This window comes from Phragmites australis, chromosome 3 (genome assembly GCF_958298935.1).
Source record: "Phragmites australis chromosome 3, lpPhrAust1.1, whole genome shotgun sequence".
Taxonomy (NCBI): domain Eukaryota; kingdom Viridiplantae; phylum Streptophyta; class Magnoliopsida; order Poales; family Poaceae; genus Phragmites; species Phragmites australis.
In genome coordinates this window covers 13,899,400-13,965,677 of record NC_084923.1, presented here as the reverse complement: position 1 = coordinate 13,965,677, position 66,278 = coordinate 13,899,400, and the positions used below count along the sequence as shown (strand labels likewise).

The 66,278-nt window shown below is 44.9% G+C and overlaps 3 protein-coding genes across 4 annotated transcripts; 2 read left to right on the top strand and 1 right to left on the bottom strand.

Moving 5' to 3' along the window:
• The first annotated feature begins 7,411 nt into the window (after positions 1-7,411).
• On the top strand, positions 7,412-16,051 carry LOC133912309 (uncharacterized). 2 transcript variants are annotated; one of them, XM_062354976.1, is made up of 2 exons: positions 7,412-7,787; positions 14,099-16,051. In XM_062354976.1, the coding sequence occupies exon 2, from the start codon at positions 14,181-14,183 to the stop codon at positions 15,864-15,866; it is 1,686 nt and encodes a 561-aa protein (XP_062210960.1). In that variant the 5' UTR covers positions 7,412-7,787; positions 14,099-14,180; the 3' UTR covers positions 15,867-16,051. The 2 variants fall into 2 exon arrangements, with proteins under 2 accessions (XP_062210960.1, XP_062210959.1); XM_062354975.1 differs by having other exon boundaries at positions 14,093-16,051.
• A 23,604-nt stretch (positions 16,052-39,655) lies between these two features.
• LOC133912308 (uncharacterized) lies at positions 39,656-41,141 on the top strand. The gene has a single exon (XM_062354974.1). It carries the CDS (start codon positions 40,005-40,007, stop codon positions 40,839-40,841), a length of 837 nt encoding a protein of 278 aa, XP_062210958.1. The 5' UTR covers positions 39,656-40,004; the 3' UTR covers positions 40,842-41,141.
• A 21,492-nt stretch (positions 41,142-62,633) lies between these two features.
• On the bottom strand, positions 62,634-63,940 carry LOC133911001 (sex determination protein tasselseed-2-like). Its single transcript, XM_062353235.1, has 2 exons — positions 63,722-63,940; positions 62,634-63,616 (listed from the first exon to the last, which is right to left on the bottom strand). The coding sequence occupies exons 1-2, from the start codon at positions 63,877-63,879 to the stop codon at positions 62,779-62,781; spliced, it is 996 nt and encodes a 331-aa protein (XP_062209219.1). The 5' UTR covers positions 63,880-63,940; the 3' UTR covers positions 62,634-62,778.
• Between the last annotated feature and the right edge of the window lie 2,338 nt (positions 63,941-66,278).

The window sequence follows — 66,278 nt, the reverse complement described above, 5'->3', positions numbered from 1 at the left end:
AGTAGATTGGTGTCGCCTTCACTCGCTTGGACCGTCTGTGTAACGCTCTCTAAACGAATCAAGAATGTATTGTATAAATAACCAAATGGTGGAAAAGTGTGCATATGATGCATGCTTGTATATTAGTAGAGCATCGTGGTTTGAAAACATTTGTAAAATACCACCAAATGATTAGGGTTCTAAAGTTTAAAACCCCGAACAAGGTAACCTAAGTACACACAGCTTTGCATGGCTGGTAGTCTGACCAATGTGGAGATGGCGGTCTGACTGTCAGCCTGCAAAAGGTTTTAGCGCTTGACGGTTATATCGACGGTATGTTGGCGGTCAGACCGCCGTCTGGCGGACAGATTGGCCCTAATGGCGGTCTGACTGCGAGATCCTGTCGGTGCCACTTTGCGAGGCCGCCGACAAAGGGTCCGGCGAAACCTTCAACCACAAAGGGTACAAAATGCTCTATGGGACTGGTGGAGTGCTTCTAAAGTGACTTGGACAACATTCACCAAGCTAAACTCAAAATTCTCGATGAATAAGCCGTAGGTTAGGGTTAAGATTGGGTCTAAATGACATGGAGATCGACTCGATCTTGGAAATGATGCAAAATCGGTAGGGTATGCCTCACCTTAATGTAGGAAAGCTTTCTATTAGATAGGTTCACTCTGGGGAAGCTCTAATTTGGAGATCGGACTCCGAGGTGGTGTAGGAGCTTGAGGTGGATGAACTCGCGTGGAAACTTCACCGACGACGAGGGTGAAGGGTATGAGCTCAAGGAAGCCTTCGGCAAGCTCGAGGAAGTTTCCTCCATTGATCTCCGGTCGTCGTGGATTTCGATGTGATCTCTCCCTCTCTATTGGTCTGGGTGAATGAGTGAGTGAGAGTATGAGAGAGTTGGTCGATTTTCTTAAGTGGAGCCTCTGCACTGTGGCAGTCAGACCACAGGATGGGTCGAGCAAACCACGGGAAGCCCACGTGGCTACCCCTGGCGGTCAGACCGTGGGGAATCCCGGTCGGACCGCTAGAAGGGTCTTTTGCTTAAATTTCCTAATTTTCCCCTCTTTCTATTCTTATTCTTCTCCAAGGTATTTAGGGTTTTCTTAAATAGCTTTAAACTACCACCAAGTAATTTTAAAACATGTTTAAACTCAAATTATCAAACGAATATGCATAAACATAATATCATGATGATTATAAATGCTTAATCACATGATTAGTATTTTGAGACATGACAAACCTCCCCCTTAAAAAGAATCTCGTCCCATGATTTCATGAACTTAGGGAAAAAGTGATAGTGATGAAGTCGAAGGGAATCTCCCGCAAATGGAAAAGAATTTTGTCGAAATTCGTAGACGGAACGAAATGATAGTCATTGAATATTCACAAGAGCGTGTGGTCAGACCACAGCTAGGCCCGGTTAGACCGCGACTCGGTTAGACTACGGAGATGACAGTTAGACCAAAATTTATACAGAGAGTTTTAGGCTCTTGCGGTCGGACTGACATTATGCCGGTGATTAGACCGTCGACCAACGGTCAGACCGTGAGCCTTAGGCGGTCAGTCCGCCCGGGAACACAAAGTTTTGGGTTCTAAATGACTATGGTGGTCAGACTAGTAGACCAATACTAGTCAGACCACTAGGAGTATGGTTCTCCCGATTATATAGTTTCTAACTGCAATCCTTTGGGAATAAGCTCTCCATTCAACATGGCGATGATTATAGACATGTGAGACACAATAATTATGCAAAATTACAATGATATTTACAAGTTCTCAAAAAGTTCGGGATATGGAGCGGATTTTATCCTCACACTCCTAAGTTGCTTCATCCTCGGTGCGGTTGCTCCATTGGATTTTTATGAACTTAATAGAGTGTCATCACATCTTGCATTCCGCTTCATTCAAGATTCGAATTGGTCGCTCGCAATATGAGAGATCTGTTTGCAATTCTTGATTTGCATCTTCAATAACTTCGGTTGGAACTCGAATGTATTTCTTTAGTTGCAAGACGTGGAACACGTGTGGATAGCGGAGAGGGACAGAGGTAGGTCCAATTGATAGGCTACCTAACCACTCCAAGCAATGATTTGAAAAGGCCCTACATATTGGGGTGCTAGCTTCCCTCTGATTTGAAAGTGTCAAACTCCTTTGAGAGGAAAAACCTTGAGATAGAAAAAGTCCCAAATATGAAACACAAGTTCTCGTCGGCGGTGGTCCATATAGCTCTTCTGTCGAGACTGAGCCATAAGGAGACACTTGTGAATAACCAAAACATGCTCTTCTGCCTCTTTGACCAAATCTGGGTCTAGAAAATCCCTTTCGCTGGATTCAGACCAATTCAACGGTGTTCCGCATCTTCAGCCATAGAGAGATTCAAAAGATGACATTTTAATGCTCGACTTATAATTGTTGTTGTAGGAGAACTCGACGAATGACAAGCAAACTTCTCACTTTTTCCCATATGTGAGAGCACGAGCTCGTAACATATCTTCTAGAACTTGATTCAACTTCTCGGTTTGACCATCAGTTTGAGGGTGGTAGGCGGTCCTATGGAAGAGCTCGGTCCCCATGGCTTAATGAAGACACCTCCAGAAATGTGAGGTAAAGTAAGTGCCTCGATCGGAGATAATCTTCTTCGAAATCCCATGAAGACAAACAATTTGGGTGTCGTACAACTCCGCATATTGCTTGACCGAATATGTGATCTTGACAGGAAAGAAATGAGCAGACTTAGTCAACCGGTCTATAATGACCTAAATTGAGTCATAACTTTGAGAGGTCTTTGACAATCCGGTAATGAAGTCCATTTAGATCTCCTCCTACTTTCAGGGGGAATAGGTAATGGCTGGAGCGTACCGGTCAGCTTGAGGTGCTTGGCCTTCACTCTTCAGTAGACATCACACTCAGCAACAATCGAGCAATTTCTCACTTCATGCGAGTCCACTAGAATCTGGGCTTGATGTCTTGGTACATCTTGGTACTCCCCGGATGAATAGATAGCAAGGAGACATGAGTTTTGTCCAGAATCTTCTTCCTCAGTGTTTCAATCTTCGGAACAACTACTCTCTTTTCAAACCATAGAATGCTCTGATCATATTTAGAAAAACATGTGGCCTTACATTCCTTCATTTTCTCTCATATTCGGCCCACGCCCTTGTCATCCCTTTGAGCTTCTTTGATCTCATCCAAGAGGGTGGATTTGATCCCTATGTTTGCAAGAAACCCCTCCAAAACCATTTCGAGTCCAAGTCTTCGGAATTCATCACAAAGTGTGGTATTTCCGGGTTTAACCATAAGACAATTGCATCGAGCCTTTCGACTCAGTGCATCGGCGACCACATTCGTCTTACCAGAATGATAATGAATTTCTAGCTCATAGTCTTTGATTAATTTGAGCCATCTTCTCTGTTTCATATTCAAATCAGCTTGAGTGAAGATGTATTTCAGACTTTTATGGTTCGTATAGATACGACACAAATTTTCTAGCAGATAGTGGCGCTAAATCTTCAGAACGTGCACAACTACCATAAGCTCTAAGTCATGGGTTGGGTAGTTCTTCTCACGGTGCTTCAACTAGCGTGAGACATAAGCAACAACTCTGCCTTCTTGCATAAGGACACATTCGAGGCTTATACGGGAAGCGTCACAATAGATGTTGAAACCGCTAGAAGGGTTTTTTGCTGAAAAATTCCTAGTTTTACCCGATTTCTATTTTTCCTTTTCATCAAGGCACTTAGGGTTTTCCTAAAGGGCTCTAAACTACCTCCAAGTACTTTTGAAACATGTTTAAACCCAAATTATCAAACGAATACATATAAACATAATGCCATGATGATTATGAATGCTTAATCACATGATCAGTGTTTTAGGATGTTACAACCCCCCCCCCCTCCCAATTAAAAAGAATCTCGTCCTGAGATTCGGCGAACTCAAGGAAAAGGTGATGGTGATGATGTGAAAGGGAATCTTCCAAAAATGGAAAATAATTTTTTTTCAAAAGTCCTTGATGGAACAAAATGATAGTCATTGGACCTTCACATGAGCTGGTGGTCAGACCGTAGCTCGGTTAGACCTCAGAGATGATGGTTAGACCAAAATTTATATAGAGAGTTTTGGGCTTTGACGGTCGGACTGACATTATACCGACAGTAAGACCGTCGACCAATGGTCAGACCGCGAACCTATGGCAGTCAGACCACTCAAGAACAAAGAGTTATAAACGCCTCTAGCGGTCAAATCGGCAGACCAATAGCGGTCAGACCACCAGGAGTATGGTTCTCCCGGTTAGATAGTTTCTAAGTGCAATCCTTTGGGAACAAACTCTCCATTTAACATGGTGATAATTATAGACATGTGAGACGCAACAATTATACAAAATTACAATGACATTTACAAGTTCTCAAAAAGTTCAGGATATTCAAAGCGGATTTTATACTCACGCTCCCAAATTGTTTCATCCTCGGTGTAGTTGCTCCATTGGATTTTGATGAACTTAATAGAGTGTCGTTAAGTATTGCGTTCCGCTTCATCCAAGATTTGAATTGGTCACTCGCAATATGAGAGACCCGGTTGCAATTCTTGATTTGCAACTTCAGTGACTTCAGTTGTAACTAGAAGGCATTTCTTCAGTTGCGAGGATTGGAACACGTTGTGGATAGCAGAGAGGGACAAAGGTAGGTCCAATTGATAGGCCACCTATTCACGCCGAGCAATAATTTGAAAAGACCCTACATATCGGGGTGCTAGCTTTCCTCTGACTTAAAAGCGTCGAACTTGTTTGAGAGGAGAAACCTTGAGATAGAAAAGTCCCTAATATGAAACACATGTTCTCGTTAGAGACGATTTGTATAGCTCTTCTGTTGGGACAGAACCATGAGGAGACACATACGAATAGCCATACTCTTTTTCCTCTTTGACCAAATCCGAGCCTTGAAAAGCGCTTTCGCTGGATTCAGACCAATTCAATGGTGTTCGATATCTTTGACCATAGAGAGCTTCAAACGGCGATATTTCAATGCTCGACTGATAACCATTGTTGTAGGAGATATTGGCAAATGGTAAGTAAATTTTTCACTTCTTCCCATATGTGAGAGCACAAAGCTCGCAATGTATCTTCTAGAACTTTATTTACCCTACCGGTTTGACCATCGGTTTGAGAGTGATAGGCGGTGTTATGGAATGGCTCAGTCGTCACGGCTTCATAAAGGCTCCTCTAGAAATGTGAGGTAAATTGAGTGCCTCGATCAGAGATAATCTTCTTCGGAATCCCATGAAGGCAAACAATTCGAGTGTGGTACAACCCCGCATATTGTTTGACCGAATACGTGATCTTGATAGGAAAGAAATGAGCAGACATAGTCAACTGGTCCACGATGACCCAAGTTGAGTCATAACCTTGAGAGATCTTCAGCAGTCCGGTAATGAAATCCATTCCGATATCCTCCCACTTCCAGGAGGTAATATGCAAGATTTGGAGCGTAATAGCCGGCTTGAGGTGCTCAGCCTTCACTCTTCGGCAAACATCACACTCAGCAACATATCAAGCAATTTCTCGCTTCATGTGAGCCCATCAAAATCTTAGTTTGAGGTCTTGGTACATCTTGGTACTCACTAGATGAATGGTTAGCAAGGAGTCATGAGCTTCGTGTAGAATCTTTTTCCTCGATGTCTCAACCTTCGAAACAACTAGTATCTTTTCAAACCATAGGACGCCTTGATCATTTTTAGAAAAAACAAGTGGTCTTGTCTTCCTTCATTTTCTCTCGGATTCAGGCCACACCTTTGTCATCCCTTCGAGCTTCTTTGATCTCATCCAGGAGGGTGGCTGCCTTTTGTGGTTAGACCACGAGCAATCCCAGTCAGACCGATAGAAGGGTTTTTTGCTAAAATTTTCTAATTTCCTCTAGTTCTATTCTTCCTATTCTCCAAGGCATTTAGGATTTTCTAAATGACTCTAAACTACCTCCAAGTACTTTTGAAGCATATTTAAGCTTAAGTTATCAAATGAATATGCATAAACATAATACTATGATGATTATGAATATTTAATCACGTAATTAACATTTTGGGATGTGACAATTTTCTAAGATGGATTTAAAAGATAAGTCTAAATCTTTGACGATTCAGTTTTCATATTTGACACTTTTGAAATATCCTCAATATGTCGGTGGTAACTTCTAGAAGGCTTTTGCACCGGGAAGGTGCCTAGGCCTTGGACAGGTCGAGGTGAGCTTTGAAATGGTAGTGTCGCGCAGTATGGCCTAGGGTGCCGCTTAGCATCACCAAATTTTAGGCCCCAAATGAGCCACTTTTTAAGTGGATCTATGTGTATTTTCCTGTAAGTCCATTTATGTTTGATTTCGTTATCTTTTTTACTAAGTCATAATCAAACGACACTATACACGAATATCATCAAAATTAATATTAATAATTAATAATAATGATGAATAATTAGTAATATATTAAAAGATTATAACACTACTAAGTGTGTATAATGAGCGTCATCCTGCGCTGACGTGCAAAATTGGCTGACGATACTACACTTGCTGGCGCACACCAAGAGCGGGACCTCGACCTCTCCTGGATGGCGCACACCAAGAGCGGGACCTCGACCTCTCCTGGATAGTAGGCACGCAGGGAGGTAGAGAGGAGCGCTAATCGCACCTTGCGCGAGAGGTGGTGGGTGAAGAGGTGCGGATGCTTCGCCCGCCAGGTTGACCCAGGCCGGCTCAAGAGGGAGAGATGCGGCGTGGCACGGACACAACTCAAGTGTCGGGGAAGGCTGAGCTACAGTGGTTGTTCTGATGTGAAGAAGAAACTAAACGAAGAAGTCGGGGGTAGAGGAGTCCACGATGGCACAAAATGAAACAATTCGCACGCGGAATGGCAAATACTTGAGAGATGTGCAGATTCGGTTGTAAATTCTGAAATTTCATCCAAGAAAATTAGATGCTTTGGCCGCCGCCACATTGGCACACGCCGAGAGCCGCAACAATTATCGTGCATGACGTGTAGTTTGGCGACGGACAACGGCCAACGCACGGTAGTCAGTTTCAGCCTTCAGGCTTTCAGCAGCGGAAAAAAATCTGGTTTGCGGTCATTGGATCTTTTTTCAAAGTATAAGTTAGATACACGCGTATCATATAGGCATATAATTTCACGTAGTATGGATACACGTTTACTACACGTTTTAACTATTAAATATAGTTATATATATATTATTTCTTTCAGATATAAGCTTAAGAAAATATGAGTAGACAAGTCGAGGCTAACCATCTGAGCTCGCGGTCACAGGATCTTAGCGCTCCGGTTGAAATACAACAGCGTCATCTCTCACCACGTGATAATCTTGCCGCGTCTCACACTCCAGCTGCTCTGGGCCGTTGTCACAGTTAGAAAGTCGAATCAGCGGCCTTCCCCCGTAGAATCCACTAGTTGGCCGTTCTTCTTTTCCAGTCCCCCCACCCGCCAACTCTGACTCCCCCTTCCTCCAGCACAAGCACCCCTCTGAACAAGTTGGAGACTTCCTTTGCGGTCAAGAACCAGAACTCACCCCGCCGCCCGCGCGGGGCAAGCGAGCTTAACTGCACCCGTCGATCTCCCTCCGGATTCCGATCTCACCAGCGCCTGCAACTTCTCGTACAAGTCGCAATCCAGAGGCAGCGGTGGTGGTTTCTGCGGAGAGCCAGCCAAGACAACTCTGTTCTAGTTCGTCAGTTGAGAAGAATTGCGATACCAGGAAAGGCTTTGTGTGCGTATACAGGGCATGGTGATGCCGGTGGGAATGTGGAGCTCAGGTTTGTGCTAATTCTTGAATTTGTCCTATTATCTGCCAAGTTAATTTTGTTCAGTTCGGTTCTGAATTGCTGCGGGGCTAGATACGGTTTCAGCTGGAGTTGCTGTGCGTTAGCCCCCTTCCAGCCTCCCTGGTTCCTCTTTTTGCAATGTTTGTGGTTCTCCTTTCGTCTTGCGATGGATCAATAAGCTTATGCTAGTTTAGTGAATCTTCATCAGGCAAAGCAAATCAGGCACATAGAAGTTCCATACTCACTGACATTAGGAAGCGCTCCTAATTTTGTAACTGTGGCATCATGATTTTAGCCGGGAACCATAAAACTCCAGCGTAATCTTGACAGATCATTCGGTTATAGTTTTTTCTTCCCAAACGAATTCATGCTCCTTATATGGAGTAGCACAGGGCCAACCCCCCTACCACCGTGAGATTTTTTGCAGTCGGCAGAGTTAAGTGCTTCCGCTGTTGGTGAAAGCTGTGATAGACTCACGCGATGCAATTCATTGATCAAAGGCCGCGAGTACAAATAGGTCTAATCTTTACCATAATCACTCAACCGATTTATAGTAACAGAATCGGAAGGATTAGGAAGGAAACCGGCTAAACATGGCAAGCAACAATACATACAATATTATCGCTAACACGCCCCCACAGTCTGATCGTCGTTGCAATGAATGTTTAGACTGGATCGAAACTTAGAAAAAATAGAGCTAGCAGACCCTTTGTGAAAATATCAGCATACTGAGAGGTTGTAGGCACGTGAAGAACGCGAACGGCGCCAACAACAACTTTCTCGCGGACAAAGTGAAGATCAATTTCAATGTACTTAGTGCGCTGATGCTGCATCGGATTCATCGAGAGATATACTGCACTGACATTGTCACAATAGATGAGGGTAGCTCGTGTGGGTGGGGCGTGGAGCTCGTGAAGGAGTTAGTGAAGCTAACAAGTTTCAGCAACAGCATTAGCAACATCCCTATACTCAACCTCAGCACTGGATCGAGAAACAGTGTTCTGTCGCTTCGAGGACCACGACACCAAGTTGTCACCTAAAAACACAGTGTATCCTGAGGTGGATTTCCGAGTGTCAGGACAACCAGCCCAGTCAGCATCGGAGTAGGCGACAAGATCAAGTGTGGCGGAGCGACGAAGGACCAAACCGTAGTTTAAGGTGCCGCGAACGTAGTGGAGAGTCCTCTTAAGCGTTGCAAGATGGGGCTCTCGAGGATCGTGCATATGGAGGCAAACCTGCTGAACTGCATAGGCTATGTCCGGCTGAGTGAAAGTCAAGTACTGGAGGGCACTAGCCAAACTGCCATAATAAGTAGAATCAGCCATAGGGGGACCATCGGCGGAGGAGAGATTGGCATTTGTGTCGACCGATGCGCTACACGGCTTGCAGTCAGCCATGCCTACGTGCTCCAGAATCTCCAAACAGTACTGCTGCTGATTGAGAAATAACCCAGAGGACTGACGGGTGACAGTGATGCCAAGAAAATGATGAAGCTGGCCTAAATCCTTCATGGAGAATTCTGACTGAAGAGCAGAGATGATCCATCTAAGTAAAATGGACGACGAGGCGGTTAGAACTATGTCATCCACATAGAGCAAAAGATAGACCATGTCGGCACCGCGATGATACATAAATAAGGAGGTGTCTGACTTCGCCTCAATGAATCCAATGGAGAGCAGGTAGGCTGCAAACCGGCTGTACCATGCCAGTGGTGCTTGCTTGAGCCCGTACAAAGACTTGTTGAGACAGCACACTAAATCTTGAGGGGCAGGATCAACAAAGCCGGACGGCTGGATGCAGTAGACTGTCTCCTAAAGTGTGCCATGAAGGAAAGCATTCTTCACATCAAGCTAGTGAACTGGCCAATCTCGAGAGACAACAAGACTGAGGACAGTACGGACGGTGGCTGGCTTCACAACAGGGCTGAATGTTTCATCAAAGTCCACGCTAGGGCGCTGTGTGAAACCCCGCAAGACCCATCGAGCCTTATATCTGTCCAAACTGCCATCAGAGTGAAATTTGTGACGGAAAATTCATTTTCCTGTGACAACATTGGCACCCGGCAGGCGTGGAACGAGGTCCCACGTGTGATTGGACTGGAGTGCAGCATGTTCTTCGTCCATTGTTGCGCGCCAATGGTGATCAGCAAGTGCGGCACGGTACGTGCGAGGCACTGGAGGCAGAGAGGAGGCATGGAGATTTAGCCATCGGTTGGGCAAGTGAATGCCACACTTGCCTCGGGTAGTCATGCCATGCGAGTTGAGCACCGGAGCCACACCGAGCTCGGCTGGCGGGCGGGCGCCAGGGATGCGAGCGCTCCTCGTGCATGTCAGGGCACCGAGAGAGGGCAGACCGAGCTATCCATGTGCATTGGAGTTGTGGGCCATTAAAAGGTCATCAGGGGCTGGAAAGGGTCCCGTCTCAGGGACCGAGAGAGGCCAAGAGCCAGCCGGTCCAGGCGCACTTGGCAGCCCGAGTGTTGACATCACTGTGACAGGCTGGGAGCAGGTCAGCCGGGTGCACTAGGCAAACCGGGCGGTGAATCCGCCGAGTCGAGCGATAAACCGGGCAACCTAGGTGCACTTGGCGGCTGGGGCGTGGATTCCAGGCGGTCCGATGGTAGCTGGGTCGGTCTAGCAGACGCGGGCCGAGGAGAGCCGCACTGGTGGCCTCGGGAGATGCCAACTGGGGAAACCTGAGACGCCGAAAAATCCTCCAAAAAATTAAGGTCAGCAGCACATGTGTTATTAGATGAAATCTCAGCATATGGAAACGAGTGTTCATCAAAAGCCACATGACGTGAAATAATCACCATGTTAGAAACAGGATCAAAACACCGGTACCCTTTGTGCTCCAGAGGATAACCAAGAAAAATAGACATGGTGGAGCGGGGGGAAAGTTTATGGGATGCTGTGTCGGATAGGTTGGGGTAACATTTGCAGCTGAAAACTCGGAAATGAGTGTAGGATGGGTGAGTGCCGTGGAGAGCAGAATATGGGGTGTAGTGTTGCAAGGTTTTTGTCAGGTAGCGATTGATGAGGTAAGTGGCGGTGTGGAGGGCGTCGACCCAAAAGGAGCCAGGGAGACCAGCCTGAAAAAGTAGTGAGTGCACAATGTTATTTATAGGCCGAAGGATACGCTCGACTTTGCCATTTTGGGGAGAAGTATGAGGGCAAGACATCCGCATGGTCACTCTGTGGGTGAGAAAGAATGTGCGCACGGTGGAATTATCAAATTCATTGTCATTGTCGCACTGAATATCACGGATGGATGCAGAAAACTGGGTTTTGGCAAAATCAAAAAAATGAGACAAAGTTTGGAAGGTGTGAGACTTGAAACGAAGAGGAAAAGTCCAAAGTGTGAACAATCATCAAGAATGACAAGATAGTATTTATAACTAGAGACACTTAGTAATAGGGGATGTCCACAGATCACAATGGATTAAATCAAAAACTTTTTGAGCCCTAGTAAAGGAATTTGTAAAAGGAATACGTATGTGTCGGCCTAACTGACAAGCGTGGAAATTAGTGGAGACCCCGCCTTTGGAAGGAGGATGGCCGAAGAGTGAGTTAATTGAGCAAGAGCTTCATGACTGAGGTGACCAAAACGGTGATGCCAAAGCGTGATGGAGGAGTCACCAGCGAGGAGGGCGCAGGATGGTGCTGCGGAGGGTGAGGCCGATGGGATGAACGTGTAAAGATCACCGGAGCTATTGCATCGTCTTGGCCCATGGATTTTATGGTGTGGGCCAGGCGTGAGGAGCGCCCTGGGCACACGAGGTAGGCGCACCCTGAGTGCCTCTGCTGTCGCCATTGCCGCAGCCGCCGTTGCCGTGACGATGACGATTTCGGCCGGAATTGATGTTCCCGCCATAGTTGCCACCTTGGCCACCTGAGTTCTTGGCATAACCAGTGGGCGGAGCAGGATTGGAGCTAGGTCCCGCGCCCCTGGAGCCGGAACCACCGCCGGTAGAAGCAAGGAGGACGGTGGAGGAGCCGGCAGGATGATGGCCCTTGGTGATCTCCTCCAGGAGAATTTGGGACATGGCCTCAACAAAGGATGGAAACAGCTGCTGCATTGGAATAAGGGTTTGTAGGTGAGTGAATTTCTCATTCAGACCTTTGAGGAGGGAGAGAACCAAGGTGCGGTCGGCGACAAGTTCCCCAAGGTCAGCGAGATTGTCCGCCATGCTCTTCAACAGGTGGCAATAGTCGGTGACGCAAAGGTCACCTTGGGCGAAGTTGTGGAACTCTGTCGTAAGGTTGAGGGCGCGACGTTCTCGGTTTCCCAAGAACTGATGTTCAAGAGCCCTCCACATGAAGCGTGATGTAGTGTTGACCGTCATGACGATCTCCAGCAACCGGTGGAGATTGTGCCATAAAGCCCAGCGATGATGACACAATCCATGTGAATCCAATCCGCATGGTCCGGGCGGAAAGCGTCGGTCAGCACATGATCGGACATTGCATACTTGCCAAGAGTGATAAGAAAAAGGTGGCGCCACTTGGTGTAGTTGCCCGGCGGCGAGGTCGAGGGTGACCGAGAAGAGAGACTTGATGTTAAGGACAACAACCGCCTGGGCATGGAGCGACGCAAGAGAGGCATCGTCGAGGTCGATGTCTGTGAGGCCGGTGTGGATCGGCAGGCCGGCAAGCGTGTAGAACAAGTCTCCAGACGAGCCGGCCAGTGCGGTGCAGAGGGGCATGGTGAAATCGGCAGGCGCACTCGTGACAAGCAAGGGATGCCCAGCGTGTGCATGGGCGGCAAAGGGTGCCGCCAGATCGATCAATGATGCCGAGGCCGAGGGGGTGGAGGCTGGTGCGGTGGAGCCAATAGCGAGAGACGAAAGCGTCGCGCGCACAGCATCGACGGCTGCAGAAGCCACCCGGTCGGCGTGAGCGGTCACGGCAGCGGCGTCGGGTCCAGTGTTGGACGCATCGGGTTGGAGGGCAGCACAAACAGCTGCGACAGCCACCTCGATGACAGCCACAAGTGGGCCGGAGGCAGCGGCAACAGGAGGAACGACAGGCGCACTGGAGGAGGCGGCGGTAGGAGCGTTAGTCGACATGGAGGTGTTAGATCAGAGCAGAAGTGAGAGATTGAGAGGTATCTGATACCATGAAAGCTGTAATAGACTCACACGATGCAATTCATTGATTAAAGGACGCGAGTACAAATAAGCCTAGTTCTTATCATAACCACTCATCCGATTTATAGCAACAAAATCGGAAGGATTAGGAAGGGGACCGGCTAAAGATGGCAAGCAACAGTACATGCGATATTATCGCTAACAGTTGGATTCAGCTTTTCCTCTTTTCAGTCCACGTTCTTTTCTTCCTGCATTTTTAAAGCATTTTTCAGAACGTTAGCTCCGCAACGTACTGACAGTGATGCCCCATTGTGTGCTAAACAAAGCATCAGCAGGCAAACGCCCAGCACCGGCAGAAAATCCTTGCATATGGTGACATTTGCTAAGTAACATGGATGACACCAAGTCGTTTAACTTTCGCTCACTTATGGCTTGTTCGCAAAGAACATCGGAAAACACCATATGTGTCTCTATAACATGTGATCTTAGGACCCATATATTATCTTATAGCTAATTGTATTTTTAATATAGACATCCTTGCAATGGTATCTATCTAATTTTTTCAAATATTTATTTAACCGAAAGAGTGAGGAATCATATTAAAAACGATAGCTTTGGCAGGTGTTGTACTAACCTTTAGCCATTGCGCCAGGGCGGAAAGGCTCAGGGATAGAATAGCCATGGATGCTTCTTGATGCATCAAGTTTCTCTGCTGTACCTTCATCAGAGTTCATCACTACTTCAGACCATCGCTGTCACCTCGGACTGCGGAGTGCTTAGTTTCGATGTGCCACGATTCACCGTGGTCCAACCCGGCAATGAAAATTCCATTTACTGAGCTGCATCCAACATTGTACTGTAACAGCGATGTCTTGTTATGGTCGTTGCAGACTTGCAGCCATAAAGATTTTACAGATCAACATATACGGTGCTAGAATTCGTACATGCACGGGACTATCGATAGTAGGCCAACCAAGTTTGACCCTGTGGGCCGGCTTCTGAATCCCTGTTACAGGAGCACTCACAAACTCATAAACTCCTTCAAAAAGAAATCAAAGAAATGGTCACTCGGAGGGGAAGTTATCGACTTGGTCGTTCTGGTTGTGCTGCTGTGTGTTGATACTTTTTTGCACTACTAATTCAGATTCGTCTCAGGTGTCGGCTGAAACAACAGCGTGTGTATGGTGTATCTGATTAACTCTTGCAGTTGCAGTTGCAGATAGCACAGACGAATATGACATGTTGCTCTGAAGTCTCGAGGTGCTAGTGCTGTGTGGCCGGGGAGTTCGTCCGAGATGCCTCCGAACGCTAATGGCAGCAACGACGGGCACGAGATCGTCGAGGTCGTCGGCGAGCCTGGCACGCAGTCGGGGACAATGAGACTGATGGACTTCATCCCCATCTATATCCCGACGGTGGAGAGGGGCGCGCTCAGCAAGAGCCGGCGCAAGCGGCGGTTCTTGGACTTCCTCCGCGCCCAGCCGTCCAAGGAATGGTTCCTCCGATCTACCTTCGTAGGCCGCCTCCGCCGCAGGGGCCAGACGTCGACGGGGACAGAGCCGGACTCTGACGAGGGTGACAGCACCGGCGGGCGCCGCGGGCCGCGGAGGCGCTTCCGCGTGCCATTCGTGCGGAAGATCAAATGGGGGAAGCTGTGGAGCTACGCGGTGAGCTGGTGCAGGAAGCCTGCCAACTTCGCGATGCTCATCTGGCTGGCGTTCGTCGCGGCGGGGCTGCTGCTCCTGCTCCTGCTCATGACTGGCATGCTGAACGACGCCATCCCCGACGACGAGCGGCGCAAGAAGTGGACGGAGGTGATCAACCAGATCCTCAACGCGCTCTTCACCATCATGTGCCTGTACCAGCATCCCAAGATATTCCACCACCTCGTTCTGCTCCTCCGGTGGCGCCCCGACGGCGACCGCGAAGAGATCCGGAAGGTGTACTGCAAGGACGGCTCCGCGCTCCCGCACGACCGCGCGCACATGCTGGTCGTGGTGGTGCTGCTGCACGTCACCTGCTTTGCCCAGTACTTCTGCTGCGCTCTGTTCTGGAGCTACACACGCAAGGACCGCCCGGACTGGGCGCTCAACATTGGCTACGGCCTCGGCACGGGCTGCCCGGTCGTCGCCGGCCTCTACATGGCGTACGGCCCGCTGGGACGGAAGCAGTCCGACGAGCCCGACACGGAGTCTTCGTCTGCCGAGGCGACACAGGGGCAGGACAATCGGACCGAGAACGATGGCCGGGACGTGGAGATCAAGATATACAACCGTCGCGTGGTGGTGAGCAGCGCGGAGTGGAGCGGCGGTCTGTTCGACTGCTGCGACGACAGGACGGTGTGCGCGCTGTCGGCGACGTGCACGTTCTGCGTGTTCGGGTGGAACATGGAGCGCCTCGGATTCGGCAACATGTACGTGCACGCCTTCACCTTCATCCTCCTCTTCGTGGCGCCGTTCCTCATCTTCAGCGTGACGGCGCTGAACATCTACGATGACGACATCCGCGACACGGTGGTCGCCGCGGGCGTGCTCCTGGGCTTCTGCGGGTTCCTTTACGGTGGGTTCTGGCGCGCGCAGATGCGGAGGCGGTACAAGCTCCCTGGCGGGCGCGGGTGGTGGTGTTGGTGCGGCAGCCCCACCGTTGGCGACTGCGCCAAATGGCTCTTCTGCTGGAGCTGCGCGCTGGCGCAGGAGGTGCGGACGGCCAACTTCTACGACGTGGAGGACGACCGGTTCGTGGTCATCCATGGCGCGCGCAACCGGGAGGGGCGCCCCGTGCTTGTGCCGCTGCCGCGCGAGGCGTCCACCTCCACGCACTTGCGGAGCCTGTCGTGCCCGCCCAAGATCGACGCGGTGGACGGCGGCGGGGTGATGAGCCCGCTGGGGGCGGAGATGGCCATCGCCATGGAGAGATCGGCGACGTACCACGCCATGAGGCCGCCGCTGCCTCCGCTGATGCAGATGGACCAAGAAGAGTAGTGGTACTGTCTACCACGTGTGTCTGTGACTCTATACGTACGTACGTATGTTGTAGTAGTCTGCTAGTGCTGCAGATGAGCACTCATGAGCTCCCCCTGTGTAGAGTAACTCGGCGAGCTACTTGGCTTATACTAGATACGGATTATATTTTTGTCTAAAATTTATTCGAGAGCTAGATTATATCACCCATTGGACAAATCACAAAGTTAGACTACTGTCACCTGCTGAAAGTGCTACAGACACTGATAATACCATAAATCGTGTCCTTTTTATTTCATATTGTACATATTATATTTTTATCTGAATTTTTTTAAGCTAGATCTTATCACCCATTGGAAGGACGACAGAAAGCTAATTCTGTAATTTTTTAAAATAAACATGTACTTTTGTAATTTTTTATTTTCGAAATATAAAAAATGGCGCTGGAGAAATATGGCTATGGGCTATGTGCGGTGTGGGTTAAAGGCCGCTTTCTCATTATTCGTCAAACGGAAGGTCCATATCAGAATAGTTTAGACCCTGATTCCGGCCTAACAGTGGAAGGACAGGCTGGGCTAACTATCGTGAGTGCTCAACGTGGCTGGCCCAACCGTTTCCTGTCAAAAGTTCTACACACGGCCGCATCAAAAAGATATCTGGGCTAAGCCTGCTGCAGTCGCTGCTTTTATCTGTCGCTGCTTTTATCTCTTTTCTCTGGCAAAGTAAGTTACGTACTACAGCGATGCTATTCATCATTCAACAAGTGATACAAGTCTATGCGGCTGCACGCCAAGAGAAGAGAAAAAAGAATGCACTGCGCAATGCGTGGACATAGTCGAATCGACGGTGGCACAACCTGATCTCTGTGACGGCGCACCGACGTCACCGACCAACCATCGACAGCCCTGAACAGGGGGCATTGTCACGACGCAACTGCAGGCGAACAAGTACTCGACACACACGCGCAAGCTGGCCAGTTTTAGCAGGGATGAAGTCCACCGATGAAGAACTACTCTTGCAGCCACGGACGTAGTGGCACAAGGATCGCCATTTCCAACTGGCTGGAGACACATCGTCTTCTCACATGTTTGTTATCTGACGGAGTAAGTACAAGACAAATGCAGGCACCGAGATGTGGTGGTCGTGGTTGGTGGCGACGCCGACGGAGATAGATAACTTGGCACCCTTTTCGGTCTGGCTCCTTTCGCCGGGGTGACATGCCGAGTGACTGGATGGATGCCGGGAAATGGAGTGGGCACGGCCTGGTTTAGCAGCCGGCAGGAAGAGAGGAGGTCATTACGCCTTGGTGACCCTGGCTAATGGAGGCGCCTATGGGGCACTTGGAGACTCGTCTAAAACAAAGCTAGCTTTGCCTAACTGCTGAGAGAGACGGGTGCGTGCATATGAATCTTTAGTCAGATGACAACCTCGTGGGCCTAATTACTTTCTGGCTTTTCTACACAGACTTCCTTGTTACTGGCAGGCAGATCGGCAAATGGGTACGCGAGCTTTTGACGAGGGGAACATGAGCTGATGAGGCCTCGCCTACTTGTTGTTTCTGGCATGTCGCCAATAATCTGCCAAATGCGTTGTCAAAAAAGAATGCTCGCATAAGCGTACATGTGGCGTGCCTCCACTTTTACTATTTGTAGCGGATCAGTGTTGTCCATGTACAAGTAAGTGGGTAACCTGTCCCTTTTGCAAAGGATCTTTGTCTGCACTCACGCAGGGCTGCAGAGAGAGGTGAACTTGATCCAGTTTTGATCGACCAGCAGTCGCTGTTCTTGCTATCCGGATATGGTCCGCGTCAAATCTTAGTACTACTCATCTGGCAAAGGTTTGTTTTTGTGACACTGATACGATTGCACTGATGAGGGTAATTGAGTCCAGGTCGGACGTCAGATATCGGCAGTGGAGAGTAACTGTAAAGCCGAGAAAGCTAAGGCCGGCCGGGGTAAAAGTCAAAAAGGCGAAAGGGGCTAGTGAGCAGAGGCGGAGCAGGGTATTTTAGGTGTTATAGACACACCAAAATACCTTGATGTCAGTATAAATTAGTTTATTTTAATAAAAATTTGTAGATACCAATATAGATTACTATCATAATCACATGGTTGTTCTAGCTCCGCCGCTACTAGTGAGTAGTGATATATTATTAGTACTGATGGTGAGCTTATCACTGTATGAAACTACTTCCAACAATATATCACTAAATTTATTACTGTATGAAACTGCTTCAAATTAACAATATATCACTAAATAATTGTCTAATCTCTAGTATATTATTCATTGTGAGATATCATGTGAGACCTAGATTCATATGTTATAGATAAAATAATAACATATAAGAGCATTGTAAGTTATTTAGTAGTAAATTATGGAATCTTTTATTTGTGATGAAGTGAACCCCAGAATGCAGAAGACTGTCAAACTTGCTGGAGCGCTGCCGTTCATTCGCTAGAGGAAAGAGATCGATGCAGTAGATATTTGCGCATCGCGTAACCTTGTGTTTTTCAGCTGCAGAATTTGCTGCAGCATGCAGACGCAGTGACGCACCAACCAACCAACGTATCGAAAACGATGCCGCAAACAAATAAGCAGTACTTAATTCTGTGCTGTCACGCTGCACCAGTAAGCAGTGCAGTGCTCTCGACCGGCACAGGGATCAGGGGGACGCGGCACGGAGCAGCCTCCCCACATCGCCCCGCCCCCAGCAGGAGACAGGACGAGCGATGCCGAAAGCCACGGCCTTCGAGACTGCATGCGATCGTTGCAAAAAAAAAAGAGGGCAAGTTGCATGCGCATTGCGCACTGAGAACAGTTTATATCGCAACAGCTGCGCACGTCTCTTGGCAGGCAGAACGCCTGTTGCTGACGCTGCTCCGCTCGCGACCACCGGCACCGAGGCGAGGCCACGGAGACAGGGACCGAGTCCGAGAGGCGCCTGCCCCGAATGGCTCACCCCGAGATCCGCCATTCGTGCACGAGCTGCTGACGCGTGATCTCGTGAAAAAGAGAGTCCGTTTCGTTTGGGACGCCGCTCTTCAGCTCAGCCTTTCTCCCATATATCTCCACACCGTCGAACCTTTTTGAAAAGCTGGCTCTAGCTTTGCTGGAACCTGATCTCCGAAGAAGTTCCTAGATTCCGTAACCGTACCTTTAGTGCCGTTGTTTTGCGATGGTAAATACTAGTACTCCGAGGTAAAAATCAAAAAATAAACAATATATTAGATCGTATTTAAAAAAGATAATATGATATTATATTTATAAATATAATATAGGTATTCGATACCTTATTCAACGAATATGGGTTTTCGCTACACCGTGCACCAAAAAGGACAGACCTAGGTATTTCTGCACTTCATATGCCAATATGGTGGACTGCCGAAAACCCACTGTATTCGATAAATGAGGTGCCAAATAAGATGCACAATGTCGTATTCCGTACCTCATGTGCCGAATACAACCGAGTCCTATGACGTTGTCACATTTGCCATGTATTGTCTCTTGTCGCCTCTGCCACGTGTTGTCGATGCGAGGGCTACATACCTACCACCTGCAGCTAGCTACACTCATAATAGATATAGGACGGAAAGCAAATCTCAGTTTTGCTTACATACATCTGTCTAATACGTGACCCGCAGCAGCAACATCATGCATGTTCCCTCTCCAAGCTCTCTCTCAGTCTGAAACTATTATTATTGATGAGCTTACACTTCTATTAGTCTTTTTTTCTTTGCATATCTGTACTAAGTTGCTTTTAGCCCTGATTACACATGTCGCATTGGACAAAAGCATATACGAGTTGAGTTTGTGTTGCTTAAAGACAATGCACGCTCAAGAGAGAGTTATGGTGAGTCTCAGGGAATCATGCTGCTAGTCCATGGAAAGCGTCTGCTGACAGAGAGAGAAAGAGTCGTGTTATCATTTCATGTTTTAAGCTCGGTCATGTGATCACTTCGTGTCTAAAGCCTGAGTCAGGAAAGATGTATTGTCATTTTATGCTTAAAGCTTTGTCGTGCGGTCACTTCATATCTAAAACCTGAGTCAAGACATAGGTATGAACATATCTCACAGTTTGATCCTAAGCACATTAATGTTATCAATTGTCAACTTTCAATAAAATTAAAAATTATTTGCTAATTTAAATGTATATTTTAAAATACCTAATTCACCGTGTAGTCTCAAATGTTATAGGCAGCCTTAACACTTAGCCTTGTATCATTGATCTCAAGATGCATAGTGTACAACTGTTAAATACCTAGATCATCTTAAAAGGGCGGTGAAAAGTGGCGACGCAAATTAGCGGAAGAATGCTAGTTGCGCCAATCAATGCTATCAGGGTAAGATGGTTGTCGTCTCCGAGGTGGTGATGAGAAGTTGTAATGATGGGTACAAGTAAATTCACTATCATCTTTAAAGTCATTAGTGTCCTCCGGATATGGAGGCCTTGGGGGGGGGGGGGGTTGTTCTCGCATGAAATCATCGTCATTGTCATCATCTTGAGCTATCACGATAGGAACACGTCCTCTTTTCTTGTTGGTTGTACGCCATCTCGATGTGGTGCGTGAACGTCCTCTTCCTTGAACCTTCCCCTGTATGTCTGCTGGAACATCGAGGCATTAGGGCATGAAATCATCATCTTTATTGTCCTCATCATTTTCTGGTTGAATAGTAGAGGGTGCACACATACCCCTTAGGTTCTCTTATTTTTATTGTCTTCTACAAGAACCAGGCATCACATCCCCGCCGAAGAGCATATACATCACCAAGAAGCTTGGTATGTCTTTGTTGATCAACTATACGTCTTTCGGGAATGCCTAATGCAAAAGAGGATCATTCGAATCAATAGAAAAAAGTAAGTAGGATTACCAAATAGAAAATGATGAACCTGAATGTGGGATGCATACCAGTCGTACAATATCACTATTCTTATTTACCTTATAGAGAAACCTAGCACATAAGGATGGTCGGCTAGTTTGCACACCCTAAGATACCTTTGACGCCGCTCGTGCAAGAGGGCCCTAAGATTGTCGGTGGGTACATATTGCAGTGGAGCGGTTAATGCAGAACAGAAGAGTCTTGCATGCAATTTGGAAACAACTTGGATTAGATTGTTCTCGTTGAAGAGATCATCCTTTCCTTCACACACAACCTGTAAGAAAATATTAAGTGCTATATTGATCATTATATGCGTTCATAGAAAGCCTGTACTAGGAGATTCAGCTATAGATTTATTTATCCTTGACTACAACATTTTGGCTCTGCAACAAAGCATGAATCCCTGATTATTTAAAAAATATTAAATAAGTATTAAATATCAAATTAATATTTAACATTGCTTAAAAATAACTAATAAATAAAGTTATGTGTCATTTTTTTTGACAAACATTAAATAAATTAAAAGTAATTATATTAACAATACAGTGAATAAGACATAATAGAAATTATTATAACAATAAATCAAATAATACATATATCATGACCAAGTACAAGTGTACCGAACAACTGCATTGGTTATTCAACGACAACACCGCCGCACAAAATTCCCAAGAGTATAAGCGTCTGGCGGATGTGTGGCCCTCATCCCACCGGCATACGCTGGCCCCTGTCACGTGAGCCTTTGCTTGTCATCTTCATCGTCCTGCCCTGTGGGACCCCCACCGAGTGTGTATCCAGATGCGCTAATTTGACCCTGCATGTACCATGATGAAGGATCCTTATGCGAAAGTGTCGACACCTCTACTATATGCTCTGATGGAGTCCAGTGTGCCAAAGGCTCATCCTGCTGGGCCCACTGTGAACCCCCAGGTCCATCGAGATAGTACGGGTACTATCGGATGACAAGTTCGGTAAAGTTGGCGGCCTGCATTGCAGCAACATAGTTAAAATCTTGCATGCCGCTCCATTCAGGCATCTGCTGCGTGCAATCAATGACGTCCTCTTGATGAGTCGATGTTGCAGGCGTAGGTACCATCGTAGTCTTAGGAGATTGTGTCTACTACGGGGGCTGTGAACCCAGTGTACACTGCTCGGACTCAGGAGCCTGTGTTCACTCCTATGTCTTAGCACCGGAATGTGAAACATGAAGCTCTGAAGTTGAAGGTGCCTCTCACTACTGTGCACCGAAAAGGATGAGCTCGAATGTTTTTGGCACCTCACGTGTCGAATACGGTGGACCGCCGAAAACTCACTGTATTCGACACATGATGTGCCGAATAAGTTGCACAATGCTGTATTCGGCACCTCATGTGCCGAATACAGCCGGGTCTTGTGACGTTGTCGCATTTGCCACGTGTTATCTCTTATCGCCTCTGCCACGTGCTATCGGTGCGAGGGCACTGCAATCAATCCGGTTGATGCGAGGGCTACATACCTACCACTTGCAGCTAGCTACACTCACAATAGATATAGGACGGAAAGAAAATCCTAACTTTGCTTACATGCATCCATCTAATACGTAACCCACAACGGCTATATCATGCATGTTCCCTCTCTTCACTCTCTCTCAGTCTGCAACTACTAGAATTGATGAGCTTGCACTTCTATTAGTCTTTTTTATTTGCATATCTGTACTAAGTTGCTTTTATCCCTGATTACACACACTCAACTCATCAGTGTCCTCTGGACATGGAGGCCTTAGAGGGAGGGGTCATTGTGGCATGAAATCATCGTCGTTGTCATCATATTGAGCTATCACGGTATGAGCACGTCCTATTTCCTTGTTGGTTGTACGCCATCTCGATGTAGCGCGTGAACGCCCTCTTGCAATATTCCTTGAACCTTCTCCTGTATTGCTGCTGGAACACCGAGGCATTGGGGGCATGAAATCATCATCCTCGTTATTTTCTAGTTGAATAGTAAAGGGCATACTTGTACCCCTTAGGTTCGCTAATTTCCATGTCTTCTACAAGAATCAGACATCACACCCCCGCCAAAGAGCATATACATCACCAATAAGGTTGAGATGTATTTGTTGATCAACCGTGCATCTTCCGGGAAAAAAGGTAAGTAGGGTTACCAAATAGAAAATGACGAATCTAAAGGTGGGATGCATACTGGTCGGACAACATCAGTATTCTTCTTTATCTCCTAGAGAAACCTAGCACAGAAGGATAGTCGGATAGTTCGCACACCCTAAAATACCTTTGACGCCGCTCATGCAAGAGGACCCTAAGATTATTGGTGGTTATATGTTGGAGCGAAGTGGTTAATTTAGAACATAAGTGTCTTGCATGCAATTTGGACATGGCTTGGATTAGTCTGTTCTCCTTGAAAAATTCATCCTTCCCTTCATGCACAACCTGCAAGGAGATATTAAGTGCTATATTGATCGTTGTAGGTATCCATTGAAAGCATGTGCCTTCCCTTCCCGGTATAGATTTATTGATCCTTAACTGCAACATTTTGGATCTACACCGAAGCATTAATCCTTGATTATTTAAAAAATATTAAATAAGTATTAAATATCATAATTAATATGTAACAATACTTAAAAAATAACTAACAAATAAAATTGTGTGCCATAATTTCACAAACATTAAATAAATTAAAAATAATTGCATTTACAATACAGTGAATAAGATATAATAGAGATGACTATGATAATAAAATGAATAATACAAATATCATGACCAAGTACAAGTGCACGGAACAATTGCACTGGCTACTCAACGACGACGACGACGCACGAAATCCCTAGGAGTGTAAGCGTCTAGCGAGTTTGTGGCCCTTATCCCAGTGGCCTACGCTGGCCCCTGTCACGTGTGTCTTTGCTCGTCATCTTCATCGTTCTGTCCTGTGGGACCCCATTGAACGTGTATCCAGATGCGCTATCTCGGCACTGCATGTCCCATGATGAAGGATCCTAATGCAAAGTGTCAACGCCTCTACTATGTGCTCTGACAGAGTCTAGTGTGCCGAAGGCTCATCCTGCTGGAACCACAGTGAACCCCCCAGGTGCATCGAGATAGTGTGGGTATTGTCCACTAACAAGTTTGGTAAATCTGGTGGCTTGCATTGCAGCAACACAGTCAAAATCTTGCGTGCTGCTCCATTCAGACATCTGCTGAGTGCAATCAATGATGTCCTTTTGATGAGTCGATGTTGTAGGCGTAGGTGTCATCGTAGTCTGAGTACGCTATGTCCACTATGGGGGTTCTGAACCCAGTGTACACTACTCAGGCTCATGACCCTGCGTGTACTCCTCTGTCTCAGCACTAGAACGTGACACAAGAAGCTCTGCAACCGAAGGTGTCTCTCTCTACGGTGCCCGAATGGGTTCCCCATGGGCACTGGACAAGCGCTTGTTGTGGGAGGCACGACACACGTCCATGACTGATAGGTCATACCCCCTCTAATGTGGGGAACAACTACCTAGACAACGTATAGCGAATAGCAACCGGGACCCACTCGTCCTCATTTAGTCCCTGAGAGGGGTTCTGATCTCTCTATGTTGATGACCCACTTGCTTCCCACAAGTTTGCTCTAACTGCGTATGCATCTCGTACACCTCTTTGGTCTATATAAAATGAGGGTCATGTTAGTAATACAGATGTTTAACTAATATAAAAATTGTTAGAAGTACCGCATCACTTACCACAACATGAAGAAGGTGGGCAAATACTCAAGGAAGGGTCTGGGGATCGACTCTGCAAGTCCGCTGAGTAAGGTACCATGAAAGATACTTCCAGTACATGGCGTCATCATATTGTTCAACGGGAATGACGATATCCACCGTGGCTGACTCTGTCCCACTCTGTATGTGCTCGACACTCATGGATGCACAGTCATTATATGCCTCCACTCTCCTATGCGCTCCTCCTAAACATGATATAAACAGTTATAATTCCTTAACATGGATCACATAAGGTACTAATGCTACATCCAATAATACACTTGCTCGTGTGCCCTTTCAGTGTCTCTTGGGGGAGGTATTTGCACCACCTGTCGCTACACTGGCCTATGTACACTCTCACAAGAATATATTTTCTCAATATTCATGTATAAAAAGAATCATATGTTCATCCATAAGTATGAGTCACGCAAACAAGAGGATGTTATGAGCCTCCAGTCGCAATTTCGGTCACTCATGACATACACCATGGATTCCACTTCACAAGATCTGTGTTGAGGACATCCAGATCACTATTCATCCAGGAGTAGCTATCATAGTCTTGTTGTTGACTTCATCTCAGCCTTGCATGATTCCACAGATACCCTATCGTAGGCCTTATGTCATCTGCAACGCTATTGGAGATAGAGACTGGATAATAGCTCTTTCTCACCCATAATCGACAAATCGAGATGTACTCCCAGCTCCATAGCTGTAAGAGGTGTATGCAACCTGTAACAGATCTCTTCTTCTTTGACCATTGGGTTGCAGCACATAATCCTCTGCAGGTTACAGCAATCACAACAGATCCTCAACTTTAAGATGTCAGCTCGTAAGGACGTGACGTGAGCTGACCCGCTAACCATAAAATATGGAGAATGATTTAATTGTCTGTCGTGTTGTAGAACATGATGCCTCACAATAGAATGTATATGTACACCTCATAGTGCAGCATAACTGTAGCATCGTTTGCATCCGGTGGGCATGGACCAAAATATGACAGCCCTTGAGTCCAACATCCTTCATGTCATATTGCACACCAAACCTACAAAATGCAGATGGTGAATGAAGCTTGAATAACATTAAAATATTTTAAGTTCATTACATAACAAATAAGTACCTGCTTTTAACGTAACCCTTCCATTGCTCCTTTGTTTGTCGTGGAGCTACTAACGGGGCGCCCCTGATCGGTGGCCCTGTTAGCATGGCCATATCCCTTAATGTTGCGACAATCTGCCAAAAGGAAAGTGGAACGTGTGCGTCTCAGGATGTCACCGATAGACGAGACATGTGAGCAGTGCTACATCAATCGACGGGAGAAGTGTCCGGCCACCTCTAGCCATCATGAGAGCGAAAGATAGTAGTCCTGCATGTGCAAGTGGCTCGTGGAATCGAGGGTCTAACTCCTTAATCATGTGGACACTCCAGGTATGCAACGGAAGCAACTGCAAAGGTATCCAATACATGTTATCAATAAGTAACCAATTATCGTGGAAATTAAAAAGCATATATAATTGTGGTACATGTTGCCCTGTGAAAATCATTCTTCCCTTATGGTTCTCATCGTACCGTTACTAAAGAAGCTCGGGAAGACCACCATGAGCTATGACAATAATTTCAGGCCTAATGGTTCAATAAAAACATCATATGTGATGCTAGTACCTTATGATATATTACAAAATAGGTAGTACAATAAATAGGTGAATAACAATTTAGAGTGCAAACCATGTCTGTGAATAACATCAGAAAACAAACTAAATTGCAGCAACTCAAATCCAGTATAGTACGATAGTGGCCTGATAGTTTACTGTCGGGTTGGGTAAGTCCTCTTGTCATGGACAGATTGTTTGCAAATTTTGCACTTGCGTAGGCCGTCAACAACATTTGTTGCATCCATATCATCTTGCAACCTCATGGGCCTCTAGGCCTTCCTGGATCCATGAATCATGCTCGGGGATAAGGTACATAATTAGGCCTCTCAATCGCTCTGTAGCTGTTTTCGATATTGAAGAAACGCATCTTCGAAAGTTATGTGCTCCTCAATGCATCGATCATGAATTATAGTGATATGTATTGTGATCCATCGTTGCCATCCATATCTCTTCAAGGAGCGAAGACATGTGAGCACGGGATATGGTGCAGTTTTGGCTTATTGCATTTGCACTTCATCTTGTCAGGCCCAAGTTGGCATTGTTGCACGGTGTGTCATGTACTATACTGTAAAGCATACCTGCGGTGGCACATAACCTCAAATTCATTGTTGGCCTGGTCGTAGATTCTGGTCCGATTAAAGTGTGAATTATTTCTCCTTCTGGATACGATTTCCTGCGCCTTAGGAGTGAACCGCACGCTGCACTCCATACATCATTACCACGGTCTCAAAAGTAGTCTGCCGTTCTATAGAATGTGAGCTAAATAATGTCACACAATGGGAGGCCCCGAACACCCTATAGGACATTGTGGAACGCCTCAAATATATTCGTTGTCATGATGGTATACCTAACATGGGATACTATAATTTTAGAAGGGCTATTTGCATAACAAATGATAAAATACGATCATTAAAACGTTATGAGCTAACATGACACCGTCAATGTCATTGATTAGGGCCCAGCGCTCCACCGGCTTTCTCGCTATCCAGTGGTTAAATGTAGCACGAGAACAGCTAACGATAGTTTGACCCCCCCCCCCACCACCACCACCATTTAATTCTGCAAATGGTCCTCCTGTGCTTGCTGCTCTGCCATCTTAAAATGCATCTAGTCTTTAAGTATGGTTTTGATATTAATGATAATACATCTGAACTAACAATATGGTTGATAATTGTTAGTAGGTTTGTAGGATAGATTATACTCTAATAAGACAATCAGAGGAGGGGTGAATGATTGCAGAAACCAAATTCAAAGATTAATTCACCCAAATCAAAAATCGATTTAACCTTGATATTCCACTTGAAACAAATTATACATGCTCTGGTAAAAACAATATAGAGAAAGATCCACTGATCCGATTGCTCTCAAATTTGAACAGATGAAATCAGATTCAAATATGAAACAAACCCAACAAGAATCGAATCAATCGAATATGTGGATCAAGAATTATGACTAGTCGAAGCAGACTATATCAACCAGAATAGAATTGATCAAAACCTAGTCGAGTTGACCAAAAAGGTACTCGAGAGTAAACCAAACTCACTTGAATTTTTCTCATATCAAACACTAGATATTCTAGCAAAATTTTGGATAGATTAAACTAAGATGAAACTTGATAGAAACACGAAATTAATCAAAAACCAAAACTATGTACGCAGAATATAGAACAGAAAGAAAAATCTAAATCAGCAACTCGTCAACTTTTGGAACTTGATTTTCATTGCATACATGAGTTTATAAGATGCATCGCGAAAGTATCCAACAAGGATTTCCATGAAACCCCAAACCCTAGACAAATCTACTCCCTAGATTAATGTCTAAGTTCTCTGAGTATGTTCTTGTTCTTGTTACTCCTTACCCTGACCGAGACACTCTCAATATATAGCCCTCCAAACCATCCTTAGCTTGAAAGCAACATGTTTGTATCCTACTTGGATACAAACCATACCAAAACATGTTCACACATAATCGAATCCAACTCATGCATGAGTCCGACTCCGACTCTAACTTGATTCTTTATAGGATTGGACTTTCCAACCTGTCAGACCGCAGCCTAACCTGGCCAAGTACTCGAACAACTCCACCATTCGAACACATTATCTGGTTGTCCACGGCCTCGCGCTCGTCTGCACTCCCGTAACACAAATAGTCGCACACCTGCAACCTTATCTTCATGTATACTATTCTCTAGTCCGAACGTCATAAATGACATTCTCGATCACTACAACCTCAGTTCCTTCTGAATCTAGTCGTCAAACATTAGTTCCTCCTTGAACTTAATTCACCAATCCATCATTGATCACGTCCGTCTTCGAGCAACACTTGTACATAAATCAAACAACAAACTAGTACGAGGAGAAGTCCTTCCCGAGTTGACTCAAGATCAGTTCACGCAACACAACACAAACACCAAGCAAAACCAACACCCTAACACCAGAGCATAAGCATATCTAAGTAGCATCTTAGCAACTTGTGAACATTACCTAATGTCATTATGCTAAATCACTTTGCTATGCCAATTTCATTATTCAGACCAATTTTTCATTACGTGATCTCACAATCTCCCCCTTGATGAAAATATTGGCAACCCTCATGTGAACATTTGCAACCTCTTAATAGACATAATTTGATTTTAAAATCAAACACAAAGTGAAATAAAAAATCAAGAAAAATTTCCAACATGGAAAACCTCTTTCCCATTGTGAAAAAACAAAAAATTCTCACGAATGAACAACTCTCTCCCTTTTGGCAATGATTTCATCAAAAATTCAAAAGAGAGAATCAAATATTTCTGTTGATGACCTCTTAACAGACATGACTTATTCTGGAATTACTATTCAAAGGAAGTTCCGGGTTCAATCTAAAACTTCTAAGTTCAGACAAAGAAAGAGTATGAAACTGAAATTAAAGTACGCCTAATGAGTTGTAGCTCAGACCAAATGAAGTCGTGAGTTCCAAATTATAATTCAAAGTAGATCTATGGAGAACCTACAAATAATTTCATATGAACAAATAGATCGAGCAAATATAGACAAATGGAAAGCAAGAACTCAAGAACTAGAAAACAAGAAAGGAGATGCAAGATTTATTTTCCAAAGTTTGGACACCTTCTCTAGAGGTTCCTATGGCTCCGTTGTGGGACTCGGTCACTCTAGAGCTGGGTCTCTCTCAACCCTTTTTCCCACAGGGTTCGGTCACACTTGAGCTTAGGTTTCCACTCTTGATTTGTTCCCTTTCGAAGGAAAAATTGAAGCCTTCACAAACTTCCCGTAGCACACCACTATCTTGGATGCTCACCGGCGATGCCTAGCCGCTTAGGAGCTTCACGCTCTAAGAGTAACAAACGTGATGATAAACTTTTTACTGATGACTCGAGTGCTCAAGAATAGAGCTCACTTGCACTCAATATTCCAATCTCTCAACCTAACTCACTTCTCTTCTCAAATCTCACACTAGGTTAGAGTGGGAAGGAGTTCTTTTGACTCTATAATATTTTTCTTTTGTGCCCCAGGAAGCAGCCCCCTCAAAAGGGATGAGGGGTTATTTATACTCAACCCCTAAAAACTAGTCGTTAGAGAGTTTTCTGGCTCAACCTGAAACTTCCGAGTTTGACCCAGAATTGTTGGGTTGCACAAGTTAGACCCATGCGAGACCCCATCCGAATGAAGTTCGGAACCACCAAACTGGCCAAAGAATCTAGAACTTTCGAGTTCAACCCGAAACTTCCGGATTGAAACTTCAAACCAAAACTGAGAACCCCAACCTGGATTTAACACGGAACTTTTGGACAACCCGGAACTTTCGAGTTAACCTGGAGCTTTCGAGTTCAGCACAGCAAGCCCTTAAAAAAGCGATAACTTTTGATCCCGACATCTGATGTTGATGATTTTGGACTTTACGGAAAGCTTATTTAGAGGGCTACATATCCCACTAGAAACCATGACCTCAAACACATAGGATCAAAAATAGGAGCACTCTAAAAACCCGATTCGAACACTTACACATTTTTCGCACTGAACCCCTAAAGCAAAATCTCATTTTAGTTTGGTTAGAAACTCTTGAGCACTGAGACACAGCAAATAGCTCTACATTGCATCTCTCTTAATAGTGCGGCAAATCTATATTTGAATTCAAAGATAAAACTCATTTCAACCACTTTGAGCCATTGAATACCTTCAAGTACCGCTTATTTCCTTCAAACTTAAAGGATTGCCAACTTTTGTATCATCTTCACTCCATCTTTTTTCAATTCTTCATGTGATTGATGTTAATCGCTCATAGCTTCACATGACCTCACACGGTATTAGCGCAAAGCCTTCACTCACTCTTCACCACTGCCTTGTTCCTGTGACGCCAAGCCATTTGATTACCCTTCATCACCGAATGGTCCATCACAGCCGAGTCTTTGCCATAAAAAATAACTATGTATCTGACGTCTTCAATGAAGTCACTTTATCAAATATGGAGTCCAATCTTTGTTTTTCACTCTTGGCATATTGGATTATAATTCAACTTATGACTTCTTATGGATCATAACCCCAACTCACTCTCAAGCACAAAGCACATGGGTTAGTCCACTCAACGTAATTGATAACTTATACCTTAAGTTACTTGATCTCAATAAGTAACTTAGCCTTCATGCTTATTGTCATTCTTCGTATGGAACCTAACTCCACTCATTTGCAAGCACATAGCACACGAGTTAGTCTATAAAACTCTATTGATAATGTCACATCTTTAGTTATTTGATCTCCATAAATAACTTAGCGTTCATTCTTCAAACTGCTTCTTCTTATGAGCATCACTAAGATCTCAATGACTTTCATGCAATTCTTTCAACTCATGGCATTTTATGCTTCATCATTTATGCATCTCCTATGAAATAACCTAATAAAAATTCTCAATATAATTGTTATTCCATATGTATTGTTATTAAATTACCAAAACCACACATAAGAGTTAGATGCATTGTTAGTACATAGGTATTATTGGTCCCTTCTTGTCATTAGCATAGCTGCTAATAAAGTGCATGACCTCATTCCTGTTATGAAACTATTGTCCGACCTGGATGTCGGTATTCTGGTATCCCCAGTTAGATAAGGTGTTATACTCAACGAGGACACAATCCAATAGCTCAGCACCACGAAAGTACCAGATCATTGGCACGGGTCATCATTGTCAGCAGCTTCTTCATCCCCACAACCACTGGCTTCATCATCCATGCATTCTGCATCTACCTCAAAAAGGTCCACTCCATCTCCCTCTATACTGGAACTGCCCTCTCCGACATGCTCTTCCTCCTCTTAATGCATCACCTGCTATCCTGATCCTTCAACGCTAGTCACTACATCATCTTTCACCAATTATGACACGATGCTTACGTACACCCTCATTTCAAAGTTCTCCTCCAATGCCTTGCGTGAGTACAAAGCTCATGCGTTGTTCCTTCTTATCTTGAACAACATATGAACAATGATTGAGCTATTTGGAATAAGCCATTATCGCATACTCTCTAGTACAACGGACCATAAGGGCCCAATATCTCAATAGCACCCTTGTCTAAAGCTTTGAATGAGACTGAATATCCGAAACGCAGGAACGATCTGACTAGAAAGTCATTCAAAACTTGAACGAAGAACCAGCGTTTATTGAAGAAGTTATAGAGTCGATTACAAAAAGTACTAGTTTGAAAGACTCGTTGGAATTGATCCGCTGAGACTGCTGGTTCACACGTAAAAAGCTCATAACATGTGATTTCAGATCATCTAGGTCAATAGGTAGCTCAATCGTACTCTCTATATGCTGACAGTCCTAAATTGTTATAAGCCTCTCATGCAAAATAGCAGGATATTCTCCATAATAAATATGAATAGTTATACCGTATCTGCTAAACAAACGTACATGTAATAAAATAACTACTTATATGTATTTACGATACATAATTAATTACGCATCTCGATAAATAATAAGTAGATTAAAAATGCAAATTAAATATTACATCACTTAACAATGCCAAATATTTAAGTAATTAACGATACTTATTAACTCATCAATATTGAATTCAAATAAAATAATTAATATTTAAAATTGAATTAAAATATTTAATAAACATTAACTAAGTATTAATATACAACTATTGCTATTAAATATTTAATAAATATTTAAAATAATTATTATTATTTATTGAATAACTAAGAAAATAATCTAAATACTCTAATTTATCAACTTATATAATTAAATAAATTTAGCTGAACAAATTATACCTTATACTTACTCTACTTAATATTACTAATCTAAGTATTAGTTAAATAAGTAATCTAATTACTTACATGAAGGAAAAGGAGCGCTCTCAAAGTGTTCAACTCACACTGCTGCTCCTCGCATTGCTCTTCTCCGGCTGCTCCTCTTCTACTCGCGGTGTTGCTCTCTTCTTTTCTCGCGTTGCTCCTCTCTTGTTGCAATTCCTCTACTCATATTGTTGCTCCCTTCTCTTCTCGTGCTACTGTAGCATCTATGCTACTAGGTAATCGGTAAGTGTTTCGGTGATTAATGACAACCGTATCATTGTGACTAATGTGTATGTTTTGAAGGGAATCAAAATTCTTTAGTTCACAATGATTGAATAGTTTTTCTTGGTCTCTCAAGGAATTCTATTGGTTGATCAAAGGACATCTGCGTCAAGATTAAAAATCTTCTAGTTCTAAGTGTCACAAGGTGATAGGGACACTTAAGTAGATCTAAGTCTCATTTTTGCCTTTTGACCGTCTTATAAAGGGGGCTAAGTGTTGTAGCTTAACCTAGTTGAGTCTAGACACAGTTGGATGCACACTTGTGAAAATCTAGAACTAGGTAGCTCAAAGAAATCTATGGGTGAGAAGTTGAGAAGTTAGAACTCAAAGTCTTAGACGAGTTCCAGGAAGATTGTTCTCACCGGATTGTCCGGTGTGAGAAGGATTATTCTCACGGGCTATTTTTCTTCTCTATGAAGATTTCAAATGAACTCACCGGATTGTCCGGTGATTCAAGGAATTCTGCACCGGAGCATTTAACAGAAAAGTCATTTTTCAGAGAAATTTGAAGTTACATGCATCGGATTGTCCGGTGATCTGAATGACTCATACACCGAAATATTTAACAGAAGGACTATTTTTCTGAAAAAAATTGGAGTTAAACTGACCAGATTGTTCGGTGACTTAAATGAGTCCTCACTGGACTATTTAATAAAAACTTGGTATTTTCGGAGGAAATAGATTATAACTCACCGGACTATCCGGTATGTTGAAGAACACCAAAGCATTTTGCAACAGCTACTGACAACTGTCAAATCAACGTATGAAAGAAGTTAACTCACCGAATTGTCCGGTGTTAACAGAGACGTGTGCATCGGACAATCCAGTGTTCACAGAAAAAGTGAGCGGTTGGGCAACGGCTGGATTTAGACCTTTAGCCTATATATACCCCCTCACTTGGTTTCATTCGTCTCTCTTGCAACCAAGAAGCATTCATACATAGTATGTATCATCTAGAGGTAAGGGAGAGCACTTGAGGTGATTTGCAAGTTCTTAATTGAAGATTAAGGACTTTATTAGTACTTCAAGAGTAGTGAGTGTGCATCTAACTGTTGTTTTAGACTTGATAGGAATCAAGTGAACTAGTTAGATTGTTACTCTTTGTGGTTAGCAACACCTAACCGGTCGTGGAGATTGGAGGTGTTCTCGATGAACTCTTGGAGGTTTTGTGGGAGCCCGGAGAAGCTCGGGTATTTGGTTTGATGTCCGCCAATCCGAAGATGGAGAAGTGACAATCACTAGTGAGCATTTGAGTCTTGGTAACTCAAGGAGGAGCGACATCCTTGTGTCTATGCTCCAACGAAGATTAGTGGAGAGTGTCAACTCTTCGATACCTCGGGAAAAACTTGGTGTCCTCTTACCCTACTCTTGTTACATTCCGTATTTTGCTTCTAGCATTTCCTTCATGTAAGTTTCAATTCCACATTTTACTTATGTTCTATATGCTTGCATGTTTATGGTTATCATTCTAGCTTGCTAGGTCGTCTAGTTGCTTTTATACATTCTAGGCTAAGGTTGCTCTTTGTTCTAGAAATCGGTAGTTAGTTTAGGTTTTGATTCGTGCCCTATTCACCCTCCTCTAGGTTGCTGCTTCTCAACTGAAGTCAGCGACCGCTTCTCAACTGAAGTCAGCGACCTCATTTTATTCGACACCAAAAGTAGCACAAGAACCCCCACATGTCACAACCTGCACCGAAATCAGCGATAAGACACGATGTGAGTGACGTGATGTACCAGCTATATTTGGCAAATAATATGTCGAATATGCTATTGTGCACCATATTCGGCACCTCATGTGATGAATACAGTACACAATGTCTTATTCAGTATACGAGATGCTGAAAACACATGGAATCGTTCTTTTTTTTACACGGTGTATAAAAAAACCCGTATTCGATGAATTAGGTATCGAATAACCATGCTATATTTGTAAATACAATATCATAATTTTTTAAAAGAAACAATTCGATATATTATCTATTTTTTAATTTTTGCGGTACTCCGATCGTACTCCAGCACTCTGCGCATTTTGTACCCTGTACACGGTTCTTCATCCAATCAACTCACCCGGTACATAGGATGTACACTGTACATTTTATCTTAAACTTATCCGATAGCACTACGAAACTCCTGTTCAGTCTTAGGCTATCTCTGTTCATTTTTCAGTGATACAGTGCTTCGTAAGACACTGTGTCGCTCGAATTTGCCAATCGGGTGACCGGATAAGCTCTCTAACAGGTATGGTATCAAACGTTACAGTGTTGGAGAGAGAAGCTGGTACTTCAAATTTGTTGCTGCACCGTAAGCATCCGCAACACTGTTTATAGATATTGACTGTTGGTTTGGAGAAGAAGAGTGATAAAAGTTAGAAAATAAAGAAACTGCTGGAGATAAAAATAAAATAAAAATTATAATAATAATATTAGAGAATACTATAATAATATTATAAAGAATAAATTTTTAAGTAGCTGCATGGTCTTAAGTCAAATGACAACGGTAACCGGAAAATCAATAGTCTTCGGAAACTCACAAGCCACGTGAACATGCGTCGTTCCAACGTGGCACGTAGTCCCGATGTCTGATTTCTCAGCCCTGTCTCAAAATCTAGAGATATCTCAACCCTGACAGCAACGGTCAAAGATGACAGGGACAGAGATATAAGAAGTCATAAAATACAGCAATAAGGTCACTTCTAAAATTAATTGCTTATATATTAATTAGGTGTTTATTTAAATAAAAAGATAATGATAATTTAAATATGAAAGTAAAAGAGTTCGTTCTTTAAGGAACTAGCTATTTGAATAATTCTAGATAATTGTGAGATAATAAATTAGTTTGGTAGACTTTAAAAAAATAGTAAAAAAATATATCTATTATAAGTTTATTTCTTAACATCAAATTTTTATTTCCTAGCTATTTTCTTAAATATTATATAAGAAACAAAGTATTAGAAGTAGCTTAATGCTACAGCTACTTAATGAGTTAGGAAAATCTTATACTCACTAGGATCCATCCTAATCAGAGGATGATGTGGCTGAGGGTCCACAGTTCCAACTAAGCTAGCGGTAATTGTAACTACCAAATCCTGGAAAGCGTTATTTGTTAACTCAATGACGCGGCGTCACGAGCTCGGTGATCCTGGTTACGGCCGCTTCCGGGGCATCGTGATCTCGGTTCCGGCAGCCTCCGACGCATCGCGAGCCCGGTTGCGACAGCACGGAAGCCGGCGACACGCGCGAGCATTGACGAGGGTTCCAGCGACCACTAGCTGCGATTCACGTTGAGGGCAATCTCTGTCTTCGTCATGTTAAAATGATGAGTCCTAGTTATAATATATCACTAATAACTCATCATCAGTAATAAATAATTCTAGCTCAGTTAAGTGATAGATTAAATTGTGCCCTATCATTTATGACTAATCAGTAATATATCATCTTAGCTCATTCATAAATGATAGGTTAAATTGGGACCCATCGCTAATGACTAACTATCAGTGACGGGTCATCTCAGAGAGTCACTAGTGACAAGTCCAGTATTAATTCGTCACTAATGACCCATTTAATAAATAGAATAAATTAAAAAATCTTAATTAGCCAATCATTAGAAGTATTAGTCAATCATTTTGATGAAATATTAGAGTTCATCAACTTTTCAAATTTTTTACGTAGTTGTGACATATCTAATATATCCTTCGTAATGTATCAATTATAAATCTAGCAACTATATTAATTAGAAATAATAACTATATAATAGTTGTCGAACAATATCTATTTCCTGTATCTAACAGTAGAATATGCATTTATTTGTAAACCATAAAATATGTAGTAAAATGGTAAAAGTAAATATCATTTCTAAAGCAATTTGATTTATAATAGTGTATTCACAAATATTTTTTATTTTTATTTTATTTTTTCTCTTATTTTTCTCATCTTAGCAACACTATTGTATATTTCTACTCAAGTTTGATGTAAGGGGAGCCTTCTGTAGACACCAATGCGCATTCTAAAAATAGTGCAAAAATTTATGGGCGACAACTCAATCTTTCAAGTCACTTTTGACCTTGAAAAATTCGTCGAACCCAATAAAGTCGGTGAGAAACGAATATAACTTTTTCTGTAGATGTCTGTATAGTAAAAAAAAAAGTCAAAAATCGAAATCCATATGCAAAAGTTATGTTCGTTTAACCGAATGCACTCCAGATCTACTGTTTTGTGTGTCTATTTTACAATGAATATTAGTGACGGATTGAAAATATGACCCGTCACTTATGATCTTTAGCAAAAAGATTAAAAAGATAAAATACCATGGTCACTTCAGAACGCATGCGAGGTGAGTGGTAAGGTTGCTACGCGCGGAGGGTATTTTTTTTAACTTTTTTCGTGTCAAAAATTATAAAAATCTTTCATCAATCATAAGTGATGTGTCACTTATTACGTTCATTAGTGATGGGTTAATAAATAACGAGTCACAGTTATGATCTGTTATTTATTATATTTATTAGTGATGTAATAAATAATTTTATTAGTAATAGATTCTTATCCATCATTTATGATTGATCTCACTTGATCTCACTAACGCATTTGAAATGACGGATACTTAGATCCATCAGCTACGTCGATTATGACCAGTCATTTGGACTTTTCTTTCACGTAGTGTATAATAGGAGTCATCAACCGAAAGGTTTAGGACTAAGTTATGTCGAGTACACGGAATTTCAAAACAAGGTTTCTGTCGTGGGCTATACAAGAGTGATGAGTCGTTGTAATTAGCACAAAAAGCTTCTGAAAAACAAGATTTTTGTCTTGGGTTACACGAGAGTGATGAGTCGCTGAGAAAGATGGAATGTCAATCATACTCTCTGCTAGTCATGCGATCCCCGCCGGCAGAAGGAACCCCGTTGCGCCGTGTGGCCGCGAAGGCCGGACCCGAACCTGAAGCATCGCTACCAGCGTGCGAAGAGAGTCTCTCGCCGCCTTGCAGCAATCCCTGCCCGTCGCGCTCGCCATGCCATCAAAACCCACGAGCTCATAACCACCATGACGTCCGCAGCGCCGAGGAACACAACTCGCATGCGGCCGCAAAAGGGCTAGCGACGTGGCGTCGCTGAGTCTAGGTGTTCTCCGGCGCGAGGTAACAGATAACGCTTCCCTTGATTTGGTAGTTATGATCACAGCTTAATTGGAGCTGTGGACTTCAGCCACGTCGTCCTCTGATCAGGATGGATCCAACGCTATTCCAACACTTGCTTTTTCTTCTCATGAGCAGTACTAAGATCTTAATAATTTTCATAAAATTCTTTTAACTCATAGTATTTTATATTTTACCATTTATACATCTCTTATAAAATAATCTAACAATAATTCTCAATATAATTGTTATATCATATGTATTGTTATTAATTAGCAAAACTTCACATAAGTGTTAGATGCATTGTTAGTCTATAAGTCTTATTGGTCTCTTCTTGTCATTTCAGCATAGCTGCTAATAAAGTGCATGACCTCATTCCTGTTACGAAACTGTTGTCCAATCTAGATGTCGGTATTGTAGTATCCCCAGTTATATAAGGTGTTATACTCAACGAGGAAATAATCCAACAACTCAGCACCACGAAAGTACCAGATCGCTGGTACGGGTCATCATTGTCAGCAGCTTCTTCATCCCCACTACCACTGGCATCATCATCCATACATCCTATATCTACCTCAGAAAGGTTCACTCCATCTCCCTCTATACCGGAACTACCCTCCCTGACATGCCTTTCCTCCTCTTCATACATCACCTGGTGTCCTGATCCTTCAACGCTAGTCACTACATCATCTTTGCAAATATCATTTCTAAAGCAATTTGATTTATAGTAGTGTATTCACAAATATTTTCATTTTTATTTTATTTTTCTCTTATTTTTTCATCTTAGTAACACTACAATAGAAATTATTGTATATTTCTACTCAAATTTGATGTAAGAGAGCCTTCTATACATACAAACGCACATTCTGAAAACGGTGCAGAAACTTTCAAGACGAGAACTCAATATTTCAAGTCACTTTTAGTCTCAAAAAATCCCACAAAGTCGGGAAGAAACAGATGTAACTTTTTCTGTAGATGTACGTAGTGTTAAAAAAACATCGAAATTAAAATCCGTATGCAAAAGTTATATCTGTTTAACCGAAGGCACTCCAGGTTAACTGTTTTGTGTGTCTATTTTACAATAAATATTAATGACAGATTGTAAATGTGACCCGTCACTTATTACAAGTCATATGTGATGGGTCACCGTTATGACATATCACTTATGACCTTTAGCAAAATAGTTAAAAGGATAAAATATTCTACTCCCTTCAAAATACACGTGAGGTGAGATGGTAAGGTTGCTACTCACGCGAGGGTATGTCAAGAGTTGGATTCTCACGAAACACACATTATGAAAACAACTCAAAAAATAGCAAGGGACACATGGCAAGTGTTGATTGCACTGAGTTAAGTTAGCTCGGGTGAAAAAAAAAATATTTTTTGATTTTTTTTCATATAAAGAAATATAAAAATCTTTCATCAGTCATAAGTGACGGGCTATAACTGTGACACGTCATTTATTATATTTGTTAGTGACGGGTTAAATTTTAATCTGTCACCAATAACCTTATTAATAACAGGTTTTTAGTCATCACTTATGATTAGTCTCACTGACGCGTTCAAAGTGACGGATATTTAGATCCATCAGGTATGTCGATTATGCCCAGTCATTTTGAGTTTGTTTTCACGTAGTGTATAATAGGAGTCATCAACCGAAAGGTTTAGGGCTAAGTTATGTCGAGTACACGGAATTGCAAAACAAGGTTTCTGTCGTGGGCTATACAAGAGTGATAAGTCGTTGTAATTAGCACAAAAAGCTTCTGAAAAACAAGATTTTTGTCTTGGGTTACACGAGAGTGATGAGTCGCTGAGAAAGATGGAATGTCAATCATACTCTCTGCTAGTCATGCGATCCCCGCCGGCAGAAGGAACCCCGTTGCGCCGTGTGGCCGCGAAGGCCGGACCCGAACCTGACGCATCGTTACCAGCGTGCGAAGAGCGTCTCTCGCCGCCTTGCAGCAATCCCTGCCCGTCGCGCTCGCCATGCCATCAAAACCCACGAGCTCAAAACCGCCATGACGTCCGAAGCGCCGAGGAACACAACTCGCATGCGGCCGCAAAAGAGCTAGCGACCTGGCGTCGCTGAGTCTAGGTGTTCTCCGGCGCGAGGTAACAGATAACGCTTCCCTTGATTTGGTAGTTATGATCACAGCTTAATTGGAGCTGTGAACTTCAGCCACGTCGTCCTCTGATTAGGATGGATCCAACGCTTGCCGTTGCCGTGCCCCTCTATATAAACAACCCCCGCGCGGCTCGCCAAAGCCTCCACCTCGTCCAGTCGTCCTCGTCTCCTGCACTCTGTTCTCTCTATCGAGTGCTTTCCGTTGCAGGGCAGGGCAGGGCAGCTCCCTCGTCTCGTCGTCTCTTTCAACCCCACACCACGACCGGGGACAGGGAGCCTGCGCGGGGCTCGCGGCAGGAGCTGGCTAACCATCACTTTCGGGGAGCGGCTGCGCCGCACCCGCACGAGACGGCGGAGCTGGCAGCGGAGGCCTTCGGCGGGGAGTCGGAGGAGCAGAGCAACCGGTTCCTGGTGCTGCGCCTGTACGAGGCGCTCAACGCCCGCGACGCGCGCCGGGCGCAGGAGCTGCTGGCGCCCGACCTCGAGTGGTGGTTCCATGGGCCCCCAGCGCGCCAGCACATGATGCGCCTCCTCACCGGCGCGGACAACGACGGAAAGGGCGTCGACTTCGTTTTCTCCCCGCGCTCCGTCGACGCCTTCGGCTCCACCGTCATCGCCGAGGGCGCCGACGACGTGCGCCAGCTCTACTGGGTGCACGCCTGGACCGTCGGCCCCGATGGGGTGATCACCCAGCTCAGGGAGTACTTCAACACCGACCTCACCGTCACCCTCCTCTCCGCCACCTCCACCAAGAACGCCATTGCCGCCGCTCCTAAGCAGGACCCCTCTTCCTCCTCATCCTCGTCCTCGTTACCCTCCTCGACATCTTCTTCCGGGCCCAAGTGCCTGTGGCAGAGCCGCCGCGCCGACCGCGCGCACAAGTCGCTGCCGGGCCTCGTCCTCGCCATCTGAGAGTAGAGACAACTCCATCGACCTCCCTGCTTAAAAAATCATACATATATTAGTGCATAAATAATCTGGAACTGACGTGATTACCAAGCGAAGCCCATCAGTCTAGACGTTTGCGTATGGGCTGAACTGAACTGCTTTCAGTTGCGCGGTTCCTGAACCAGTTGAATTGCTTAGCGTGTGTTGAATCAGTATTGCGATTAATCCAAGTCATGGATTATGGTGTGTACTGCGATTACTGCTACGGTAATGGTCTACTTATATGGTCCAATGGAAATGATGGTTTTTTTGTGGTTGGATAAAGATTGCTTGTGTTGGAGGGTTAAGCAATCTGCGTGTTCTCTTCCCCTCTGTTCTTTTTACTCCCTTTTTTTACCTCTACTTGCATTGGTCTCTTGGACTTAAAATGGACTGAGACACCCGGTGCCTTCTGCGTAATTTAGTTTGACCACAAATTTTGAACTCTGACGAAGTTTGAGCGAGTAATCTATATGCTCACGTGGAAGTGTGATCCATCACCCGTGGAATTCAGAAGCTAGCAGTACCTGTTTATGAACGGCGCTTCTCAAATTACTCCTGAAAATTACACACGTGATAGTTTAGATGGAAACGCAAACAAAAATTTATTTGAGGGGTCTAACATATCTTATTCGAGTTTGCATAATTTGTTCGTGAGCTTTGAAGCACAAGGATGCAGAGGATTCGGAGGATGAAAATCTCCCGAATCCAAGGGCCGGCAGGTACGTTCTAGGGTGTTGCTTTCAACATGGCCAACCTAAAATCTTTGATGTGAACTTTCCAGAGATTCCCGATATCTCTGAAAGAAGAAACGCCAAGCTTGGAATTTCTTCTCCCTCGCACTGATCCTTTCCCACTTTTGTGCTTTCCTTGTCAATTGCACTGTCACTTTCACAAGCTTTTGAGGTGCAAAAGAAATGCAGTAACCAGTTCATTTCTCGTTCTGTGGGCAGTATTCTGGAATCTTGTATCAGCTTGTTTACTTTACGAGCTACTATCCTTGAAGAGTTGCAGAAGGTATCACTAAATATAACTTAGAAGGTACCAATTTCAAGTAATAATTTAATTTTTGTACCTCTTAGTACCTTTACAAGGACCGTTAGACAAATCTTACTTTAGTTGTGCAGTCCCAGAAGCCATACTGCTTTAGCAAATTTTAGGTCCAAACGTAGCAAATTCTAGGTCCCGTTTCGCGCGGCTCTTAAGCAAAGCTTCTTTGCCGAACCTAGAAAAACAAGCCATATACATTAGACTCTATGTTTTTTTTTTTGGCGAAAAAGACAACAACGTATCGTACCTCCTGTGAGCAACTCTGCATCGCCTAGTTCGACTATGGTCTCGTTTGATAGGGTTTTGAGAGTTGATTTTGTATTAAAATTATTTTTAGCGTTGCTAAATAGGTTGGTTGGGGAGTGATTCTGCGCGGTAATTACTTCCTGTTTTGTATAGTGAGGTGGGAGCTGGAAAAACTAGTTTTTACCTGATTCCCGACTGATTCTTCTCGATTTTAACACAATATTCTCTCAGTAATCACTTCTACCACTAGCATAACAAACGATTTTACAAATAGAATCACTTTCACCACAGAATCACTCTCACCACAAAATCAAAACTCTACCAAACAGACTCTATATACATAGCTGAAGAAATGAAGCATACATACACCCGACCCGGCAATACCCTAATTATCTGCTCCAGCTCCGCTTGTCTATAGTGTAGAACAATCTCAAAATTGGTGATAACCTAATACTGAAAGAGAAGGATACAACCGTGGTTTGGCTGTGTTCATCGCATATTCGCAGCTGAGGGACCTGTTTTCATCTGGTTATAATTTTTTTTTCTCATATATTGTATTGATATTTATTAGATTTTGGTTGTATATATCTATATTATGCAGAGATCAAGATAAACTCTTATATGATAGATTGATATAAATAAAATTTTCTTTTTAAAAAATATATATGCAGCTGAAACAAATACGTACAATAACAAGAAGAACACAAAAACTTGCCGCGTTTTTCTCCCGTGCCATGGCACGAATAGAACAAAACTGAAAGGACAGCTCGTTTCTCGACGAGATAGACGTGTACAGCACACAGTATCATCCAAGATGGCAGGAATTGAACATGTGCATGACGTGTGACTTTCAACACTAGCTAGTACATGCGTGAAATTAGAGGCCACCGTTGAGCTTTCAGCGATTTATACGTACTCCTCTTGCAGCACTGTACATTGCCGCTCTACTTATTTGCAGTTGAAACCTGCTATCAAATTCACAAATAGTCAAAAAAAAACTGACATCACAGCAAGTACTAAAAGCATCATCAGCGACGAACAGCACATGCACCTATAAGAGCCTATGTCCATCGGTAAACGCATGCAAACATTTAGGTATCTGCGCCTGTACTGTCATTCTCATACAGCATCTGCTAGACTATTACATCACCAAATAAATTACGTACTTTATTCCACAGCTCACGTTTCAAAGTAGTACTATATCAAAAACTATTGCAATTATTGTGTACGACGTGATCGGCTCTGACGTGAGGTCTCATCGGCCCCGCCAGCTGACAGACCAAGCCAAAGCTCTGAAACAGAGGCTCGGTAACCAGCCCGTGGGCATGAATTACGTGTGAGACGCACTGCCCTACGCGTGTGCAGTCTGCATGCCAAATTGGACGGTTCTACTGCGTACGCACTGCTGGTATCCTGGGAACGTTGAATCCTTCTGTCAGCCGAGCGCGCAGCTGTTTATTTCTCTTCTCTGCCGGCCGGGACCGCCCCTCTTGTAGATTTTCGGTGCAGAAGTGGCTATCAGCTGGCGACGGCACCACGCTGCTGCGTCGGCGTCGCTGTGTGAATGCCTATCTTTAATCATATTCTCTTTATTTTATTTCCTTTCTGATTCTTTTTTTATTATTTTTATTTTCTCTTATTTTTAATAACTTTTTTTCGAGAGAAATCGTGAAGGGAAAGAAGAGAGAATCTCATCCTGAAGGAAATGATTTTAGAAATTCCTTCATGACAAGAACTATAAAAAAAACCGTTAAAATACTTAAAAAAAACCTGTCGTAAAAGAATTCTAGACTCTGAAAAGATACGGGAGGATCGCTGGAAGGCACACAGCTGCACCCGTTCGTCACCCGACTTTCCTGGGCTGCTATTCTTCTGCCAGGCCCAACCGGAAATAACTATCGTCGATCAGGCGTTTCATGCCGGACCTAGGTTCGGTCGATTCCGGGCCGTTTTCCCCTTTCCAAGATCAGACCCAATGTTGTCAAGTTTGCTTCACAGACTGAGATTTTTTATTTTTATATTTCGAAAATAAAAAATTATAAAAATAAACGTCTATATAAAAAATACATAATTATGCTACCCTCATCCCCTGAAAGAGAAATATATACATATTCCCTTCTAATGGAAGATATATTTTAAAAAATAAACATATCACCCTTTTAACATATGATAAATTTAAAAAATAAACTTTGGTTGTATAGAGGATACAATGATCAACCTCTTAAAAAAATTTAGTAAAAAATATGATACACACAATGATAAATATAAAAGACAAATTTTATTGTACACCATTACACTATGTATAATAAATTTTTTCTTTTTTGTTTCACATTGAAAAAGTTATTGTTTGAGTTGATTTTTTAAGCTAGATTATAGTATTATTGTATGACTGAGAACGGCTACTAAAGGGAGGTGATGAGACACCTTACAAATTTCTTTCAAAACTGATGATTTTCTCCTATTATAGTCACCAAACGCACCTCGAAACTAAAGTAAAAGCAAAATTAGAGAAAAACTTGTTGGAATGGAAATCATAAAGAAACCATGACTATCATAGTTGGAATTAAACACTAGGTTTCATTGAAACCGAATCCATACGTTATTATACACAAAAGCTTGCAGCTTGAAAAACGTACACTAAGATCCAAATAGATAGACTTCGAATGAAGAAACTTTTCAAGTTGATAAATTAGAGGCAAATGGATTCAAGATCCGCTTTCATATATTTGTATATGAATTTTATGCCTTTAGTAACAAAAAGAACAAGTTCAACAAGAGGTAAAATTTCAACCCTTAAAGAAAAAAAAATTGCAACGAAAATCGAAAAACTCGCAACGAAGCAATTGAGCGAGATTAGAAAGGGATGAACACAAGTATGCATACAAACTTAATCTTCATTGCTTGCATAGTCCAATCATATTTTTGAAAGATTACAAAGTATTTTGCTTATAAAAAGCCCTCACCTAATACATAGGCCAAGCTACCATCTCCCTCCCATCTAAAACCCAATCACTCAAACTTAAATGGCTGACTCTTCCTCTTCCAACAGCCCTACCCTCTATTTATAGGCCCTAAGAGCTTTCTTCGATATCAAGTTTACTTGTTTTTAAAGTATCCTTCTCTTATAGTACATTCCTACCTACCGTTAAGGGTGTTTTGATCTATTTTCTTCTCATCCATCGGATGACCGTGATGCCTTCACGACTTAGCTTCGTCTCAACGTAAGCTTCACGATGAAACTACGTGCACTCCATCATTCCACGTTTTTGAGGTCAAACCGCAAAACCGTCTCGCACGCTTCTCAACGCGTGACTCACTGCCACTTATTTTCACCTCAAGTAAGCATCCCGATGTCGGCACATGTAATTTGTCTTACGATCTTGCCCGCTAGCACATCTCTCCCGCTTCGGATCTCTCAGACCATCTTGTCACTAGCACTAGCATCTCCTTCGCTTAACTTTGTCAATACGTCACCTGCATCCATCTTTTCATATTTTGCTTGACCTCCATATATACTGCTAAGATCACCCTTGATTTCGCCCAGCCACCTTGATCATTCGACACCAAGCACCTCGCTTGGCCCCGATTATCCCGCCGTCAACCACCAAGTCGCATCCATCACATATATAACACGAGATAATCAAACACATATCTTCAACTCTATTATAAATTAGTCACAATCAAAATCCTCAGGCGAAAGCACATCTTAGAGAAAACGTTAACGCCAGATGTTCAATGTTCACTCTTCCTGAGGGCCGGACCATCCGTCGTATTCAAGTCATCAGACCATCCATTTTGTAACATCTATGCAAATATTAGTCCGGCGTCCATTTCACCCCATCGCCGGACCATCCGGCGAGTGCACGTCTTCTGGAGCCAATATGCAACCTCTTTGTAACAAATGCTCCGGCGTGCACTGCTGTCCAAAGCCAGACCATCTGACGCGTACTTCAACCTTTTCTTCTGAGTCAAAATTCTCTGGCATGAAAACCCTTCTAAACGCCGGACCATCTGACATGTTCAATTTCCCAAATGCTAAATCATTCGACCTGTACAGTTTTTCTAGTACAGAGATAAAACACTCTAACTCCATTTCTCTTTGCAACTTTGATTAGTCATGATCATAATTGTTGTACATAAACATATTCATGCAATTCAACAAATTGTCAAACCAAAATAACAATATTGTCGATCACTCATCACATATAAACTAATGCGCATTTTAACTTGGTTTCTCAATTCTCTATATAAAGAAAAATTAAAAAAGATTATAACTATTTTGATAGTGTTTTGAATTTTGGAGCAATAGAACATAACATTTTTTATTTTTAAACCTGTCGCATGTAAGGATGGTATTTTTAAAAAATTTATTATCTGTTGAAAGTGCAACATGTGGCTATCACCCTTTCATCGGCCGATAATAGACTAATTCCATATTTTTTCAAACGGACATTAATTTTTATAATTCTTTGATTTTCGAAATATAAAAAAAAAACTCACGGCCAGGATCAGTCACAGGCCCACTCTGTCACGCGGCAGGGACTGGAGAAGCCCAGCGGATCGCGGTTTTATTTGGCGCGCCCACCTGCTTGGTTGGTGCTGCACGCCTCCACCGAAAGGAAGCACCGACTGTTCCAGAAGCCAGCAGGCATGTAGGGCAGTAGGGCTTGAGCTCCTCAGCTAGGTAGAAGGTAGCCGTGGGTGAAACAGTTCCCTGGTGGCTTCTGGAGTCCTGGGAGGTCGACTGGTCGTTGCAGGCATGTAGAGGCACATGTTCGTGCCAGTTAGGCAGTGTTTGGTTCGACACTTCGACGCACTAGCTCGGATGTGCCGGCTCCGTCCAACTTTTTACGCTCGTCTGAGTTTGGTTTATAGATGAGGGTAGATAGGATCACCCATTTTTGCTTCAAATTCTAAACGAGCTTCTCCCAGAAAATGAGTTGGACGACGCCATTAAGGTTGCCTCGTTCATGCAGCCATACTCGTCCGTGATGGATGTAATGTGATTGATTTTTTATTTAACTCTCGATTTTATTTTAAATATAAAAATAATTTAATTTTTTTATATGTTTTTATAAATAAATTAAAACTCACTAGCAAACTATTTTAATTATTTTGATAAGAAACATGAGCCAATATTTAATTAAATTCTAACAATTTTTATCACTTATAGTAATTTTTAATACCTCAAATAAATTCTTAAAAATCAGAAAAAGTTCGCTAATGTTCTTCTCATATGATGTATTAATTTAAAAAATACACCAACTCAACTTGTCTCATCTGTATAAAAAAACTAATTCATCTATCCACTCTAATCTCAACAACTAAATAAAAAACTAATCTACCTACCCATCTAATTAAATATAAAATTAAATCACCATATTCTTAAAAATAAAGATGACCCATCCCATCTAGCGGACCACCCCTTGCTGCTCCCAATCTACCGGTCCTACGGCGCTACGACACAGTCATTTGGCGCATCGCGGACGCACTGTTCCATTCGTGAGGCAACGACGGCAGCAGGGCCAGGGCGAGGGGTAGGGGACCGGTATCTGTCCGTCCAGTCCTTGCCTGCCCCTGCCTGAACGACGCGCCCGGCGTCCTGTGTCGGCTGTCACGTACCATCGACAGGCACGGTAGATTATTGGTGCCGCGCAGCTGCACTTGGTAATGCTACTCGTTGTTCATAGTACTACCATGTACCAAGTGAACCTTTAAAGTGACTGGAGATAGGATCTACCGAACTAGTACATCCGTTTTTATTTACTTATCTTTAATTTTTTTTACTATAGCCATTTTAATATTACGTTTTTTAGAAAAAATTATAGATATCGAAAACTTTTATATCATTAGATTCATCGTAAAATATATTCTATTAGTATTTATACTTTTAAATATTTATATTTTTTCAAAAAATATATAATCAAAATTACTAAATAAAAAATTAAAAACAATTAAACAAAAACAGAGATATTACTATCCTCCTCGCACCAGTGCAAACAGCTACGGCTGGGCCGGCTGGCTGCTACTCTACTTCAGAATCTGTTTCTGACTGAGCCCACGAATTCCGGGTGATTGAGCAGTATTTGGTTCTTTTTCGGTAACTTCTCATTTCTTCTTCAGTCATACGGTCATACCTCAGTATCACACTATCACAAGTGAACAGCAAACTCCTCACAAGTCCAACTTGTTTGAAAGGGAACCAACCTATTTTTCTCACAGCGTGGCAGGAGCCAAGAAAACCAGGCAGCGCCGTGACACATGTCCATCCATCGAGCCGGCGACTCACGGAAGAAACAAAACAGGAGTCCGTCCATACCTCAGCACGTACGTACGTAGAGGCCAAAATTAAATAACATATACGATCTTATTTATCGCAATAGATAATATATTTTCGTATGAATAATTTTAGCATCCATATTTGATACCTCATTTACCAAAAATTAACTTTCGGTACATTATACGCTGAAAAAATATGAATCTAACCATATTCGAAACACGAGGTGCTGAATATAACATTATAACTCATATTTGGTACATAGTGCCGTATATGGGCTACAATGTCATATTCGGCTTGGTGCCGCATATGAGCTACAATGCCATATTCGGCACCTACGACAAAAGCAGATGCGACAACCGAGGTCCGGCCATATTCGGCACCCGACTCGTGTGCCAAATATGGCCGGACCTCGGTTGTCGCGTCTGCTTTTGTCGTGTCACCGTCGCCTCGATGTTTACTTCTACGCAAATGGCTAGCATGCATGCATATTGCTTTACTTTTTTGCATGTGTGTGCGTCGTTTTGCTACTTTGGTTACACACGCGTGCCACCTTACTCAGCGAACTTGTAGAGCTAGCCCTCAGACCCTCCCCCGAGGATCGTACCCGCTTTTTTTCATATTGTGGTAAGTGATGCGGTACTTCTAACGATTTTTATTAGCTAAATCTATGGATTACTGACATGATCCTCATCTTATACGGATCGAAGTGACATACGAAATGCATACGCAGGCGGAGCAAACTTGTGGGGAAGCAAGCGGGTCATCAACGCGAAGGGATCGAAACCCACTCAGGGACTACATGAGGACAAGAGGGTCTCGCTTGCTGTCCGCGTTACGTGGTCTAGGTGATTGTGCCCCATGTTCGAGGGGGTTCGACCAACCAGCCATGGACCCATCCCGTGCCTCCCACAGCAGACGCTCGTTCAATACCCGTGAGGAACCCGTTCAGGCACAGTCGGGAGAGGCACCTTCGGCTGCGGAGCATCATGTGTCACATTCTGGTACTGAAGCCGAGGAGTGCATGGAGGCTCCTGAGCCTGAGCAGTCTACACTGGGTTCGTAGCCCCTGCAGTGGACATAGCCTTCTCAGACTACGATGACACCTACACATATAGTATCGACTCATCACGAGGGCGTCATTGACTCCACGTAGCAAACGCCTAACTGTAACGGCCCACATGATTTTGACTAGGCTGCTGCAATGCAGGCAGGTAGTTTTGCCGAGCTTGTAAGCGGTTAGTACCCCAAATATCTCGATGCACCTGGGAGTTCACAGTGGTACCAGCATGCTGAGACTTCGGCATACCAGACTCTATCGGAGCACGTACTACAGACATTCACACTTCTGTATAAGGATCCTTCATCATGGTACATGCATGACCGAGATAGTGGTTTTGGATATACGCTCGATGGAGGTCCAACAGGGCAAGACGATGACGATGACGAGCAAGGGCATACGTAGCAGGGGCCAACGCATGATACTGGGATGATGGCCACACAATCGCCAGACGCTTACACTCCTAGGGATACGTAGCACGGAAGCGTAACACCCTACTCCTGTGTGGATGCTATAAATGTTCTGAGAATGACTTCCAGGAATGTGCTAGTTACAAGGATATCTGTCTATCCTAGAGCCTAGGGCTCCTTGTTCTTTGGTTTCTGTTGAACTCTGTTGGCGTTGCGTGCGCTTCTGTGTTCGAGCTCGCTTTCACCGTAGACTGAGTTCGATCTCCTTCCGACTTCTGTCTTTGTCTGTGCGGCCGGCCGCTTTAAATACCCGACGGCGGTAGCGTGCCCCGAATGGGAGGGCACGAGTTCCAAGGTGCCATAAAAGGAAAATGCGTCATCATGGCCTCTGCGCGAAGTGACGGGGGTTGAAAAATGTGTCCCGCGCCCGGTCTTTAGCCGTCATGATGGCGCTGGGAACGGGCGCTGTCGGTGAATCAGGAACCGGGGGTCCCCGAACCCCGGACCAGGTCAGCAATCCGCCATGTGGCATGGTCCCGCGGAGTCTCCCCCGCGAGATAGAGAAGATTGAGTCCCGGGAGAGGGTGCTCGGAGCCGCAGTCAGTGGCCCCCGAGCACCCAAGTTCCCCGATGTTCTGCGAAGTCTAAGTATCGGGAAGGGAGGGCTCGGGAGGGTGTACGGTAATCCCCGAGCACCCAAGTACTCTGACAATCAGAAAGGCTAAGTAAAGGGAGAGGTGTACCCGGGGCCACGGGCGGTGGCCCCTCGGGCGCCCACGTGTCCCGAAGAATCACCAAAGGAAATACCGGGAGAGAGTGCTCGGGGCCGCAGGCGGCGGCCCCCGAGCCCTCGGTTCCCCGAGGACCCGTACCAGTGTGCTCGGGAGAGACTGCTCGGGGAGGTGAACAGTACCCCTGAGCACTCGGGGCCCCGACGACTCAAGGAAAACCTCCCGACCGTTGCCCGACGAGGGTCTACTGATGAGGTGTCAGCTAGCCATAGGCCTGTAGCCACATTTAAGAGCGTGTGTGCCCTGTCACCTCCAACTGCTCCCGGCGCGTCCGATGTCAGTTCCTGCCACGCTTCTGGCAGAGGGGCGTGGGAGCATTAATTGCACGGGATCCTCTCCCGTGCCACCCGATCTGTCCCAGGATGACATCATGAAGATTGAGGCGTTCCGTCCGCCGCGCTGCTGTGTCAGGTGTACAAGACAGAGCGGGCACGCCGGGTCACTCAGAGGCTGCTCGGCGGGCCCTCTCCACGGCATCCGTTGCCAGAGCATTTATGGCGACGGGTGACCGGGCGTGGGACGCTTTTTTTTCACCCCCGATCACTTCGCCCAGAGGTGATGATGACGCCCTTTCCATTCAAGGCGCCTCGGAGTTCGCGTCCTCCTGTGCGAGGCATACCGCGGCTGGCATGTATTTGAAGAGGCCGGCGGCACAGGAGACAACATCTCTGGAAGAGGCTGAAAGAGTCCGGAAGAGAGAGCTGAATCCAACCCCGGAGAAGACGCCGAATTCCGGAACACCCCTGAACAACATCACTGAAGAAGAGACATTACACACAAGCCGAAGAACAGGGAGCCCTAGGCTCTAGGATAGGAAACCCTCCTTGTAACCAGCAACATCCTTGAGGGACTTCCTCAGGACAGTTATAGTATCTATACAGGAGTAGGGTATTACGCCCCCGTGCGGCCCGAACCTGTCTAAATTCCGGTGCATTTACTTCTTTTTGCACTAGGTCATTCCACCACCACCGGCAGTTGCATTCATTCCCATTTATTTCTCCGACGAACATACTCAGGATCATCCCCTCGGCCGAATCTCTAAAAAGGGGTCTCTCGGGATCCCTGCGACTAGAGTTAATCCTCCGACAAGCACCGTGGAAAGGGCCCACCGGGCAGCCGCAGAGTAGCCCGGCGTGCTCGCCCGGTCTTGTTCGCCTGCTACAGCAGCGCAGCAGAAGGAATGCCTCGGGCCTCGCGATGCTACCCCGAGGCGCGTCGGATGGCACGGGATGGGACCCGTGCATTTAATGTCCCCACGCCCTTCTGCCAGAATATGGCAGGGACTGACACCGAGCGTGGCGGGAGCAGTTGGAGGTGACAGGCCACGCGTGCTCTTAAATGCGGCCTCGGGCCTTTCACTGGCTGACACCTCATCACTGGACCCCTGTGGGGGCCACTGACGGAGGGGCTTCCTGGATCGTCGGGGAACCGAGTGCTCGGGGGGTCACTGTTCACCTCCCCGAGCACTCTCTCCCGAGAACGCCCTTTCTTGGTCCTCGGGGAACCAAGTGCTCGGGAGCCACTGTTCATGGCCCGAGCACTCTCTCTCGGTCTTGACTGTACGGATCCTCAGGGAACCGAGTGCTCGGGGACCGCTGCTCGCAGCCCCGAGCACTCTCTCCCGGAACTTCTTTCGTTGAGTCCTCGGGGTACTCGGGTGCCCGGGGGGCTGCTTCCCGCAGCCCTGGGCGCACCTCTCCTGGTACTCGGTTCTCCTGGTCGTCGGGAGACTTAAGGCTTGGGGTCACTATTCACCTCCCCGAGCACTTTCACCCTGGTCACCTTAGTCTTCGCAGATCATCGGGGAACCCGGGCACTTGGGGACCACTGACTGTGGCCCCGATAGCCCTCTCCCGGGACTTAGTCTTTTTTACCTCACGGAGATGACCTCTGCGGGAGGGCGCCATGTGGCGGAATGCTGGTCTGGCCTCGGGATTCGGGGACCCCCGGTTCCTGATTCACCGACATATATGCTCTTTGGCGGGGGTGTGATGCCTAGTTCGCTTAGAAGACAACGAAGATTAGCGAACCTAAATGGTACAAGGGCGCCCTTTACTATTCAACCAGAAAATGAAGAGGTCGATGAAGACGATGATTTCGTGCCACCAATGGATCGACGTTCCAGCAGTAATACAGGATAAGGTTCAAGGAACACTGCAAGAGGACGTTCAAGCACCATATCAACATGACGTACAACCAATAAGTAAATAGAACGTGCTCCTATCTTGATAGATCAAGATGACGATGAGAACAACGATTTTATACCACAGCGACCCCTCCTTCCGAGGCCTCCATCTCCAGAGGACACTGAAGACCCTGAAGATTATGATGGATTTGCTTCTACCCGTCCTAACAACTTTCAATCACCACCTCGGCGATGACAACCATCTTACTCTGATAGCATAGACTGGGACAACTAGCATTCTTTCACTATTTTACGTCGTCACTTTCCACCGCCATCTTAAGACGATCTAAATAATCAACAGCTATGCACTATGCATCCCGAGATCAATGATAAAAAGGAGAATATTGTACTACTACATTTTAAGACTCCCTACAACCTTTGAGACTACATGGTGAATTAAGAATTTTAAAATGTACATTTAAATTAGCAAATAATTTATAATTTTATCGATACTTTGCAATTTCTAATATTAATGTGCATAGGCTCAAACCATGACATATGTTCATACCTATGTTTTGACTCAGCCTTTAGACAAGAAGTGATCAGAGCTTTAAACATAAAATAACAACACCTCTATCCTGACTCTATATCTTTAGACACGAAGTGACCACGTAACAAAGCTTTAAACATGAAATGACAACACGTCTCTTTCTATCTCTGTCGGCAGACGTTACGTGACGCAGTCGGTCCTAGCATAAAATAACAAATACTAAGTATTATGTGATACAACACTTTCCAGCATAAAATGACAGCATCAAAGGGGCGGCAACCGGGGCCAGGCTATATTCGGCACACGAGGTGACGAATATGGTCGGGCCCGTATTTTTTCGACGTATAATATATCGAAAGTCAATTTTCGATAAATAAGATGCCAAATATAGAAACTAAATTACAAATATAATAATATATTATCTATTTCTATAAATACAATCACATATATTATCTAATTTTATATTTTCGCCGCCAGCCAATCGGCCTGCATATCCGTAAACCAATCCAAGACCTGATTCTTGCGCCTGCAAGCGGACAAGAGCAATAATCTCACTGCATTCCAATTGTTGTTGGCGGCCCATAAACTCTACCACTACTACAGGACAACTCCTGGAGAAAGGCTGTGCTAGCACTGTACTTGCCTTTGCACTCTTATCCCTGACCCTGACAGAGGACGCCGATTTGACGGGAGGACCTGTCGGCTTGGCAGAACACTTCTCCGGTCCCGCTGTAAACAGCTGTAAAGTGTGGCACTGTACTCAGTGGTTCAGTGATGGTGCTCGTCCCATCGACCCACGTAATCTCTAATTATGGAGCTATAATGGAATTGCAGTATATCAACCGCTTACTAGTCGATCTTTAGGTTATGACATTAACGTGCGTTTTAAAGTGAGTTAATATGTGTATACAGAGCGTGAGGTATATTTAGACATGCATCGAGATTAGGTATGGAGCTAGAAACAAATTAAAAGGGGAGCCAATTAGAATGAATTGAGTATTAGAGTGCTAAATAAATAAAATTTCTTATTATACATAATTTTTTTAGTTATATAAAGAAAATTATCAGTAATAAGAGCAGGACTCCTGCTAGCCTCTCCCTCCCTCCGTCTCTAATGGAGATACTACGAGGTACAGCTATTAAGCCTTAAAAAAGACAGCTACCCTGTCCAGTTGCGCTGCCCTCACGGCGTCCGAAATAGATCCGCTCCACAACAGCAACATCGAAATGCTACGGCAGTAGAGCAGGTACGCCCGGACAGAGCAGGACATGAGCAAGCGCTGTACTGTGAGATTGTGAATATTTGCAGTCCAAAACGACTGTCAGATTCTGAACAAACCAACCGGAGGCGTCGTTTTGGTCTGCAACCTTGAGCGACCGCCGGCCCCGAAACGAGACGAGACGACAGCGATTCAGGCGTCGAGGGGGAACCTGTCCGGTTGACTGCAGTGCTTATCTTGAGGTGGCCGCCCCTCCGGTTCCCCGTCGGTCTGCCGGCGATGGTTGTTGGTTCCTGCATGGTTACTTGCGCGAGCTGCCGACGCATTCAACGTACGGTTCAGACTACGGATTCCAAAATGCCTAATTCGAATTCCTACTTTCTCGCCTCGTAGTACTACTAGTTTGAGATTACACGCATATATGTACTGCAACTTTTTATTATCTTCCTGAAAGCATGAGTTTTCTTTCTTTCCTTTTCATTCCTTTTTTTTTCCAGATTTGGGCGCTGCTAGGTTAGACGTACCCATATGTGCTAGTGGAGCTAGGATATGTTCTTAGCCAGATTAAGCATTCACGCAGCAAACTAATCTTAAGAAACAATGATGAACATGAGGGCGGCGGGAAAGGACGATAGAAAGGCATGGGATACGTTGCCTTTCCCAAAAGCCAGTTTGAAGGTGACAAAAACTAAAAGAAAGAGAGTGTTTTCAAACATTCGCAAGACGTCCTTCGGTCCATGCGTGTTGGTAGAAAATGGAAATCATTTGGTCAGCTCCACTAGTCGTTTTTTTATTTTTCATTTGAGCATTAATACTTGTCGTTTTATTTGAGCATTAATACTTGTCGTTAATACTTGTCGTTTTTTTATTTTTCATGGTCCTTGTTGTGTAATTTTAACTAATATTTTTTATTAAAATATAGTTATAATATCTAATAAAAATAAAATATTACAAAAGTATTTTTCAAGACAAATTTATATGTGTGACTTTTATGTTTTCAAATAAAAAATTTTGAAAGCTATTAACAATATTTTTTTTTACGTTTGATCAGATTTTATTTACAACAATATGCATTTATGATTAGAGAGTACAGTACTATGCTCGGTGACGAGGTTCGCAAATGCCTTAATCTACACTAGTACTCCACTTGTTTACTGCATGTATGGACCTCCATTTCATGGCTTTCTGAGCCCCTCTACGCTTTCATCATCCCACCAACGAAAGCATATATTCGCCCCCACTACATTTCGATTTCAGCTAATAGCACATCAGTTTTGCATGCTCATGTAGAAGCCGCTTTGTTTTCTCAACAAGAGGAACCGATCCATCGCCTTTCCGTTACTACAACGATCTCCCTTTTCTTATTGTTCAAACTCATACATTTTATATAATTTTCAAAAACAATGCAAGTGGAGCAGGCTTCAATCTCCAACCAAACACTCGCAAAGTGGCAGACGGCCTTCCCGATGAACTAGTAGCCTGACCAAGATGTGAAATTGCAGCTTGCCAAAAAAAAAAAAAAAGATGTGAAATTGCAGTAGCAGACTAGCAGTGCCCTGTCTGCCCACCTGGATTCTCTGCAGTATTGCAGAGGACATTAAAAGTACTGATCTGAGTTCACTCTCTCATCTGGCCTATATGTGAGTGATTTTCAATGCATCACTAGTATTGTAGAGGATTTGTGTTCTCTGTTTGCCTCTATATTTGTAAAGTGATCTCCAAAATAATATTATTTTATTAAAAATTATAAAAATAATTTTAAAAATCCGATATTTGTATAAATAGACACCTATAGACATCCGGAGTGCCGAATAAAGATATATCGGCATATAGTCGGCAATTTCCATGTCGACATACTACATGGCAGTGGGCACTAGGGCTTGCCGGCACTCTACATACCGATAGGTCTAGTGTCGCGCGGACGATATTTAAAAAAAATATCATAATTTTTATATGATTTCAGATGGGGATGCCCTTTGAGCAAATTACTTATTTCCGCCGTTCTACAATCAGCTTCCTTATTTGTCCTCATTCGAACCAACTTCCACCATGTATCTATATTTTGAAAGCACTACCCTTATTTGTCCTTTTCAGGTTACTGCTGTTAGTTTTTGTTACGTAGACAAGTTACCCTTGATAGAAACTTCCCTTATTTGCCCCCATAATCTGAAATCCTCAACCCTCTCAGGTGGAGAATGACTGACAAATCGGGCCCACATGGTACCACCTGAGGCAGGGGAGCGCCATGGGCGCCTCGGCTCTGAAAATACATCTAGCTGGTTAAGAATTATTGGTAGGCTGTTCCATAGGTGATGTATGGAGGAGAAATATGCATCAAGATGAATGAGCTATAAGTGATGCTCGGGATTATTTTATAGGAGATGCATAAGAAATGAAGCATGGATCCATTGAAGAATGCAATGAGATTAAAAGAAATACATCGTTGTCATTGAGCTCTTAGTGATGAGATAAATGAGAAGCTAAAAAATATTGACAATAAACATGAATACTGAGTTACTTGTGGAGATGAAGTAATTAAAGGTCTGAGATTGTCAATTAGTTTTTATGGACTAACTGATGTGTTTTGTGCTTGAGAGTGAGTTAGTGTTAGGTTTGATAAGATGACATAAGTTGAGTTGAGGTATTAAATATGCCAATTTAGAAGAGCAAAATCAAGATAAATTTAGTGGACAACTTGTGTATTGATGCTTGCGGTTCATATCTAAGTGGTAAACCGGATGAAGATGATGTGAAAAGAGAAGTCTTACACGCTTGGCACTTGGGAAGCAATCAAGTGAACTTCATTAAGTTTTCTGAAGATCAAGTAAAGATCAAAATAGAAGCGAGAGTGACATCGTCATCAAGTAAAAATGAGTTTATGATGAGCCTTGAACAGTTATGAGAAGCATCGAGGCTTAGATGATGTGTTCGTCAAGTCCGATGAGATTGCTCAAGGCAAAGATATAACTAGAATAATTTTTTCTAGTTTTGCTTGTCTCAAGGAGTTTGGTAGGAGACTAGATTATATGGTTGATAGTTGTACTATCAAGAGGGACTGCCGAAAGTGTTGTTCGATTGTTGTGTCAATTACTCAAAACACGTGCTAAGTGCGGGATGGGTTTGTGATGAGAGTTCGATTTAGGAGTCCAGTGTATCTAAAATGTGTTTTAGATCTAACCTTTTGTGTTGTCGGCCTTAGTGGCGAAAGGTGATTGTAGCCAAAGCTTAGCGGTGTTTGGAATGTTTCTTGTGGTTCCTAGTTTAATCTTTGGAGATTAAGTTTTCAATAATAGGTGGAAGTGTCCAAATCTTCTTCGGAGTGTTCATAACTGTGATCCAATGTGTTTGATATCATGAATTAGTAGAAATGTGTAGCCTTCTGAATAAGCTTTTCGTAGAGTCCAAAATCGCCGAAATCAAACTTCGGAATCAAAGTTATCGTCGTTTTTAGTGTGTCAGCTGTGCTAAAATCGGAAGTTCCGATCCAAGGTTCCGATGATCGGAAGTTCTGATAGGTAGATCAGAAGTTCTGACGTGTCGTAACATCCGATGTTCAGAAGGGTCGGGATTCTCAGTCTGGAGTTAGTTTTTAATTGGAAGTTCCGTTGTGTGGTTTTTAGTAGATTTGGAAGTGAGTTTCACCTAGATTCAACATTTGGGATTTTTGGGATCATAAATTTCGATCGGGGGATCATAAGTTCTGATCTATATAGTCTGAGTCCAACGACTAGTTTTTCAGAGTATGGGTATTTATGCCCCTTTGCCTCTTTTCATGGGGGTAGAGCTTTGAAGTGATTTTTGTTACCGTTGTGGTGCTTGTGAGAGATATTAGAACTTGGTTTTTCATCTTTGAGTGCTCCCCTCTTCTCTCTATCAAAAGTTTATGAAAATCAAGCCTTTGTGGCTTAGTGAGGATATAGTGAGGTGTGTCAGGTGTGTGGAGCTTAGGTGGCTTGCACGTGTCGTATTAGTTGCGTGTGTTTGAGCATTTGTCATTGATCATGCACAAGTTTAGGAGTTTGTTACTCTTGTAGACCATCATCCGCTAGACCGCTCGGTGGTAGATTACCAGTATTCTCCTTAAGTGAAGATTGTGAGGAGGCCCGAAAATGGTTGCGGAACTCACAATCTCCAGAGTGGAGAAAGAGTTGGCTATAGTGGAGGTAAGGATTGCATGTGTGTAACCTTGTGAGGAAAACGGTTGAAAAAGACCCGACTTAAGTGACCGAGCTTCCTCAATGGAGATGTAAGATAACAGTAGATATCCGAACTTCATTAACAAATCATTTGTCTCCGTATTTACTTACACTTATGCATTACTTTGATATCTATGCTTGTATGCTTATTTGTATATGCATTGAGTTAATTTCATGAATATGAAATCTGTTGTTTTGAACTGATCGAAACTTCCGATTTGGGAAATCAGAACAACCGATGAGCAGTAAAATCGGAACTTCCAATGAACAGTGCCGGAGCTTCCGATGAACAGTAGTTTCGGAATTTTAGATTAGAGTTTTCTTTTATATCTTACTAGGTTTGAATAATCTTTGTCACATACTAGGATTGTAAGCTTCACACTTATTTAAGGTGATTGTACACTATTGAGCCTAGCATATTTAGATTTTCACTTGTGAAAAATCTGTTAGTTTATTTTCGCTGTAGGTTTAGGCCAAACAGTAAAAGGGGTAAAATTTTGTTAAAACGTCTATTCACCCTACTCTAGGCGACATCATTGTTCTTTCATGCTCAAGCTCACCGGCGATGCCCTACTCGGGAGCTCGGCCAAGGAGTAGCCACGACGGCTACGGTGAACCTTCGCAGTCCCACCTGTGGGTGCGGGGCGGTCGGGAGCGAGGCCCGCGATGCTCGGGGCTTCGTGGCGATGGAGCTACAATGGTGGGATTGATCGGGCGAGGCTGGCTCAAGCATCTACGGCCCAAGGGCATGCAGGAATGCCGAGGAGGTAGAGAGGGGCTCACCACTGAGGGCCCTCCACATGCAGTTGATGGTGGAAAAGAAGGCGGCTGCGGCGTCCCTGCGACGGTTCCCTGAAATTGAGCGAGAGGAAATGTTCACAGGGGAGAGATGATGGTGTAGGCGATCGTAATTGGAATGAGTTTCACCGAATCGAGAGCGGTGGCATGTGACGCAGTGGCAGTCAAAGTTCGGGAAGACAACCGCACTCGGCATTCGACGACGTTATCTACAGAATTAGGCGTCCCCTAGGAACCCATGATAGATTGAGCTTCTTCGGTAAATCGATACTTTGCACGCACCCTGGGGACTTCATCCTCCCGCGACCCCCTTTCACTTCGGGTAGTTTAGGGTATGTTTGGTTGCCCGCATGCGTTCAGCTTGACTCGTATGAGTCATGCAGGCTGAGTTGAGACAGGCTGGAGAGATGCAGTAAGGTCTGTTTGGTTGGCTGCATGTGGTCAGCCTGGTTGAGAAGAGATTGTGTTTGGTTGCCCGCATGAGTATATGTTGCATTAAAAAAAACTCACTTTTTTACCAAATAACATAAGGTTGAAAATATTTTTATAAATTAGTATATCACATGATAAGAATATTAGTTAATTTTTTATAATTTTTAGAGAATTTTAATTAAATATAAACTTAGGATTTTTAATCAAACTAATTAAAATGGGTTGCTAGTTAGCTCTAGTTTACTCACGAAAATATTTAGAATTTTTGGATCACTCTTGTATCCTTAAATAAAATCTGAAGTTAAATAAAAAACAGTATTTTTGCACCCGGATGAGCAGGCCCGGCGCGTACGCCCGATTCCGGCGTACGCGCGGAGCCAGGATGAGCGGATGCGCATGCATGGGCGGATGCAATCTCGAGCGGCAGTACCAGCAACCAAACACAGAGCAAACGGACGGTGCTGCACGCGCGGAGCCAGGCCAACGGGCGTGCATGCATCCAAACACGCCCTTAGGGTCTCGGCGTGCGCCATGACGAATGGAGGCATCGCATGTGCCCTAGGGGGAGGAGGCACCTCGGGGTCTTGGCGCTCAGGGGTGGGAATGTCCGGAGGCGGGGGCGAAGAGGAGCTGGTCGTGGGCGTGCTCGAAGGCAGCGAGGGTCTGGTCATAGCCGCGCTCGGCCTCGAGTTTGCGACTGCGCCCGCCATGGAGGCCACGCAAGGAGGGTCCACACGAGAAGGGGGCTGCATCGGATCGGGCGGGGAGGCAGGTGCGCCCTGTCGACGGCAGTTCCTTTGAGGGGACGCGCAAGCTGGCGGCCTTGGCCCTGGTGGATCAGGGAGAGGTGACGGTGGCGAACCCTCCATCGGGTTGACTAGGGAGACGACAGCCCCATCCTCAGGTGTGTTTTTTTCGGTGAGGTGTGCGAGTATACGGATAGGAAAGAGAGTTAAAGGCAGTCTGGGTATCAGTAAAATTGTAACGATGTGCATATAGAAATGGAGCAATCAACGGTGGCCTTTCTAAGGAAATAGGCAAATAAAGGATTCAATCCCAAAATATGGGATGCGATTAAAATTGGTTCAAACAAGGACAAATAAGGGAGTCAGTTGTAGAACAATAGGAAATAAGTAATTTTCTCAAGATCTTTATATGAAAATTGTACTTATTAGTGATATCTATAATTTTATAGTTGAACATTTTTTTATTTTAATCCGTTTAGATATTAAAAAATAATTATAAATTTAGATCTGAACAATTTTCCAATAAAGTAATATCCTTCTCCGCACCTATGCAATTTGCTCCCTCCAATGTGATACCACAGTACACTTCCTTGTAACCTACTCCATTGTTTAGTGGTAATGGCAGAGCAGACGAAATGGCAACGACATGTCAAGCACATGCCCCGCCATACTCGGAGCCCGGTAGTCGCAAGCCGGGGGAATTCTCAACGAAATCCGCGCGCGGCACAGCTGGTGCGGCCGTGTGAAATGCGCGACCCGGAGACGAAAAGGGAAGCAAGCCAGGCATGCCCTACAGACTGCCTCTGGCCTCTGGCCGCCAGTACACAAATACTTGTCCTCTTCTCATGGCATACTTTTATTCTTGAAACATTCTCCCAATCTTCGATGTCTTACTTCCCCGTTCTTTCTTTAGAACTGAGATCAATCTATCTATGACCGTGATGTCTGAAAAACGAGATATCTTAAGACACAAGCTAGAAATGACTACTTCTCGCTTCACAAAGAAATTACTAGTTTTTGGTTGAATATGCCTCATCTGCACTGCAGGTAGCTGCTGACTGCAACATTGGTCAATGTCAACTGTGTCGCCCAGATTTCGTCAAAAATTGTGCTCCAAAGAGTGGACTTTGCACATCTGAACAAGTAGGAGCACTCCATTTGCTTTGCCGGACCATGACCGAGGCAGTGAGCGCATAGCGTTGCGTATTGAGGTCCCTACACGGGGTGCGGCCGCGCATGCGCTAAGCGTTTTTTCAGCCTACCGTCCGTCCGTCCAAAGTTTCTGTAATGCTCTTCCTTTTTGGCCTTTCAGTTTCCTAACTGCATTGGGCATCTGTTCTGCAAGTTTTCATCACATTCTTTTTTTAATCAATTAACTGGAAGCTCAGAAACCACGTAATCGATTCTAATATATTCTGTAGTACTAACCGTTTAGTTCTTCGTCGAGAACAGTATGAACTTATTTTCCACTTCATGGTTTGCTGAAACTAGCTACACCACTACATAAACGAACTAATGAAGTGTTTCAAGCCTATCGAACATCGTGTAAAATGTGTGAGCGAAATTTCAGCAGAAGCACTATCAAGTAGACCATAAACACAAACTCCAACCCATAGTCCAGACATAACAGTCAGCTGTACTAGTTTTTACATGGCTTTATCGGAATACTATTCGATCGTACTATGGTACTGCTCAGCAATATTTGTGGTCTTTTCAACGTACTTTGTCAACTACTGTTCACTATTTTTTTCTTTTGGTTTAGTCCCAGAGACAGTAACTATTCAATGAAGCAGCGAGAGAAACGAACCAGTTAAATGGCTAGCTAATGCAGGTGCAACTCCAAAGCATCAGCAATGCCGATGATCAAGACCAACACTTTGTTGATGAATCAATCAACCAAATGAAATGAACTTATAGTATAATTGCACCTCACAGCCTGAACAATCTTTTCTTCTAACTGTTCCACCATCTAGACGAACAAGAACTAATTAATGCAGCAATCTAGTGATTGATAATCACACTCACAACCCAATTAGGTTTCTTGATGTGGTGACGCCGCCGTCCACGACGAGGTTGTGGCCGGAGATGTATCTGGACTCGTCGCTGGCCAAGAAGAGCACCGCCTCAGCGACGTCCCTGGGTCTGAGCGTCGGGCCCTTCAGCGTGGCGAAGCCCCTGACCACCTCCTCCATCTTCTCCACCTCCTCGTCGTTCGGCACGGTGATGTCGATATCGACGTCGGCGTCGTCCGCGTCGTCGTGGCCCTGCCTCCAGGCGTTGATGAGCATCGGGGTGGCCACGCCGAAGGGTGAAACGCAGTTGACGCGGATGCCGTGCGCGCCGAGCTCGCACGCGGCGTTCTTGGTGAGCCCCACGACGGCGTGCTTGGACGCGGTGTAGGCGTGCGGCCCCAGCCCGCCGAGCACGCCGGCGACGCTGGCGACGGAGACGATGCTCCCCGCGCGGCGCGGCGCCATGGCGAGCGCCGCGTGCTTCATGCCGAGCGCGGCGCCCAGCACGTTGACGCGGAGCACGCGGTCGAACTCGCCCGCGTCGAAGGACAGGATGCTCTTGGCGGCGCGCGTCTGGCTGCCCAGCACCCCGGCGTTATTGCAGAAAATGTCCAGTCGGCCATGCCGCGCAAGGGCCCAGTCGACGGCGCGCTTCATGTCCTCCTCCACGGACACGTCGCAGCGCACGCAGCTGACCTGCGGGCCCAGCGCCGCCGCCAGCGCCTTCCCAGCTGCGTCGTCGATGTCCGCGATCACCACCCTCGCCCCGTGCTTCACGAACAGCCTCACGATGGCCTCACCGATCCCCCGCGCGCCGCCGGTCACAATGGCCACCTTCCCGTCCAGCCTGCACGACAAAACCAGTCACTTCCATTAGCCACAAGAAATCCAAGAACGCAGGGGAAGAAGTCAGCTAGCCAACAAGTCAAAAACACCACGGACACAGTAGTACCTCCTGGGCATGGCGGTGGGTGCGGCGGCACCGGCGACATTGCCGTCCCAGCCATGGTGCGAGGGCGTCATGTCGGGCTGGTGCACGTGCGCCTTCTCGGGGAGCAGGTCGAGAGCCGGCATGGCTGCCGCCGCGTACGAAGCGAGGCTAGCCTGCATGTATCTTCCGGTCACACAGACAATGCAGGAAGTGTGCGTGTGCGTATTGTCCTATCCGCGAGCCTGCTCTGCTGTGGACTTGCTCGGCGTACCGGCATCTACTTATAGCCCCGGGCGTGGGCGGGGTGTCTCGTGTGGACCGGACTACACCACGACGACACACGCTGCCCCGTCTCTCCTTCGTGCGCCCGATGCGGCAGAACAGTCGTGGAACGCGAGACGGAAAAAAATTTCTCTCCTCTGCAGCACCCCTCCCGATTGAAGCCACGTGTACGAAGCCAACGCAGGATGTGCAATAGAACAAGCCGGAAATTCCACCGAGCCGACCCAACCACTTCCAAATCGTGCTGCTCGAGGCAGCATGCGGCAACTCATCGGCACCGCTGTATGGCACGCGACCCGGCTCTCTCTATTGCCTTCGCCTGCATGAGGACATGATGCCTGGAGAAAGACGACACAGGCAGGACACGTCGTCGACTGAACGCGGATGGCGAGATGGACGCGGCCGCGATGGATCGATTCGCCGACGCCGCGGAGCTCCTCGACCTGGACCGGCGTCGTCGCCTGAGCGCGGACGGCGAGATGAATGCGGCCACGATGGAGCTATTCACCGCCGCCGCGGACCTTCTCGACCACGAGCGATTTGCGGGAGACGCTGTTGTCTCCAACCTCAGCGGTTCGAGCGGTTTCCTGCAGAAAACCAAGATGGGTGTGGCTTCGATTGCTGGTGAGATGCGTTCGCGTCGACGGCTCGGCTCGGCTCGCACGGAAGTGCTTTGAGATTGTTGTTGCGGCCACGCGACAAGTATCCGGGGCGTGCTGCATGATAAGGGCTGTGCCGCACGCCTGCATACAAATTTTTTCCCGCGAGACGGGGACTGACGGAAGCGCAAGCATCCCAGCCCATTGCGTAAGCATGTTCGTGGAACGCGAGACGGGAACACCGCGACAGGTGCGCTCGGAGAGGGGAGGAGTTGGTTCCGCGATAAGACGAAGGAGCGCAGCGCGCGGCGCATGCTTGGCGCTGGTCGTGCCGCCGGACCCCGGTTGAGCGTGCGTGCGGGGATGGTGTCAGGAAACTGAAGTTTGTAATTGAATATGATCTTTTAAAAAATTTGATTTTATTTTTAAAAGTTTTTTACTATATATATATATATATATTTGAGATACAACCTTTCACGATAAATACAGATAAGTAAAGAATAAACAATTGTTTCTCTATAAAGATCGCTGGATTACACCTGGTAGCAGCGGTTTCTTAACACGTTATCAGCATGAAACTCTACTGGAGACCAAGTTAACAAAACAAATCAGCATGCGACCGATCTGTATTGAATTGACATCGTCGCCAAGTGGATAGATCATGAACTAGCATATATGCCCTATGCGGTACGAATATGTTGACAAGAATTAAAAGGTACATCAATTCAGTGCGTATTCCTGCAACTAATATTTTTACTTCGAATCTATACATCTGCGTAAATAGCATGAATAGTATGTGAACAGTAGCATGAATAGCATATCGCAATGAATAGCATAGCAGAACAATAGCATGAATTGCATCAACATGAATCTGTCAGTCGTCCCCCTGCACAGAACGCGGTGGCTCGATAACCACCGCCATAGATCGAGAAAGAAAAAAAAGAAGAGAAGGCCGCCCGAAGCAGCTCCAACGCGTGCCACGCCGCGCTGGCCGCAACCTTTGTAGGACGGTGCCGTCGCCCGCAAGCAGTCGAGCCGCCTTCTGCTCGTCGTGCGCTCGACCGAGCCTCTGCGTTGCCGAAGCGGCGGCACCGAGCCGCCTCCCACTCACTGTGAGCCCGACCGCGCCTCTATGCTGCCCGAAGCGGTAGCGTTGCACGCATGTGCCACACGAAGTGGCATCGCCAGGCCGCCTCCCACTCATCGTGCGCCTGATCGCTCTTCTACATTGCCTGAAGCGACGTTGTCGTGCCGCTGCACCTCCTTGAGGATCGCCCCGCTGCCCGCAAGCAGCCGGGCCATCGCCTGGCGTGCACTTAATCGTGTCATTCCGGCCACCTACGCATGTTGCGCCCCTGCTGCAATCAACCGGGTTGCCACCTGCCACGCACCCGTCGCGCGCCCGTCCCTTGCTTCCCACCGCCACTTAACGTCATTTGAAGCCAATCACCCACCGCCACTTTACTGGTCGGGTAGCGCCGATAGGAGCCCCAGCATGGGCAATGGGCACCGCCGACCTAAAGGCGGCCACCGAAAAGGGCCGGGTGGTGGCTAGAGTTTCCAAACCTTAACCGTCCTTGTATAGGAGGCGTGCGGGCCACTTGGGCTGGGCCGGTCCAAACGTTAGCAGGCTAGCCTAATAATGGAGAAAAACCGGTGGGAATAAGAAAGGAAAAATTAGGAAAAAAATGAAAATT

Excerpts from the sequence above, each read along its gene's own strand:
- LOC133912309 (XM_062354976.1), top strand. The coding sequence starts at position 14,181 with ATGCCTCCGAACGCTAATGGCAGCAACGACGGGCACGAGATCGTCGAG.
- LOC133912308 (XM_062354974.1), top strand. The coding sequence starts at position 40,005 with ATGGATCCAACGCTTGCCGTTGCCGTGCCCCTCTATATAAACAACCCC.
- LOC133911001 (XM_062353235.1), bottom strand. The coding sequence starts at position 63,879 with ATGCAGGCTAGCCTCGCTTCGTACGCGGCGGCAGCCATGCCGGCTCTC. Across the intron at positions 63,617-63,721 it reads CCCACCGCCATGCCCAGGAG|GCTGGACGGGAAGGTGGCCA; the intron begins GTACTACTGTGT and ends TTTGTCGTGCAG.